This window comes from Dromiciops gliroides, chromosome 1, assembly GCF_019393635.1.
Source record: "Dromiciops gliroides isolate mDroGli1 chromosome 1, mDroGli1.pri, whole genome shotgun sequence".
NCBI classification, from domain to species: Eukaryota; Metazoa; Chordata; class Mammalia; order Microbiotheria; family Microbiotheriidae; genus Dromiciops; species Dromiciops gliroides.
In genome coordinates, this window is record NC_057861.1 from 211,780,389 (window position 1) to 211,852,477 (window position 72,089).

The 72,089-nt window shown below is 35.7% G+C and overlaps 1 pseudogene; it reads right to left on the reverse strand.

Moving 5' to 3' along the window:
- Positions 1-16,078: 16,078 nt before the first annotated feature.
- On the reverse strand, positions 16,079-52,013 carry LOC122747180 (annotated as a pseudogene).
- Between the last annotated feature and the right edge of the window lie 20,076 nt (positions 52,014-72,089).

The window sequence follows — 72,089 nt, forward strand, 5'->3', positions numbered from 1 at the left end:
TTGAAACTAAATCAAATTTATAAGAATCCAAGTCATTTCCCAATTGAAAATGGTCAAAAAATATGAACAGGCAGTTTTTTTGTTGTTGGTTTTTGTTTGTTTGTTTTTTGTGGGGCAATGAGGGTTAAGTGACTTGCCCAGGGTCACACAGGAGTAAGTTTCAAGTGTCTGAGACTGTATTTGAACACAGGTCCTCCTGAATCTAAGGTGGTGCTTTATCTACTGCGCCACCTAGCTGCCCCAAACAGGCAGTTTTCTGAAGAATAAATCAAAGCTATCTATTGCCATATGAAAAATGCTCTAAATCACTATTGATTAGAGAGATGCAAATTAAAACAACTCTGAGGTACCACCTGACATCTATCAGATTGGCTAAAATGACAAAAAAAGGAAAATAATAAATGTTGGAGAAGCTGTTGGAAAAATTGGAACACAAATGCATTGTTGGTGGAGCTGTGAACTGATCCAACCATTCTGGAGAGCAATTTGGTTCTATCCCCAAAGGGCTATAAAGCTATGTGTACCCATTGCCCCAGCAATTCCACTATTAGGTCTTTTTTCCAGAGATCATAAAAAAGGGAAAAGGATCCACATGTACAAAAATATTTATAGTTGCTCTTTCTGTGGTGGCAAGGAAGTTGAAATTGAGGGGATGCCCATCAATTGGGGAATGACTGAACAAGTCATGGTATATGACTAATGGAATACTATTGTGCTGTAAGAAACAATAAGCAGGCAGATTTCAGAGAAACCTGGCCTGGAAGAACTTACATGAACTGATGCTGATTGAGATGAGCAGAACCAGGAGAACATTGTGCACAATATCAACAACATTGTGTGTTGATCAACTATGATAGACTTGACTCTCCTCAGCAATACCATGGTCCAGGATAGTTCCAAAGGGCTAATGATAGAAAATGGTCTCCAAATCTAGAAAAAAAGAACTGTGGAATCTAAGTGCAAATTGAACTATACTATTTCTACTTTTTTTTTTGTTTTTCTTTTGTGAGGTTTTTCCCTTTTACTCTGATTCTTCTTTCACACCATAAGTAATACAGAAATATGTTTAATGTGATTGTACATATATAACCTACATCACATTACTTGCAGTGTTGGGGAGGGGGAGGGAGGTGAGGCATGGAGAAAAATTTGAAACTAGAAAGCATATAAAAACAAATTTTGAAAAATATCTCTAAAAATAAAAAAGAATTGAAAAATAAATACATAAATTTGGAGTGGAACCATTCAGAATGGTTGCATGATTTTCTCCATTTTATATCAGCAGCATTTTTCTAGGAGCAAAGGTGATAAATGGTAGAAATGACCCAAGGCTGAGGCTTGGCTGGGCATAATAAAAGATATTGTAAGTGGGTTAGGAATTCAAGAGAGAACAAAGTAGAGTTAAATTTGTTCATCAAGGTGTAAAGATGGTGAGAAAAGGACAGAGTGGCTAGTACAGAATGAAAGCCTTGAGAAAAAAATGAGGGATGAAGGTATAGCCAAAGACCCACAGTTGAACTGAAGAAAGGGAATCAGGTAAATTTCCTTAAAATAACTATATATATATATATATATATATATATATATATATATATATATATATATACTTTAATGACTATAGTTTCCCATGAAAGCAAAATCCTTTTTATATCTGAATTCAGTTGTCACTACATGGCAGTAAGATGTGGTCTGATGTTATATGAAGAATTAAAAGTGAATATCCAAAAAGTGGCAATCATCAAAACTGTTTAGTAATGGATCAGAAATAGAGTGGTAGGTCAGTGGAAAAAGGTAGGCACGCAGAAAACAGAACTAAATAAATACAGAAATCTATTATTTGATAACCCAAAAGATTCTAACTTCTGGAATAAGAACTCTCTATTTGACAAAAACTGCTGGGAAAACTGGAAAATAATATGGCAGAAACCAGCCATATTCAGGATCTCACATTGTATGTCAAAATAAAGTCAAAATGGATACATGGTTTAGACATAAAGGGTGACACCAGAGGCAAATTGGAAGAATAGGGAATAGTTTAACTTTCAGATCTATGGAGAGGGGAAAATTTTATAACCAGAGATAAGATAGAGAACATAATGAAATGCAAAATGGATATACTTAATATTTAATATAATTGACCAATCCAAACAAGATTAGAAGGAAAGCAGAAAGCTGGGGAATATTTATACAGTCAGTGTTTCTGATAAAGGCCTCATTTCTCAAATATATAGATAACTGAATCAAATTTATAAGAATACAAGTCATTTCCCAATTAAGAAATGGTCAAAGGATATGAATTGGCAGTTTTCAGATGAAGAAATTAAAGCTATCTATAGCCATATGAAAAAATGTTCTCAGTCACCAATGATTAGAGAAATACAGATTAAAACTACTTTGACGTAGCACCTCATAACTATCAGATTGGCTAATATTAAAAAAAAAACAAGGAAAATGATAAATGTTGGAGAAGATGTGGGAAAACTGAAATACTAATGCATTGTTGGTGCAGTTGTGAACTGATACAACCATTCTGGAGAGCAATTTGGAACTATGACCAAAAGGCTATAAAATTGTGCATACCCTTTGACTCAGCAATACTGCTACTAGGTCTATATCCCAAGGATATCACAAAAAAGGGAAAAGGACCCACACTTACAAAAATATTTATAGCTGCTCTTTTTATGGTGGCAAACATGTAGAAGTTGAAGGGAATGTAACAGAATACTATTGTACTGTAAGAAATGATGAACAGGTAAATTTCAGAAAAAAAACTGGATTTATATGAATTGATGCTGAGTGAAGTGAGCAGAATCAAGAGAACATTCTACACAGAAATAGCAACATTGTGAGATTAACTATCATAGACTTAGCTCTTATCAGCAATACAATGATCCAAGACAATTCCAAAAGACTCCAGGTGGAAAATGCTTTCCACATCCAGAAAAAGAAGTTTTGTTGTTTTTTTTTCCTTTCTGTTATGATTCTTCTCTTACAACATGATTAATGTGGAAATATGCTTAGTATGATTTTAATGTATAACCTATATCAGATTTCTTGCTGACTTAATGAAGGGAAAGGGTATGTAAGGGCCTAAAATTCTAACTATGATGTCTAAAATCTAATGAGTGGTCACCTTAAATTAAAAAACATATAGCACCAATCTTTGGGAATTAAATTTTTATTAAAGTATATTAGGGATTAGTAAAGAGATACATGTGGATAAAGTATCCCTATTCTGCCTGGCCCCTGCTGTCTTTGGCGCCAAGCTGAAGTCCCGCAAATGCAAGGCTGCTTCTCAGTGGCTTCTCCCAGAACCTTTTGTGAAACAGGAAACAAGGGCCATCCACACATACACAGCTCCAAGCTAATTGGCTGGTAACTTTGATTGACACAACTAACAGGTGCTCACTTCTGTATGCTAAAGTCACAAGGTTTCCAAGTCACATGTTTTTTCCTCATGGCGGAGCTTCCTTGAAATATCTTTCTCAACAGGTTGGTAGCGCTATAAATCTTATAGGAAGGGAAGGAGGGAAAAAAATTTGGAACTCAAAATTCTACAAAAATGAATGTTGAAAACTATCTTTACGTGCAATTACAAAAAAGTAAAATACTAATAAAACAAAAATAAAAAATAAATGTTAATATTTCAGAAAATATGATGGAAGATGCATACCAGAAGTGAGTAGACTGTAACTCATGATATAAAAAGGAGATGGGCCAGGAAAAAGGCCAGGAATAACAGATGCAGAGCCAGAATGGTCCAGTCCTACCCTTGTTACATCATGAGAAATAAAGAAGACCTCTTGAACATTGAATAGATCTCCTGTGATATATTTAAGTTAAGACATACATACACAAGAATCCCATAGGATGGATAAATATGGATCTTCAAAGGTAGAAAAAATGAATAATTCTATACTAATGAAATTATAGACTTTTTAAAGCATTTGAAAATATAATTTATAACTGAATTGCTTTTTTTTTATGAGGCAATTGGAGTTAAGTGACTTGCCCAGGGTCACACAACTAATAAGAGTCAAGTGTCTGGGGCCAGATTTGAACTCAGGTGCTCCTGAATCCAGTGCTTGTGCTCTAACCACTGTGCAAACTAGGTGCCCCTGAATTGCTTTCTAATCCTCAAATTTTACATAAAGGCCAGAAGAAATCTTAGAGTTACCAAGCTATTAAGTTGAAACAGTATAAATGGTGTCTCCAAATAATTCCAGTAAAGATAGACTTGAATTTGGGCGAGGTTTTAATACAAGTATGCACTCACAGACTTACAAAACCTCTTGTTTTTATCTCTGCTAATTTTTGAGAACCATAACATCATAAATATATAGTTTGACTGGACTTTAAAGATCATCTCATCCAGTCTCCTCATTTCACATGTGAAGAAATTGAGGCCTGAAGATACAGTCCTAGACATTAGGATGTAGACCTTGAATTATGCTTATGGAAAATCTTTCTCATTTGAGATCACATTTTTGCTCACTCCTCAAGGGCTTGACTCTCCTTTTGTTTCTGCTACCTTTGGCATTGGGTCTTTATTACAGAAAGCTTTTCTTCAGTTTTATGAGTAGCTCACCAACTCATTAAATCTCAAAGTTTCTTAGCAATAGCAAGTAAGAAAATAAACAGAGTAGAAATCTTGTCCTTCTCATGGTAAGTTTTTCTCATTAATTACATAGGATATTACAGCTTTAATGCCATTTCAATTATGCCTGTAAGTAATAAAAAGTATAGGGTAGAAATAGAGTGCTGGACCTGTAATCAGGAAAATTGTACTGTTCTCTCTTACATTTACTTTTGACCCTAGTGTATATCAATTAAACTCTTTATGTCTCAGTTACCTAATTATTCACGTAAAATGTGGTCAACAATGGGACTATCTCAAAGGTTGTGATGATGATCACATGAAATGTCAATCAGTCAACTAGGATTTATTAAGTTACTGCAATGCCAGTGATAGGCTTAAATAGAAAGGAAGTAATTAAAACAAAACCCAAAGAAACAAGTTCCTCTTTGCTTTCAAAGGAACAATGAACAAACATTAACATAAATAAACATACACACATTCATATTTGGTCATTGTGTGTGTGTGTATATATGCATATAGAGTATGTATTCACTCTCTCTCCACAAACACACATACATATGCATATGTATATAGATTTAGATAAATAAATTTGAGGGGGAAGCAATCTCAGAAGAAAGGCAATTACTTTAAGGAGGCCTGAAAAAGTTATCTTAGAGAGGTGGAAATTTAGTTAAAATCTGAAAGTAACCAAAAAAGGTAAAAGTGGGGACAAGGACAAAAAGCATCCCAGACATAGAGGACTACTACTAGAAATGCCAGAAGGTGAGAGATGTACTGCCATGTAAGAGGAATAGTAAGGAGGTCTGTGTGGCTAGATAAGAGGGAGGATGTGGAGGAGATGAGGTGCAAGAAGACTAAAGAGGTAGGAGGGACCAGTTTATTAAGAGCTTTAAATGTCAAACAGAGGATTTTACATTTGATCCTGAAGGTAATAGGAAGCTTTTAGAGTTTATTGAATGGGGGGAGGGATAATATGGTTAGATCTATAATTTAGGAGAAAAAAAACAATTAGACAAAGTGAAAGACAGATTGGAGAGGAAAGGGAGAAGCTTTTTACTTTCAGACTGACCTGCAAGCTCCTGCATTAGTTCTGGAGTAAGGTGATATGGACCTCCAACAGTGTGATGGTAGAAAGAAAGTAGGCTTATATGAGACATGTTAAGGAAGTAGAAGTAACAGGACTTAAAAACTGTTGCAATTCAAGAGCAAGAAGGAGTAAGGAGTCAAGAATGATACCTAACTGGGATTATGATTACACCCTACATAGTAATAGGAAAGTTAGGAAGAGAGGAAGATTTAGGGGATAATAAATGAATTCATTTGAAACATATTGAGATTGAGATGTTTATGGGAATTTGGACGAAAAATTTTGTCTGATCCCATGACCCCTCATACTTCTTCAAAACAGAAATTATGCACCAAAAATTAAGTAGGTTTAGTTATTTCCATGGTCTAGGAGACTTAGAATTCAAAAGATGGTATCAAAACAAAACAAAACAAAACAACTCCTCAACCGAATCCAGAACCTAAGTCTCACTTACCATGAGTTAACTCATCACTCCTCTCTCAACCCCTACATTACCAGCATTAAAGCTATACTAGCAAACCCTAAAACATGACAAAGGTTTACATCAAAAGCCATCCCTGTCCCTTGTTTCCCTTCCCCTCTTTCTATTGCTATAGAGAACCCCCCCCACTTCAGACTGTGGAAATGTATTCAGTCCTTAAAAGATAGCTTGGTCATAACTTTACAAGAGCCAAAGCCTTCCACGTTATATAACTTGGAAGAATGAGTCCTCGAAGTTCTGAACTGCCAGTGCTTGGACAGAGAATTGAGGAATAGAGGGAATGGGACAAGTTACCAGGTTAAGACACCATTAATTCAGCTGGGGCTAATTCTGATCACTCAAAAGTCACTTGGGGCAGAGACCTAGGCTGGTCAACCATTAAACTCCTATCACAAGAGGGAGCTGAGACATTTTGAGATCCATCACCCAGGTAAACCAGAATCAGAGGGGAGAGCATCAGAAAGTGAGTAACAAGGAAATTGGGGGGAGTGAGTACTGAAAATATCAAGATTTCAGGAAGAAGAAAATGTGAAGACCTTGAGCATAAATAGATGAATCAACAAGAAAATAATGAACAACAGAAGGATATATGGCTTCCAGATGTAGTAAATGAGTTCAGGTATTGATGAATAAATATTTTAAAAGAAAAAGAAGAATGGGGTCAGCTAGGTGGTGCAGTGGATAAAGCACCAGCCCTGGATTTGGGAGGCCATGAGTTTAAATCTGGCCTCAGACACTTAACACTTTTTAGCTGGGTGGCCCCAGGAAAATCACTTAACCCTCATTGCCCCTAAAAAAAAAGAAAGAAAAAGAAAAATGATCCAACACTTTATGAGACAGAACCCTGTGGAATTTGAAAAGAACATTGAACCATGTAAACTATTCCAGAGTAGTTTAAAAAAGAAACAAGAATTATCAGTATAGAACTTGTCTTACACTACACAAATAATGAACAGAATTGAAAAATTGAATATGCAATGGCAAGCCTCACCAAAGAAACAAAAGAGATAACAACAGATTAGGAATGCTAATACACAGAAATCAGGTACAAACTAGAAGAAAAGAAGCAAAGAACAATAGCATTAAAAGAAAATTTCCTTTCCTATGTAAGCAAAACGTAGTAAAAACTAAGACAGTATGCAGAGAGACAACCTGAGGATCATAGGTCTCAAAGAAGAATATAAAAAGACAAAAATCCTTAGTACAACAATGAAGAAAATAATAGAAGAAACTTTCGAGAATTTCAAAATATAGAAGATAGAAATCCAATCAAAAGAATTCACAGATTGCCTCCAAAAACAAATAAGCAACAACAAAACAAGGCTGCAAACTCTAAGACCCATATTGCTTAAATTTAACAATTCAATTAGAAATGTAGAAAAACAAAAAGTCAAGCAGGGATGACATAGATCAAACATGAATTGAATAATTGGAGATGAGGTGGGGGAGGGGCCCTATGAAGGGCCAGGGCTGGGTTGTAAAATGCCTAAAATGGCAGGCATGAAGTTACTTTTCATGATAGATAAAATTAGGAAGTAAAGTAATTGCTCATCAGTTGGGGAATGACTAAAATTGTGGTATATTAGTGTAATGGAATATATTATTGTCCTGTAAGAAATGATGTATATGATAAAAAAACAAAGACACATGGAAAGATCTCTATGTACTAAGAATAAAGCTAGCAGAGGCAAGAATACAAGATACACAGTAACTGCAACAATTTAAATGTAAGGTACAAAAAGACAACAAAAATAAAATTATAAAGATCAAGGGCAACTAAAATGAAAAGATATGAGATGGTGATGTAAGAATAACAATAAAATAACAATAAAAATATTTTTAAAAAAAAGATGTCTATGCAATATTTAGTTTGAGATGTCTAAAATGCATATATAAACATATTTAATGTATACAAAATGCCTTGAAAACCTTAAATGAATGAAGGAAAAAGCATTTAGTTAGTACTTATTAAGTGGCAATCAATTACTTGATATACAAGTATAAAAGCAGGATTATTTCTCCCCTCAAGGAACTTACATTCTAATAGGCGATATATCACACATGGGAGAATTTAGTTGTAGGTCAGTGGATAAGCCTGGTAGTCCTTAAGTCTTAAGATGAATAACAAAGCTTAATGGTCTGGACAGCAGTTATATAAGCTTCAGGCTCTATAGAAATACCTGCTATTATTATTTAGTATAGGCCTAGATAGATGATTGCTCTCCAGCAGGAGCTGGGATAAGTAGCAATTGAGAACATAACCTTATGAAGCAGCATGGCTATTGTATTTGGCAGGACAAAAAGGGACTTTATGCCTGAATAGATGCCCACATATAGAAAAGTAGATCAATAAATGACTAGGAGAATTTACAATTGAGCTGCTTTTTTTTGTTTTGACTCACAGATGATAACAATCTGTAAACAAGCACTTATTAAAAATCTACTGATTAAACATTTGCCAGAGGCTGTGCTAAGTGCTGGTAATACAAAAATATAAAAATTGGGGCAAGGACAAGGACACAATAATGACAGGTAAGGGAAGTACATTGAAAAGATCTTGGAACATGTATAGACATTCTGTAATTGAGTTGATAATTATGTGGTGAATAGCAAACTCTATCACTAGCTACATAGCCAGAAGTGGGAATACTTTCCATAAGTACAAGCCAGACACAGTATCAGCCATTCTCTCTGCCTGTTCCATCTTGGTTTGACTCCTTATGGTATCTGTTGAGACACAATGCTGTAAGAAGACTTAGGACTTTGGTCCTCTAAGATTATCATGTAGCCCCTGGAAATGGACGTGAATCCTTTTGCCTTTCCTTTTGTTCTTTTGCATTTTAGGTAAAAGAGACTACAATTATCCCTTCCACATAGGGACACACCTCCCTCACAATTTAGAATATGTATTGGTGTGGGGGAAATGTTAATACTTTTGCTATTGCTATACACTCAAAATAAATATAATTTTGGGAAACCCCATTGGTATTATGTAGTTAAATATAAATGGGACACAAATCACTGTTAGGTAACAGTGAGTAGGTGTAACGATTGGAATGATGCCACCTGCTGGAGACTTACTAAAGGAAAGCTCCAACATGAGGAGAGGGCCTCTGAGGGCAGGACCAAGTGTCTTTCCCTTGGCGTCAGGAAGTGACATTTGCTTGTGGGAGGAAGAAGGGGGAGGCTGGCATGCTGGCTCACCCTCTTTTGTGTGGACTCTGGCAGAGAGCAGAGCTAGGAATGCTCTCTCCCTTTAATACATAGATGAATCTAGGCCTTTCTCTTTCTCCTCACAAAATTCTTATTCTCCTTAATAAATGCTTAAAAGTCTAACTCTTGCTAAAGCTTATAATTTATTGGCAACCACTCATTAGATTTTAGACAGACTAGCTAGAATTTTAGCCCTTACATAGGGGAGAAAATGGTTTTGACTTAAGCCAAAGATATTAGAAGAAGAGTGATTACCCAAACTTTCAGAGCACCCCTGAGGCCGATGTTTTATGCTAGCTTACCCTCAAAAGAGTGATCTAGAGCACCCTTGCTACATTTGTCTGGAAGGCTACTTAGCCACTGCCTCAGAGGGCCAAAGGTCACAGTAAACAAAAGAATTCCATAGTTAGGAAACTACTAACAGATCCACACTGTAGAATCTCCTGTTTTTGACCTTTAACAATGATTTACTCTGGGTCTAAATCCTGGTATAGGATACATAAATGCCCTAATGATGTTCAAAAAGTACTGACTCAGGATTCAGCAATTCTAGATTCAAATATTCTCCTTATTGCCTACTATTTATGGGACCAAGGGCAAGCCATAACCCCCAGATGGCCTCAGTTTGACCACATGTTAAATAATGAAGAGGCCTCTGTGGTCTCTTCAGATCTCAGTCTATTATCCTCTAACTTGAGCAACTTCAGCAAATTTTCTGAAAATAGGAGTAAGCCAAAGGGATCAAAGACTATGTCAACACTCAATGAGCCTTATAACATAGAAAACCCTAGTTATTAAAAGGCTGACATCAAATGCCTGGGATTTCACTTGGGGGATGGGGTAAAATGACAACCCTTCTTCCTTACCAACAGTAACCAAGACATTGACTTCATACTAGACCCATTTTATTTTGCTTTGTTTTTTTTTTCCAAATTATATAATTTTCATCTCACCTGATTTCTCCTTGCCATCAATTACAGTATGGTTTAGAGAAACCATTTGCATTATTTCCTGCCTCCTTAGCCTCGTGTGACCACTTAACAGAGGAAGTTATTCACTGAAATACTCTTGGGCAAGAATGTAATCATTCTCTTGGCACACTTTGCCCATCAAATTTTTGTCTGTAAAATAAATTATTTCCAACAAAGGAGCTTTTGGCTTCCTTTGTAGAAGGAATTCACTGGTCTTAGCTGAACCTAAAGTTTCCTCTAGGTAGTATTAAACTTTGAAGTGGAAAACGGGTGCTAATAAACCATACTAATATCCTTCTGTGGGCTTTAGAACATGAATAGACTTTGGTGGGAACAGGAGATCTGTAGTTGCAGTTATAAAAATTATACATTTTATAGCCTTAAATGGAAGTGAAAAACTGAAATACTACATTAGCAGAAGAGCTCAGTGGAAATATAACAAGCAGCTTTAAGCTAAGGCTCCAGAAAAATCATCTGTATCAAGACTATTTTGAAATGATCAATTACAAAGGGATTAAGGAAGAGTGGATGAAAATATACCTCAATTTTTCTCCTATTAGAATGTCTTTTTTACCACTTAGTTTATGGTAGTCACTACTCTCTTGTCCTTCTATGATTTTTAATCAGATGCTTTGTGTAAATCTGGAGTCAAAGCCTAATGGTAAGTAATTACATTAAATCTGCTAGAGTCATCAGTATAACCTGCAGTTTTGTTCTGATTAATCTTCCAATAGAATCAGCCTGCTGTGGCTGAAAGAATACAGGACCAGGATGTAAGAGACCTGGCTTCTAGTCCTGGCTTCATTACTAACTTATTATGTGACCTTGAATAAATCAATTCACTTCTCTGACCTTCAATTTCCTTATCTAGAAAAAGAGGGCATACTATAAGGCACTCTCTAATGGCCTTTTTCATATTGGATAATTGATGGCTCTTGACATGCACTTTGCATTTGCATGTGTGCTCCTGAAATGCTAGGTTTGGTTTAGATTTTTTTTTTGGTTAAATAAGTAATCTCTTTAAGTATATCTCATGAGCTTGCAACTTAATGGAAACTTATAATGCTTCATTTTGCTGTGTGGATAATTGTCTCTATATTTGCCTCTTTTTGTGCTGTTATGCTACTTTTATGAAAGGCACACACATCTATGGCCACCTTTACCTCATCATTTCCCTAAGAAGCATAAACTATGGGAAATATTGGTACTTATAAGGGCTAAGCATTCTCTAATTGAATCTGACTCCAGGACACCGGGTCATTTTACTCAAGGTCCTCTTTTCTGTTCTAATGGCATTTTGCCCTGGATACCCAGGCAGAAAGAATAGTAAAAGAGCCATACAAAAATTACAGCCTCAGGAAATACTTCATTAGTGTAAACTGAACAACATCATCTCTACATACTCAAGATCCTGGAATCAGCATATAAAGGAAAATGTGGCAGACATCTAATGTAGAAAAGTATTTAATTTCTGTAAACAATGCTTTAAGTATTTGATCTGTGTATTCCAATCTTTCTACAAAATGGAACACACTAAACCAATCAGTTAATCTATGATTTTTTTTTTCTGATAGCAAGAATAGGTTAAATTGGGCTTTATTGTTGTTTTTTAAAAAACACAAAGGGTAAAGGAATTATGCCATCAACAAATTAACTTATATTTATTTAGAGTTACATTTTATAGATATTACTTTAATAGACCTCATAATGACCCTAGAAAATGCATAGCGCAAATATTATTAATCTAGTTTTACAAAGACCTAAAGACGTTAAATGATATCCTCTAGAAGCCATATTACATATCAAGAAAGGTCCAAAAATCTGGGACTGGGACCTGGGTTTCCTGACATAATATCCAGTGACTTTTTACTGTAACCTATTGCTAGGATAAAAAAAAAAGTCAAGCTACCAAAGAATTTTTTAAAAGGATCTAATCAAGTCATTATCATAAAATGGCCAATTGCTATCAGAATTTCCTGAGTAAAAGGCAGATATTTCTGAATGTTTCTGAAATGTATGACAGTGTGGTATAGTGGAAAAAATGCCCACCTTGGAGTCAGAGGACATTAGTTTTCATCCCTAAGTTCACATCTTGCCTCTTCCACTTACCACCTGTGGCCTTGGAGAAATCATTAAGCCTCAAATTTCTTCTGTAAAATGAAGAGTCTAGCTGAATTCTAAGGTCTCTTCAAGCTCTACTTTTGGGATGATACTGGTTTATTTACTCAAAGGAGAGTACATAATCTTTTCTATTGATGTTTTAATAATAAATACATAGCTGAATGACATAACAGAATGATGAATTTGTTTTAAAGAAAGATAGCATACATTTAATGAGTAATAATGGGATAAATGTTTAGGATTTTCTGAAGTTCTACTCCAAGGTTCCCCTCATCATGGGGACTGCTGGTAACTCAAAATGAATTTAGAATCTTTGATTCCTTCAGGACTCAGTTCAAATAGCACTTTGGGACAGTTGTAATTCTCTATTTCTCTTTGCCATCTTTCAACCTCTATTTTTGTTTTCATTTTCCCTGCTAATATGTATTATGGGCATTTGGAAGTTACTACTACCATACTTCTGCTTTTTAAGACAAAAAATAAATCTAATATGTATACTACTGCTTTTAATTGGCATTGGAACTTTCTGGAATCATAAAGGTAAATGATAAGGAGATATGGAAAGTCCTATAGAGTCAAATATATATATATACATATTTTCATAAGGATTTATTTTTTCAGATAGGACATGTCTTCCAAATTTAAACAAGGATAACAAGTCATATTTCATAAATATAATTAATTCAACCACAGATATCTTATACCAGCTCTGATTACAATTTTTTGTTTGTTTTTATGATTTATTTTTCATTGCTATGAATGTATAATTTATAGATCGGAAGGAACTTTATGTTGCCTTAAGAAGATCATACATTTGGAGATACAGGCAAGGACAGAGAATTTTACATCTATACATGTGTGAAAATAAAAGATCTGTTATTTGATTATAATAAGAAGCTCTCAATGTGGGAATTCAGAATTCACTTCACCAAACCAGATTGAGGAAACTAGGTGACTCAATAGATAAGAGTGTTGGATATGGAGTCAGGAATATCTATGGGGCACAAATTCAGTACTCATACTGTTTGTTGTTTTTTTGGTCTTCATATGAGAAGTTTGTTTTTTGTTTTTTTTTTAATTGTTGTAGTGATGGCTGTGTTTTATAATTTCCCTTTGAATTGTTTAAAGTTTTGATTCTTTCAAAATTTATTTATAGACATATAAAATAACTATGAGAATATGTCTATTATGGAGATAACATATTATAAATATGTATATAAAGATCAAGTGAGATGTAAAACATGGAGGAATATATCCTCAACTAAAGTACTTGGCATTGTCATGGCAGGTGTCTGGTAGATGGTCCATTTTTATGGGGCAGTGCACTGAAGATAATACAGAAAGTCCTGAGTGAATTCTAAAGAAGTGGTAAGGATAGTGGTTTAAATAGGAAAAAAAAAGTGAATTAAAACACGTTTCTAGTCTATGTCATGTGTAAATATATTCCTATATATTTCTAATATATATAAACATATATGTATGTATATACATATATATACACATATTAATATGTGTGTTGTAATGACTAAGACTAAATGTGTGGTCCCCTTAAATTAGAAACTTTTAGCACGAGTCTTTGAGGATTAAGCATTTATTAAAGCATAGTAAACATGGAATTCAGTAAGTTTAAGAAGAAGCCTATCTACCCTAGGGTTGTCTGGCCTCCCTCTTCTCCTTCCCTTCTACTACCATGAGGTTCTAGGCACAGAAAAAAAAGACAGGGAGCCAGCCTTACTTCCTATTTTCTGCCTCCCTCCCCGGAAGAGGCGAACTTTCAAGCTGATTGGTTAAATTGGTTCCCTGGACTTCAGAGTGGTCTCCTTGTTGAGTTCAAAGTCCTTAGCTTCTGAGAACAATACCCTATTTAGGGCCAGGCAGGTGTGGTTTCACTTTATTTTACTTTAAGTAGGTTCTCAGTCAGTCTCTCAGTCAGACTCATTTAAATCAATCAATTCTAAATCAATCTCCAGGTGGGGCCTTTGGGAGTCTAGCAAATCCCATCATTTAATCACAGTGTATATGTGTATCTTTGACAGTAAGCTTATTTTAGAATTGAAAGAGAATAAGAAATTGGACTGGATTTCATTTGTTAAATTATCCTAGAGTACAGGTAAGATTTATATATATATATATATATATATATATATATATATATATATATATATATTATCTTATTATGTTATAATTTATAATTAACAAAGGGATAGTCTACCAAAAAAATTGTCATGGCATGATTAAAAAAACTTCTTAATATCATCGCATTCATTCATTCATTCATTCATTCATTCATTTGTCTATCTATTCATTTATTTATTTATTTGCTCACTAATTCATTTATTCATTTATCTATTTATAAAACCATTCATCCATTCACTCAACCACTCATTCATTCATTCATTCATTCATTCATTCATTCATTCATTCATTCATTCATTTGTTTATTCATTCCTTTGTCTATCTGTCTATTTGTGTGTTTGCTTACATATTTATTATTTCATAAAAATTCATTTATTTAATTTTGGTTTATTGTTTGTCAATGAAGACAACATAGATTATTTGGGAAAAGGTTAATCATCATGTACAAACATAATGAACTAACAAATTGCATATAGTATAAAAAGGACCCTCTGAAAGTATCTAAAAAATAAAGGCAAAACTGCATGAGCTGACAAGATAGGGTTTTAAAGAGAAACTAAAAAGTACCATAATTACTTTTTTAAAAACACAAACACCAATCCTATAACTGTAAAGTATTCCATGCTTATCAAACAGTTTATTGCAGAATAGAAGGTATAAATAGAAGCAAAGATATAGAGCACAAAAATGATTGCCATATATTTGCAGAGGAAGCAATAGAATGGTCATCTACAGTACTGTGTAAGATGATTCTATAAATGCTTTTTAATTATAGGGAAGCAACTGTTTTCAAATACTGAAAAAACAAACATTCAAAAGTCAAAAATTTCATCTGGGTGTTCAAGGGACAATTTATGATATGCCGAGATATGTTATACACTGAATAAAGCATATTTTTGTGAACCTACACTATACATGGCTATGTGAATCACTAGCAGCACAAAAAAATATGATGTTTTATGAAATGTTCATGAAATATCATTTTCATGTATCTTATGGTAGTGTAATGAGGAGCTGTTGAGCATCAATCCTGAGATTATATACAAATGAGATTTTTAGAAACTGTGGGGAAAGGGGATCATTCTGAAGTGAAATGAGTAATAAGCAACACTACAGATAATAATAAGCTCAGACACATAGATTTAGTGCTTGAAGTGACTTTATAGCTATATGCTCTTCAAAAAAATCACCCAATTTAAACAAGTACATAAGATGCCTTGGCAAATAAATTCTTTTACAAATTTAGTGCTATTGAACTGTTATAAATACTGTAGATTCTCATTTCTGAGAACTATGATATTTGAAGTTAAATTATCATAAAATAAAATTACATTTGTTCTTTTTTCTATTTGGAATACCAGGTGAATTAGAAAAAACTGCAGATGTCATTGAAACTATTCAGTCAGAAGATACGATCTCTTCTTTGATATGAAACTATAGAAAAAGTCTCTATCCCAGACAATCTTCTCTTAAGTGGTTGTGGTTGGCAAGTGTTGTTTATACATGCCTGCAGTGTTTCAGCAGCATTGTAGATCATGTGTTCTTTGGACATGCCAATGAAAGCAACATGCCAATCAATATGGCTGACATGTAGCAAGTTTTTCTCAAGAACTTGATCCACATTTACCTAAAGGCCTGACCATTTTAACTTATAGTCCTAGGGAGTGAGATTTTTGAGCCTTTTCTAACACATCCCAAAGGCACTGGCATAGCTTGAGTAAATGTTTCTAGATGAATTACATGGGCAGGATCTTCAACTATTAAACAGCCAATGCCAAACTGTTACTTGTCAGGTAGCAATTTGGCAATGAAATTTTCTACAGACATAACAGATTGTTCATGAATCACACCAGTTTGAAGTAAATTGGCTATACCCTCTTGTGCCCCTTTTAATCCAACTGCACTGCCCACTGGTTGTGGTGCAATGTTGGACAGGCCAGCTTCCTTTTAACTACAGCTAAACCAAGGATTTCCTGTAAGGCTTCTCAGACAGCAGCAATTTTTAGCTCTTTATTTAAAATTACCACAATATCTAGTTAACCTGAAGATTTGATATACAGAGTCACGTCTCGGTCCAATGTAGTAATTATATTTTCTACTGAGTGTTTAGTTTTATCAAACAGAGGTGCCCAGCCACACCCTTAATACACCCCATCCCAGTCCCCCAGATACCACAAGCACAAGATTCATTCTGAACCCTTGCCTTCTAGTATCTTCATGCTCCTCTGGGAAAGTGATAACTGAGCCATTTCCAGTTCCCCATGGCACAGGCATCAAACTGACTTGTTGAAAAATAGGAGTTGGCAAAATACCTATTAACAGCAGTTGCAGAAAACGATGGGATCAAGATGTCCAGGGAGTTTTTCCTGCATGATCCCCTGTGATGTCATAGGGTAAATCAACAGAAAATCCTGATACAGATGGACCTGTAGGACGAGGGAAAGTAACAATGCTTGGAGCAGTGATTGAAGGAAAATGTGGAAATCAGGGAGGAGCATTACTATTGAAGGCTATAGCAGTTGAAGGGGAAAAGGGAGGTGGAACTGAATAAACAGGAAGTGAAACAGCAGAAACAGAAGGTGAGATAGCAGAAGCTGGTGAAGATGGTACAAAAGGCAAAGGAGCTGAATTCTTCATGGAAGTAAGTGATGGCACAGGTGTAGAAAAATGTTTGAGGTGGTAAGTATTTCATTTAGGGTATATTAGTAGAAGAAAATGACCTGGAAGAAGCTAGATATTGTAATAACTGTTTCTGCAGCAGTTGGTGGTGGAATTACAGGTATCTCCATTCCCCTCTCTTCCATCATTTTGCTCTGATTGTCTTATACTCAGCAAAGGAGTAGGATATAGAAAAGTTGTGTGACCTTGGTCAAGTCACTTAATCTCTCCTTGATCTAATCTTCTCTAGAAGATACGGAACTGCAGCAGAGGTAATATCTGAGTTATAGACAATGCAGGGTGGGGAAGAGGTGGTCAAGGTTGGGGAACCAGCAGTAAAGCAAGAGGAGGGTGAAGGATGAGGTGTGGGGGTTAGGAATGGGATAGGATGGGTGCCCAAAGCAGCCTCCACCCCCTCCAAAATGGCTGGCCGGTTATCACATTTAGATATAAAAATTTGAGGCACTACTGAAACTCTTAGGTAGGAGCAAAAGGGGAAACAAAGGAGTATGTTGTAATAATATAGCATGGTTTGGAGGAAATGACAATAAACAGTGGGAGCACAGACAAGTGAAATACTAGCTGCTAAAATTTTTCACATATGTTCCATTACTTTTCATGAACTACTGACATTTTATTTTTTGCTTTCAATTTAGAGAAATATCAGTTTAGATTTGAGTGGGGAATACTTGCCAATGCATATCAGAACATTACCTGAAACTTATAATTTTAGATAATTCCTTGGGTGATCAAAAGATTAAGTTACTTGCTTGGAGTTACCCACCAACTAGTCTGGATGTTGAAGCCAACTATGCATGTTTTGCCATACTACCTCCCAATAATGTCAATCTTCACATTCTTGGTATCAATGAAACCAGAAAAAGAAGAATGTTTCAACTAAATGGAAGAAGAGCTGTTAGGTAGTGTTTAGAGAAATAAATGCAGGAATTGACAGAGTTGTCCTTTAAAAAATCAAAAACAATATTTTATTGGAAATTTACAATTTGGAAAATTCAAAGAAACCTTGTTAAGAAGTCCAACTAAATAAATTCATCCCAAGAGTATTTAAGGTTGAAAAGAGAGGAGGATAGCAAATAAAAGAAAAATATAAAGGATATGTATTATTGTTATAGCAGGCTCCTTTTATTGTCCAGGATAGTAAGGCCAGAATAGTTATATTCAAATATTATAATCTCGGATGTTCTTATAGAGGAGATAGCAATAACACTGTGGGTGGGGGAGAAGAAGGGAGAGAGAGAGAGAGAGAGAGAAAGAGAGAGAGAGAGAGAGAGAGAGAGAGAGAGAGAGAGAGAGAGAGAAAGAGAGAGAGAGAGAATAAGCTAGATTAGAACAAGTACATAAAGGGTGGCTCCATGATGGGTTGACATAATTATAGTGAAAGTTTTAAAAATCAGTTTACCTAGTGTCTGAAGGAGGAGAATGAGATTTCCAAAGAAATGGACATATTTCATCCTGTTAATTCCAAAAGTAGATGATAAAATAAATATAAACATGTATATCATTGATATGCTTACTTTGCCAACTATAAAAACTATAAGAAGCATCATGCAGTGAGAGTATCCTTGATGAGAATATTAGTACAAGAACAACTGGCTTTTGCAAGTGATATTCCATAATAGCCTTCATCTTTATCATCATCCATTTAGCTAAAAGCTGAGACATATATGATCCTATTTTCCATTTTTATTATTAGAAAAAATATTAATTTGGTAGAGATAAATGCCACAATAGAAGTTGTCTTCCAATAAGGAGTCTTCCATTCATATATCAAAGTTATTACAGACACCTTCAAATATGTAATAATGGAAACAGTTTTGTTCAATGAGTCTCATCATCAACATCAAATGAGATGTTAAATCGGTGAATGTATAATTACCAAATGTGCTTCCTACAGTAATTTAGATTCAAAGAATAGTTTAAGACCAGAAGGATTAACAAGAGAATTCTGCCAAACATTTAAAGAACAACTAATCCCACTATTATAAAGAGTATTAGAAAAAAATATGTTTAAAAAAGTACTACCAAATTCCTTTTATGACACAAATATGGTTTTGATACTCAAAACAAGAACAAAAAACTAAGAAAAAAAGTATAGACCAGTTTCTTTAATCAATATTGATGCAAAATTTTAAATAAAATATTAGCCAGGAGATTACAGCAATATATCACAAAGATCATACACTACAACCAGGTAAGATTTATACCAGGAATTCAGGGCTGGTTCAGTACTAGAAAAACTATAATCATGGGGCTTATGGGGGCAACTAGGTGGCATAGGGAATAGAATATAAGGCTTGAAGTCAGAAAGACATATCTTCCTGAGTTCAAATCTATCCTCAGACACTTATTAGCTGTGTGAAACTGGACAAGTCACCTATTCCTGTTTGCCACTCTTCATCAACTGTTAAATGATCTAGAGAAGGAAATATCAAATCACTCCATTATCTTTGCCAAGTGTGATGTTTAAAATCTAATGCGTGTTTGCTTTACCTGCCCCCCAGTGTGTGTGTGTGTGTGTGTGTATGTGTGTGTGTGTGTGTGTCGGGAGGAGAACTAGCTAAGTTTATTTATAAATTCAGCAACAGTTTAGGCATTTAAGCATTTATTAAAGTATATTAGGGGTTAGTAAAGAGAGAGAGAGAAAGCTGCCTTCACCTAGCTATCCAAGAGACAGCATTCCCCCACAGTCCACTGGAAGCCCCCTGTCAAACCAAAAGAGGGGCAGTCCCCACAGACAGCTCCAAGCTGGTAGCATTCAAGTCCATTGATTGACATGATTTACAGGCAGTCCGTGAACTTCCAAAACACCAGCCAGACCTTTGAAATCTCAAAAAGGTCACCTCATGCTTTCTCAACAGGGGGTGGTGCCCTGGTTCTCACACAAGAAAACCCCAAATGGGGTAACAAAGGGTCAGATTAGACTGAACAACAAGAAATAAGCATACTTGACAATATTAATAACAAAAACAACAAAAAATCATATTATCTTAATAGGATTAGAAAAAACTTTGGAAAAAATACAATACACTGATTAAAAACACTAGAAAGCATAGGATTAAGTAGGGTCTTTCTTAAAATTGTAGTAGTATCTACCTAAAACCAAGAGCAAGTATTACCTATAACAGAGATAAACGTAAAGCCTTCATAGGAAGACCAGGGGCAAATGAAGGATATAAATTAAGACCACAATTACTCAATATTATATTAGAAATGCCACATATAGATAGCACAGTCATTCAACCTTTTCATATACCACCAACAAAACCCACCAGGAAGAGATAGAAAAAGAAATTCCATTTAAAATAACTACAGATAATAAAATATATTTGAGAGTTTACCGGTCAAGAAAAACTGAGGGATCATAAAAATAAAACTACAAAACATTTTCCACATATATCCAAACAACTTGGATAAATATTAATTTCTCATAGTGAGCATGGGCCAATATAATCAAAATGATCATTCTTTCTAAGCTAATGTACTTTATTCAGTGCCATATCAACCAACACCCCCCAACCCTGCAAAAAAAAAAAAATAACTAGAAAAATAAAGCAAAAAAATTTATATGGAAAAATAAAAGTTCTAGAATATCAGGGAATCAACAAAAAAACAAATGTGAAGACAGCCAGCCTAACAATTCCATATTTTAAACTATATTACAAAATGATAATCATTATGACAATCTGATGCTGACTAAGAAATAGAATGGTGGATCACTGTAATAGATTAGGTAGAGAATACCCAGTTGCAAATGACCTCAGTAATCTAATGTTTGATCAATTTAGACATCCAAGCTTTGGGGGTAAGAAGTCAACATTGAACAAAAATTTCTGGGGAAACTGGAAATCAGTTTGGCAGAGACTAGGCATAGACCAATAGCTCACACAATATTCCACTAGAAGTGACAAATCCATTTAATCTGTCAGGCTTGCAACAAAATAATCTTTCCTAGAATTTCCTAACATTGGAAAAATTAGCTATTGGGAAACTTCTTCAAGAAAAAAAAATTCTCTATTTTAACCACATTCAAAAAAAACTTGAGTAGTTTTAGGTAGAGTTGTTCTTAACTAGAATTTGAAATTTTGACCTAACTTGAAGAAAATCCATAAATAGGACAGATAAAGTGAAAAAAATTCCCTAAATCATTACCCTCTCTGCATTTTAAAAAATTAAAAATATTTTTTTTTATCAATCAAGAAATAATGTTTTAAGCTACGATTATGTGGTAAAGAAGACTGCATTCATTATAGCTATAAACCAAATATAAAGACAACACCCCATGAAGGAAATTATATTCAATGGGAAAGAGAACAATTTTTTAGCACTTTAAAAGTTCTGAGAAAAGAGTATTATCACAAACTAATTTGACTTTGTACAAGTCACTCAGTATCTTCCTACCACAATTTTCTTATCTATTAAATAGAAATACCAATATCTCCGTGGAGATTTTAATAACTACCAGATTACTCCTGAATTAAAAGAAAAAAAAACTATTATTTTGAAATTTGGGTCAACTTTTACCCCTCACCTCTATGCTGACTCACATTTTGGGCCAGATCCCAAGATTGTAAGATAAAGAGGTGTGATATCCAGGCAACTAGTCCTCTGAAGTAATTGTTGCAGATGAAACTATATTTAAAGTAAAGAGAGGTGTATGATTCATTCTTTGTTGAAATTAAGTACATAAAGCTTGGTAAGGGATATTTTGCCCCCCTAATCTGAAAGAGAATATTCAAGGGGAAAAAGTTGTCTTAGTAATATTGGTATCACAATATTTTGGGCTGAATAGTGATGATTAAAAGGACAACATTAAAAATAATTACTAAAATTTTATGCATAATTATATACAAATAATTTTAATAAGTATGTTTAATTTTATAACTATGTATATGTAATATATATGTACACACATAAACACATTTATTGAAAAGTTATACACACATGCTAACTTGGATATATTAGAGAATTTTCCTCATTTAATCTTTGCAAAACCCTGAGGAGGAAAGCATTTTTCCTGTTTTATAGATAAAGAAACTGAAGTACACAGGATTAAATATCTAAAATAAGAGAGATAACAGTCTTACTGTTCTTTGTTCCAATCAAAGCACTTGTATTTACTTCTCAGAATCTCATTTTAGGAAAGCCAGTTTGACTGGAAAGATTCAAAAAGCTTTCCCTCATCCCTCTTAATTCCAATGTTTTTCCTCTTTTAATTTATTCCTATTTGTCTATTATATTGCTTAATTTGTATACATTTCTTTGCATGTCTCCCCCATTAGATTATAAGCTTTTTGAAGGCAGGAATTCTCTTTTGCCTTTTTTCTCTCAAACCCAATCCTCCACCCAAATGTCCTTTTTTGTTTTTCTGTTGATGATATCTTCCTTTGAGTAACCTAATTTCACAACGTTGTGGATATCCTTCCCTTTTCTCTCTTTTCAAATTCCATATGCAATTAGGTGAAAAAGCTTATTGATGCTACCCCTACAACTTCTATTATATACTCACATTTTTCTTCCTTTATACAACTTCTATTCAGGGTCAAGTTCTCATTGCCACTCCAGTGGGCTATTGAAATAACTGTCTACTTGTTCCTCATGCTCCCTGTGTCCTACCACAGTGCTAATCAGAATACCTGATTCATAGTAGGCACTTAATTAATGTTATTGAATGAAGAAAATTTTATTTGAAATAACTATAGACAGTGTGAAAAACTTTGGCATCTAGCTGTCAAGACACTCATAGGAACTATATTAACACAATTTTAAAAACACTGAACAAATATAGATTCAAATAATTGGAGAAATATTATTTATTAGTAGGCTTAGCCAATATAATGGAAATACTACTTAAATTAATTTACTTATTCAGGGGCATAGCCACCACACTAATAAAGAATGTCTTTATAGACTTAGAAAAAAATCATCTGGGGTAGGAGAAGAGGAGAATATCAAGGGAAACAAGGGGAAAAAGTATCAATGAAGGGAGACTACCAGAACCAGATTAAAAACTACACTACAAAGCTATTATCATCAAAACAATTTGGTACTATATAAGAAATACAGGCTGATCAGTATGTATTAATCCATGAAATTAGTTAGATACACAATGTGCAGCAAATGAATACAGTAACCTAATGTTTAATATACTTAACGATCCCAAATATTGGAGAAAGAATTCACTAACCATAAATTTTAGGAAAACTGGTAAATATTCTGGTAGAAACAGGCATATTTCAAACTATATACCAAGATAATCTCAAAATGCTCAAACAATTTAGACATAAAGGATGTTAACAAGTGAAGTAGAAAAGAAATTATTTCTTAGATCTATGTATAGGGGAAGAATTAACCACAAAACAAAAGATGTTCACAGAAGCTTGTGATTAATTTTTATTACATAATTTTTTTTCACAAGGCAGTTCAAATTAGAAGGAAATCAGGAAACAGGGAAAATAAGCTTTGTAGCACTTCTTTAATAAAGGTTTCTTTTCTCAAACATATACAAATATGAAGCAAATTTATAAGAATAAAAGTCATTCTCTGTGGCAAACCCAGGGGTCTCTCTGTCACCCCTCTGACTGAGTTCCCCCTCCCCAGGCTTGCCTTGTGGTCACTGAGGTGGGAAACCTCCTAGGAAACTTTGTGGTCAAGGCCTGAATTCCTGAGACAATTCTTGGCTGGCCTCCCAGGGGTCCAAAGAATCACCTGTACAAACCTCACTCTGTTAAAGCCTAGAGCAAGTTCTACCAGGTCAAGGCTGAAAAGTTGAAAAATTACTCTTATTCTCCTAGAATTATTCTTACAGAGACTTTATTTGATTAATTTGTGGGGGTTTTGCTATAAATACTGGACTATCCTGGATAATAAAGTGCACATAGTTAATCACACATAATGTGGTGCTGATGTGTCAATGATTAATCATCTCCGATCCTTAACCTCCGTCAAGGGAATTGAACCCGCGACCCCAACAATTCTCCAATGTATAAATGGTAAAATTATATGAACAGACAATTTTCAGAAGAAGAAAACAAAACTCTCAATAGTCATCTGAAAAAATGCCCTGTTAGTGAGAGAAATACACATTAAAACAATTTTGTGTTACTACCAAACAACTGTAAGATTTGCCAATTTGATAGAAAAGTAAAATGACAAATGCTGGAGGGGATGTTTAAAAATAGGCACAGTAATGCACTTTTAGGAAGCTATAATCTAGTTCAACCATTTAGAAAGCAATTTGAAATTATTGGCAAAAAGCGATTAAACTGTGTATTCCCTTTGAATCAGTAATACCACTATTAGTAACCGATAAAGAGATAAAAGGAAAAGGAAAAGGACCCCCTATGTATAAAAATATATAGTAGCTTTCTTTCATGGTGACAAAGAATTGAAAACCAAAATACACCCATCAATTACATAATGATTGAACAAGTTATGGCATATGAATGTCATAAAATACTATTATGTTTTAAGAAATGATTAAGAGGATGGTTTTAGCAAAACCTGGGAAGTGTGATGAGTAAAAAATTTTGAGAGACATAGTTTTTAGGTCATTTAATTGTGTATTAATAAGGCCAAGATATTTATTAATAAAAAGATGGTCATTTAGCCATTTCTCTTATATCAAAGACCCCTAATGGTGGTGGGCTTACTATGTGTATAACCTTCAGAGAACAGATGTTCCAGGGGGGTGTCAATCAATTCTGATTGGTTAACGCAATAAGAAGTGGGATAGAGTAAAATGAAGGGGCAGGGCAGCTAGGCGGTTAAGTGAATAAAGCACCAGCCCTGGATTTAGGAGGATCTGAGTTCAAATTCAGCCTTAGACACTTGACACTTACTAGCTGTGTGACCCTGGGCAAGTCACTTAACCCCTATTGCCCCCCCCCCCACACACACACACAAAAGATTAAAATGAAGGTCTTAAAAGCATGACTGGGGTCACCCAAATTTTGCTCAAAGAGACAGCAAATTCTACATCACCTGTCTTGAAAAAACAGAGAATCAACACTTCCCAGTCCTGTCTGAGCAAACACAATAAGAAAGAATATGCCCATTAGCTCAAATTTAGAATTTCTTTTACTGTTGAATTTGATTTTTCCTAGGTTAATATTTAAGATAGGTTTCCCACACTGGTTGTTTTCTAGATAGGAAAATAGAAAAGGGGAATAACCCTGGTCCTAATTCAAGAATTAGTTATCAAATACAGGAGAGAAATATTCATTTCACATAAAAGCGTCACGTGAATTGATGCAAAATGAAGTTAGCAGAACCAAGAAAACAATTTACACAGTAACAGTAATATTGAAAAGATAATCAACTTTGAAAGACTAGCAAACTAATCACCACAATAACATAACACTATTCTCTCATGGTGGAAATAGCTGGTGGGGGTGCTTAGGTATTGCTCTTTCAAGAATTACACCATGTTGCACACAAATCCAACTAGAATAAAATAGCATTTTCTTTAAGTGCTAGAGAAAGGGACCAAGTCAAAAGGGGAGAAAATGGCTTAGAGATCACATGATTATCTGAAGCACATTTCTCCTTGAACAGAAGAAAGGCAAAAGCTTTTATAGATTGTAGATGGTGTGACCACCACCTGACAATGGAAAGTTTCCTTTGGCTGTGGGGAAAGAATCTTGAGAGTCAGGGGTATTTTCTTTTGGAATGATAGTCCTGACTTTTGGAGTTATCTCTGTCTCCCAGCTCAGGTAGTAGCCATGCCTAAATTACTTTCTTGCTATACAAGTTAATCTTCCCCTACTTCTTAGATGTCTCCATCCTGATAGCTAGTTGGCCAGTTTGCCAATCCCCATGTCGATTCCAAAGAACTCATGGTGCAAAATGCTGTCCAATTCCAGATAGATAAACTTAGAATGCAGATTGAGGATTTTTTTTCTTTTACTCTTTCTTTTTCTTGTTTGTTTTTAATATAGATATTGCAGAAATTACTTCGGCATGTCTTCTTATTTGTAACAGTTTTTTGTTTTGTTTTGATTTGTTTTTGGCTTCTCAATGGATGGGGGAGAAGGAGAAGGGAGAGAATTTCAAATGAAAATAAAACAATATACTTTTTTTTTAATTAAGAGGAAGGAGACCAGGATAGTGAAAGGAATGAAAATGATGATATATAAAGATCTGTTAAAGGAACTGAATTCTTAGCCTGGACAAAAAGATAGGGCTGATGGTATTTAAGTAGAGGTGGATTTAATTGATCAATTTGATCATTAGACATCCCAAAGAATTACAAGACTCAGTGACTCAATTTCTCAAGGTTTATTGAAAGACTGATGACCACAGGGAGAGCACCAAGGAAGTGTCTTAATATGGGAGATGGAAATGGTTATATTGATAGTGAGAAAAGGTAGCTTATCTCCTCATTGTCTTAATCTCCTCCTTAAGGAGGTACATAGGAGGTCTTATCCTAATTTTGACTTCCTAAGGTCCTAAGACAAACCCTGATGTGGGTGCTTTTTTCCTTGTAGGTGTGCTTTTGGGATTTACGAGTCATAAGGTGAATCTAAGGACACATTTGTTCTTTTCTGCACATGTTCCTAAAGACATGCTTAAACTTGTCAGACCCAGAGGGTCTCTGTGTTTTTGATATCTCTTTATTTAAAATCTGGATTCCAGGTGTCCTGTCATCTAGGAATATTAATGGCTATTAATGGTTAATGGTCCCTTGTTACTGTCTCTGTTGATGGTGAGGGTTGATAGGGAATGAACCCTCTATGTTACAGTACTGTCAATAAGAACACAAACCTTAGTTTCTCTGTTAACGCTTTTAGGTCCTATTGATCAAATCTTAGGCTATCTGTTAACTCTTTTGAGCTACAGTTGATATATTATCTGTTAACCCTTTTACCCTCCTCCATCAGGTATGACCTATCTTGTTCATTTTTGGATTGAGTTACATGGGCTTTGAGGACCCTGACACTTCTGAGATTCTGTAATTCTTCAACTTGACCTTATCATTTGGTAACTAGGGGAGCATTCATGTTTCTTGTATCTTCCATTGCTTGATTCCACCACTCAGTAATTCTGTCTATATCTTTGTACAAATTGTCTTTAGGAGGAACCAAAGTTATTTCCATAATTCATTGTTGCTAAACATAAAACTAAATGGATCTTATAAGAATTTCATTTTCATCTCTAATGAATCACATCAAGAAATCATACTAGAAATTCATTGAGGACAAAACTATATACAACTATCTAAAAAGGAACACTACATTAATTCTTCAAAAACTCAGAAGCTTTCTTCAAATGAGTCAGTGAGGAAGAAGATAACTATAAACCAAAGGTGTCAAATGCCTCAGAAAACGATAATGATGGTAGTGGTGGTGGTAATAGCTAATATTTTTATAGTACTCACTACATGTCAGACACTGATAAGCACATTACAATGAATATATTTGATTCTCACAACAGCTCTGGATGATAGGTGCTATCATCATCCTGTTGTAGGAATGCAGTGGGACGCCAAAAAACCTAAAGATCCCAACAGCCAATGCCAAGGGAAAAATAGCTCTGTCTTCTACTTCAGGAATAAGGTGTGGCTGAGTAAACCCCTGGTATGCTGATAAGCAATACCTAGGTTTACAAAAAGATAATGCAAGATATGGATGGGTGCTGAGGCCCCATTATTCCAAAATCTCCTCTCTGTTGTTTGCATTTCCCTCCATGGTGCTTTGTCATTCCCTTCCTTTTGTTCTGTGAACCTGCAAAAGACAAGGTATTCTCTGACTCAAGTGGATAGTGATCTGTCCCCCAGCTATATATTCATCTCTCCTAATAAATCTTTTTATTTTAAAAGATTCCTGGTGAGCCTCCAATTCTTTGGGTGAGCTAGCCCCCTGATCCAGGTTGCAAGTCCCCCCACCAATCCCCATTTTACAGATGAGAAACTGAGACAGACATAGGTTAAATGATTTATTCAGGGTCACACAGCTAGTGTTAGAGGCCAATTTTGAATTCAGGTCTTTTTGATTCCAGGGCTATTTCTCTATCGACTGCACCATGGACTTGGTCCCAAAATAATATACTTAAATCTGTCAGTTTTTGGTTTTATGCCTGTTTCCTACAGAAAACAAAAACAAAAACAGATCAGAGAAATTATTTTCATGATGTCTCTTACAAGAAAAATCAGATCAGAGACAGACAGGAAAAACATAGTACCAGTTTATTTGTCCCAAGAACAAGTAAGCATGAATCATGCAGAGATCCCTTCCAAAGAAGGAGCTCAAAGACTCCCTCTTTCTGAGGGTATATAAGATTTCTTTGCTCACTAGTTACAGGGTGTTATCACTTTCATTGGCATGATAGAAATCAACTTAAAAGCAAATACTATAATGAGAATGGGGATAATGCAAATCAATTTAACAATTTCAGTTAAAACAAGAATGTAGGAAGTACCAATCAATTTGATAGTTCCACTTAATGGAAACACCATGTTAAGATTATATAGTTCCAAAAAAAGTGGGTTTGGCAAGGACAAAGATGCCCAGATGTTTTTTTTACAAGATAAGGGCTTGCTATCCTGGTGAAAGAAGTCATCTGATAGAGACTTATCTGCTAGCTGTCTGGGTTGTTTGGCATTCAGTCAAAGGGCATTTTGCTCCTATTAATACAGGGTTTTAGAAAATCCTTTTGGATATTAAGACAGCTCCATCAAATCCAGGTGGTCATACATTCATCATAACAAATCTATAGCTATGGAATCAGACATGATAGTGAACAACACAGACTGGCATAGTAGAAAAAAACAAAACAAAACCATAGGACTGGGAAACAGGAGGCTTAGTTTCTACTCTCAGTCATGTGACCTTAAAACTGGAACTCAAAACTTAGGAAGTTATGAAGTCACTCAAACATTCTAGGACTTTTTAATAAATAATGAGAAAAGACTTTTTTTAAGATACAAAGAAGGGGTACTACAATGGGGTGGGGGAAAATAAAGTCTAACTCCCTTAATGCCAGAAAATAAAACTGAGATAAAGCAATTTCATAAACACCTGAGGTATAAATTTTGTCTATCTGATGTCTGTTGTCATTTTATAAAGTAACAATTGTGATTTAAAGATTAACATCTCCAATCTTCACATACACACACACACACACACACACACACACACACACACACATACTTCCAAAGTGTATAATTAAAGTGAACTGCTACCAACTAGACAGAGTTGTCTCTTAAATGAGATCTTAAAGTCTAAATAACTAGGATACCTATATGTGTGGTAAAATTAAAGAAAATTATGTTCTTTCTATGTAGTTTAGTCTGGTGAACACAGAGCTGGCCATGAAGCCAGAAAGACTTATACTTAAGCACCATCTCTAACATTTATTTTCTGTATAACTCAGGATAAGTCAAAACTGGTACTCTAGCTAACTTGCAGAGAACTTGCAGAGAACATGAAAAACTTCACTGGTTAAATGAGTTTTCTTGTCTGTGAATTTTCTATGAAGTCACAAATTGAGACTATATCCACCTAACCTTTCCATTCAGTGATTTTTTTTTACTATAAATTGTGCTTAAAAATGTCATGGGAGGATTATGGGCCCCGGTCACCCCAACAATTCTCTGGGGGGTTCAAGGAACCTTTTCCTTGAAACCTCAGGGGTTTTCCCTTGAAATCAAGTAGGCCTCTCCTTGAACACAATCAAGGACACACACACTCACCTAACAGAGATAAGCGGCACAGATTGAACTGAGCATGCTCCAGGACCATCACCCCACATTCCAGTCCTCCTAAGCATCTGGATGAGGTAATCCAGGAGAAGACCACCTGGAACCGCCCATCAGCAGACTGCTTAGACCCATCAGGACAAAGTTGACACCCACCACCAGATCTCTCACGAGGGATTCTTCCTACCACAGCGCAACTCGGGAAGACCACCAGCCCCTCACCCAATAAGAGACTCTTACCCACCCCCCATCGAAACCCTATAAAATGACACCCCACAAGTCAGTTGGGGGAAGTGTTTTGTTCTGGCAAAACCTTCCTCCCGGCCGGTTTCTCTTGTACCCCAATAAACCTGTTCTCTTATTCCTGATTAGGTCTTGTGCGAGAGTGTAATTCTTTACAGAGGAATCCTAAGGACCCACGTGCTTTCTCCTATCGGCTCTCCCCATATCAAAAATAAAATAGTAAGCACAAGAAAATCACCATAAATATTGATATTATAGATTCCTGAGGGGGAAAGTAATCAATCAATAGGGATTTACATTTCCAATTAACTCCCCAAAGTTTATAGGTCATGTTTTAAAAATAAACTCATGAAGTCATGAGCATTCAGTAGTGTTTTGAACCATCATTAGTATCATTAAAAAAAGGCTTAGTTTTATTAGAAATGGGTATTTAACCTATTTGAACAATTTTGTACAGTTCCAAGAAGTTTGTATTCCATGATTAAATAGTAAATATAAATAGTCCTGACCACATTTTCCTTTACCCATTGTTCTGCTAAACTCAGCTATGTTTATTTATATTCAGATTATGCTGTCCCATTAAGGTAAGTATCACTTTATTTACTTGCTATTTACTGATTACTTCCATGTGCTTCAAATACTTAGCTAAAGGCTTTGGGGGTATTCCCTGGTCCTTCTAGGAAGTTTTCCAATGATGAAATAAAAACAATTTATAATCATATAAAATGTTGTAAATCATTATTGGTTAGAGACATGCAGATTAAAACAACCCTGAGAAATCATTTTACTCCTAGAAGACTGGCTAAAATGATAGAAGGGAAAGTGACAAATGTTGGAGAATGTGTGAAAAATCAGGACACATTCATTTCTGGTGGAATTGTAAAATGATACAAACATTTTGGAGAGCACTCTGCAAAAAATTATTAAACTACCTACACTGTTTGCAATATCACTACTTGATCCATTTCCAAAGATTATTAGGGGGAAAGGAAAAGAACCTATACTATCTTATATTTTAGCTGAATTTTTCATATTGGCTATTTTTATTTTAATGTCTTTTGTTTTTATATTATATAGATTACTAAATGAAAAACAGCAAAGATTAAAACATGTAACAAATATTTTTTAAAAGTTAAGCAGGTTTTGCTTTACTTATGACCCATAGAGGGTTGAATCACTCTTGGAAGTTCTTTTTATTGAAATCAGCTCCCAGGGTAGATACTGCCATTGACCAATGTTGTTCTTGGGGCACTTCTAGGATGCTCATGGGTGGTGAAAAAACTGCCCTTTCAAAGTTCACAAGTTTATCCTCTGACTAAAGATACAAAATAGATGTTCTTTTCTTCCCTCTCACCTCAATCAATTCACTTCCAGAGACTTGAGGGAAACTATTCTTTCATTTAGTCTGTTTTTGGGGGTTGCAGGGGTTTGTTTGTTTGGATTTTGTTTGTTTTTTGTAGGGCAATGAGGGTTAAGTGACTTGCCCAGGGTCACACAGCTAGTAAGTGTCAAGTGTTTGAGGTCAAATTTGAACTCAGGTCCTCCTGAATCCAAGGCCCGTGCTCTATCCACTTCGCCACCTAGCTGCCCCGACTTTCATTTAGTCTGACTGCCTACTAGAACACAAGTATGTGAAGTGGCTGGCTATTTTATATAAGCTCTATAGGGCTTGACTTAAACTCCTCAAACAATCTCAGTAAACTTCATATGTAATGCCATTTCACCTAGTGGCTTAAAACATTCCATTTTTTCTGAACTTGAATAAATAGAATACACACTGTTAGTTTAATAACTTTGATTGATTCAATAGGGGTCTACTCACCTGATTAAGGTAGTAATGTTGCTATGATTGAGGGATTCAATTGTGTTTGCATGGACACATACACACCCCCACAAGCACACACACACATCCATCATCCTTACATTAATAATATATTTTTTGTTAAACAAGGAATTAAAAGTAGGACTGTTGAAATTAATTTGTGTGTGTTTATCACTTTTCTCAAAATGACTCTGTCAGTGTAGTAGAATACTGAAGGCATCAAGAAACAAATCTATAAGATGAACTCCATCTAATGATGTGATCAGAAATAGAGAGAGGGAAACAGCAGAAGAAATAAGAGAAATCCTTAAGAGACTGAGTACTATGCTAGTGTAAGTCTCTCCATATATAGTGAGACAGGTTTCCTAGAAAAGCAAACAGAAGACTAAAGAAATTTAAGATCTGACTACATCAATGAAACAGAGATTTACTTCCCAAGAGGAAATTACTTTGAAAATGATAAATGAAAGAAGCTGAAATCTTCCAATTCCTCATGTATTTTTCTAATCTTGAATCAAAATTAATATGAACTAAAGATAAATCATTTTAAAATGTATAGTATCTTCTAAAAATGAAAGCAATATTTATCACTTGTGAAGAGTATGCATTAAGTGTACATCAAAGAGCAAGAATTCACTATAATTTTTATACTTTTATCTATATATGTCTAGGAGAAAATAATATATTTATTATATGCTCTGCAACAAGAAATATTTTAAATCATAATTAAATTTAAATTAAATGAAGTCTATAAGGTGAGAATATCATTATCAATTATTTAAGGATAATTGTAGAATGTCTTCACTAGAGATCTTAGAGAATATAATTGCATTTCTTGAAGGTAATTTAAGTGACAGTCTTGTGAATTGTAACACACACACACACATACATACAAGATTGCTTCTAAGTGGATCTGATTTGAGACAAGAGACACCTTTATACTTTGTAGTAATGTAATGAACATTTTCTTCTGCTGTGGAGTTATAGGTTGGTTGATGAAAGAGATCACATGCTATAATCCATTCTTCCTTCCTTCCTTTCTCTTTCTTCCTTCCTTCCTTCCTTCCTTCCTTCCTTCCTTCCTTCCTTCCTTCCTTCCTTCCTTCCTTCCTTCCTTCCTTCCTTCCTTCCTTCCTTCCTTCCTTCCTTCCTTCCTTCCTTCCTTCCTTCCTTCTTTCTTTCTTTCCTTCCTTCCTTCCTTCCTTCCTTCCTTCCTTCCTTCCTTCCTTCCTTCCTTCCTTCCTTCCTTCCTTCCTTCCTTCCTTCCTTTCTTTCTTTCTTTCATCCTTCCTTCCTTTCTCTCTCTCTTTTTTCTTTCTCTTTCTCTTTCTTTCTTTCCTCTCCCTCCCTTCCCCTAATCCTTTCTAGCCTTGTTTCTTTTTCTTTCATGTTTTCATTTCATGAGAGGCTTTTTCCACCTTTTTAAAAATTAGGCAGCTAGGTGGCACAGTGGATAAAGCACCAGCCCTGGATTCAGGAGGACCTGAGTTCAAATCCAGCCTCAGACATTTGACACTTACTAGCTGTGTGACCCTGGGCAAGTCACTTAACCCCCATTGCCCCACAAAAAAAATTTAAAAAGTAAAGTAAAAAGTAAAAATTAGTATATAAATTTCTATTAGACACTATAAAAATAAAAACTTCAATATATTAGTATTTGATCTTTATAGAAAAGAAATTAGGTAAGGAAAGGAAGAAGAAGAGAGATTGGGGGGGGCGGTAAATATTGCCACTAAAATGGCCCCAGTGGATGTGTACTTTGAGGATTTTGACCTTCTCTCTTTCTTCTCAGGAAAAATGCTCCAAAGAACTTGAAAAAAATATCTGTATCAATTCAATACACATTCTGTTACTTTGTGACTTCAAAGCAAACATGGAAAAAGGTGAGCATAGGGAGAAAAATATGGGAAATTATACTGTGAGAAGGAATGATAGACATCAAAGACTAGTAGATTAGATAGAAACTTTACTTCTCTCTGTATTATGATCACTTTATGGGGTGGTAGAGCACAGAGTATTGGATATGACTACCTCCAAATTATGTTGTGAAGAACAAAATAAATTATGTTTATGAGATATGAAAATACATGTTAATGATATTGGAGTTTCTGAATCATGAGTTTATATATAGTCGGATCATCGACCAGCATCAGAATTAATTTGAAAAATATAATAGTGGGAAAAAGGTGTGTTATAAAATTTAAGAACCTTAATTATAGACTTATTAAAAAACAGTACAGGGGCAGCTACATGGCACAGTAGATAGAACACCAGCCCTGGATTCAAGAGGACCTGAGTTCAAATCTGGCCTCAGACACTTGACACTTACTAGCTGTGTGACCCTAGGCAAGACACTTAACCCCAACTGCCTCACCAAAAAGAAAAAAAAAAGCAGCACAGGGGCAGGTAGGTGGTGCAGTGGATAAGCCACCAGTCCTGGATTCAGTAGGACCTGAATTCAAATTTGGCCTCAGATGCTTTACACTTACTAGGTGTATGACCCTGGGCAAGTCACTTAATCCTAATTGCCCCACCAATAAAACAAAAACAAAAACAAAAAATTGAAAAATGGCTTTGCTATCTACCTTAGCTTTATCCAGAAGTTTAATCAATACAAATTGTATTTCTAAAAAAAGAAAACAAAAGGAGCACAGAAAGTCTCTTTACTTAGCAAAGATCTCACTTTCTAAATGGAAAGTCATGGCTAACAAATGTAACACTGTATTAGAACATGATAAAATTATAATTATAAAATTATAATTATAAGTACAATTTATATACTTCTTTAATGTTTCCGTAACACTCCTCATAACCACCCTTTAAGTTATACTATTGTCAGCATTTTATAGATGAGAAAACTGAAGCTGAAATATGGTAAGTAACTAAGGCAAGTCATACAGCCAGTATTGTCTGATATAAGATTTAAACCCGGGGATTCATTCCATGTGAAATAGTCTATCAACTACACTACCTAAGTGGCTTATGACAAATGGTTATGAACAGAAGGGGAGGGTAAAGCAAACTTAGTAAGCTATCTAACCAAGCATCATATCATCAGACACCCTTGAATGAAAATGGGAGGATGAAAAATTGAAGGGGATTTTTTTTAAAGTGAAAAAGAAGCTTACAAATGTTACTCCAAAGATAGTGGAAATGATATGCTTTTATTCTTACATAACAGTAAGAGATGTGCTTTTATAGAAGGCAGACATGGCATTAAAAAGAACAAATAGCAGGGTGGATTATCCAGACAAGAACAAGTGTTTATAGAGGACATTAATATTGGAAGTAAAATTGTAAAGAGCTTAAAGGACTGATATACGAAATGCCTGAAAGAAAATAGTTTTAAAGGTTATGGAAAAAATTCTAGGGGTGCAGCTAGATGGCTCAGTGGATAAAGCATTGGCCCTGAATTCAAGAGGACCTGAATTAAAATCCAGCCTCAGACACTTGACACTTACTAGCTGTGTGACCCTGGGCAAGTCACTTAACTCACTGCCTTGAAAAAAAAAATCCATAACAAATTAATACCCCACCCCAAGTGACTAAGAACATTGAGAAGCACTTATAGACTTCCAGTGCCAAGATGGCAGAATGAGGAAGGAACCCTCTGGAGCTCTCCAAAATTTCCCCTCCAAACCAATAGAAAACTGCCTCTGAATCATTCCAGCAGCAGGGAAGTAGCCTCCTAGCTCTCCAGGAAAGGTCTGTCTTACCTGGGTGTGAGGGGAGTAAGTTGATCATCATCAGCAGCAGCAGTAGCAATGGGTTCTGGATTCAGCAGGGGTTTGAAGCAGGCCTCTGACTGGGGCAAATCACTAGTAAGGCTCTGCCCTCCCACAAACTAGCAGTTCCCTGGTTAAGTGAGCAGTCTGGGCAGCATAGCTGGGATCCTAACCAGGCACCCCACAGCTAGCACAGACCACCAGAGAGGCTTTAACCCCATTGCTGACAAGTAGTGAAGCCCCACCCAAGACTGTTTAACAACAAGTTCCCACCCCTGGTACCTCCCAGCTGAAAGACAGTTGTTAGGACAAACCAGCATCAGGGGGCTCCAACCTTCAGTAGATCTGCAACAAAATTACTTTTCTATGGCCTGCTAGCAGAGAGACTTGGTTGCCATAGCAATCCTGCAGCAGGAACCCACCCCCCAGCACATCCAGGAGATTGACAACAAAAGTACTCCTCCAGGACCTGCTAATAGAAAGGCTTTGCTAACAGAGGAACCCAGAAGTAGGGCACCACACCTGGGACTGACCAACAAAAGATCACTCCTCCAGGGCCACCCACCAGAAAGACTTAGTTAACTTTTGCAACCCAACAACAGGACACTATCCATGGAGAAGGCCAGCCCACACCAGGGGAGGCCAAAAGGGATGACTAACTCCCCAATACAAATCATAAGGGAAGCTTACTCTACATAGAAAGCAGGTGGCTAAGCCCTGAAGCCTAGTGAAAGCCACTAGTAAGACCCAGAGCCTCCGTACAAAAACTTGGGACAGTGCAGGGATAGAGCCAAACTCTCTCATAAAAACATCAAGGCACAAAAAATGAGCAATAAAAAACCAAATCAATAACATCAAAAAATTTTGACTATTGATAGTTACTAAAGTGACAGGGAAAATCAAGGCATAAATATAGAAGAGGACAATAGTAACAAAATGGCTACAGTTGAAGCTTCAAATAAATTTGTTAATTGGTCTCAGGCCCAAAAAGAATTTCTGTAAGAGCTTAAAAAGGACTTTTAAAAAGCAAATTAGAGAAGTAGAAGAAAAATTGAGAAAAGAAATGAGTAATGTAAGAAAACCATGAAAAATATATATACAGATATTTACTGAGGAAAATTACTCCCTAAAATCAAATTTAGCCAAATGGAAAAAGAAGTACAAAAGGTCACCAAAGAAAATAATTATATAAAAATTAAATATGGACAAATGGAAACTAATGATTTTATGAGACATCAAGATGAAATAAAACAAAATCAAAAAGTAAAAAAAAAATAGAAGAAAATGTGAAATTTCTCATTGGAAAAAAAACTGACCTAAAAAAATAGGTCCAGGGGAGATAATATAAGAATTAGACTACCTGAAAGCCATGACCAAAAAGAAATAAAAGCCTAAACAATATCTTTCAAGAAATTATCAAAGAAAATTACTCTGATATTTTAGAACCAGAGGGCACAATAGAAATTGAAAGAATCCACCACTCACCACCTGAAAGAGATACCAAAATGAAAACTCCCAGGAACATCATAGCCAAATTTCAAAGCTCACAGATATAGAAGAAAATATTGCAAGTAGCCAAAAACAAACAATTCAAATATCATGGATCTACTGTTCAGAATTACAAAGGATTTGGCAGCTTCCACATTAAAGAACTGCACGGCTTAGAATATGATATACTGGAAGGCAAAGAAGTTAGGTTTACAACCAAGAATCACCTACCCAGCAAAACTGAATATAAACCTTGGGGGGGGGGGGGCAGGGAGAAATGAACATTTAATGAAATAGAGGACATTCAAAAATTTCTAATTAAAAAGCCAGAGTTGAATAAAAAATTTGACCTCCAAATACAAGTCTCAAGGGAAACATAAAAATGGTAAAATAGAAACAAGAAAGAAAAACTGTAAGAAATTCAATAACAATAAAACTGATTATATTTCTATAAGATAAAATAATATTTGTAAGTCTTAACAACTTTATTACAAGAATAATTAGAAGAATTATATGTAGACAGAGGATGTGTTTATAAGGTGACAAAGACAACACCCCAGAAAAACAAAATAACTGGGTAGGAAAGAAATTGCATGGAAGAAGGAAGGAGAAATTGAATGAAGTAAATTGTCTCATACACACACACACACACACACACAAAGAAGCATGAAAGAACTATCATAATGGATGAGAAGATGGGGGAGTGGCTGAAATCAAAGTTGGCTCACAGAGGGAATAACATACACACTCAACTAGATATAGAAATCTATTTTACCCTATAAGGAAGTTTAAAAATCTACATGGATTAATAAAAGGGGAGGGGGACTAATGAAAGGGATGGAATATTGGGGAAGGTGGTGATCATAAGTAAAATACTTGTGAGGAGGGAAAGGGTAGGGAGGAGTAAGAATGGGGAAGATAAAGAGATGAAAATAGCATTGAGGAAAATAAACCATCATCATGACTATAAATGTGAATGGGATGAACTCACCCATTAAACAGAAATAGATAGCAGAATGGGTTAAAAATCAATATCCTGGGGCAGCTAGGTGGCACAGTGGATAGAGCACCGGCCCTGGAGTCAGGAGTACCTGAGTTCAAATCCAGCCACAGACACTTGACACTTACTAGCTGTGTGACACTGGGCAAGTCACTTAACCCCAATTGCCTCACTAAAAAAAAAAAAATCAATATCCTACAGTATATTATTTGCAAGAAACACATTTAAAGAAGAGAGATACACACAGGGTAAACATAAACGGCTGGAACAGAATTCATTATATTTCAGCTAAAGCAAAGAAAGCAGGGATAACAATAATGATTTCAAACAAAGCAAATTAAAAAATTGATCTAGTTAAAATAGATGAAGAATTAAACTATATCTTGCTGAAAGGTACCATAGACAATGAAGTCATATCAATAATTAAGATATATGCACCAAATGGTATAGCATCTCAATTTTTGGAGGGGAAGTTAAAAGTGTTACTGGAGGAAATAGATAATAAAACTATTCTAGTAAGGGACCTTAAACTTCCCCTTTCATACCTGGATAAATTTAACAAAAAATAAACAAGAAAGAATTTAAGGAAATGAATAAAATTTTTGAAAAGTTAGATATGATAAATCTCTGGAGAAAATTGAATGGGAAGAGAAAGGAATATGCCTTCTTCTCAGCAGCAGAATGTGGGATCTACACAAAAATTGATCATGTATTAGGGCATAAAAACCTTGCAACCAAATGCAAAAAAGAAAAAATAGTAAATGCATAGAATATAAATTACATTCAATAACGGAAAGTTGAAAGACTAAAAACTAATTGGAAATTAACTAATCTGATCCTAAAAAAAACAAGTGAGTCAAAGAACAAATCATAGAAACAATCAATGATTTCATTAAGGAAAATGACAATGATCAGACAACATATCAAAACTTATGAGATGCAGCCAAAGCAATATTTAGGGGAAAACATATATCCCTAACTGCTCACATCAATAAAATAGAGAAAAAGGAGTTCTATGAATTGAGTATGTAACTAAAATAATTGAAATTGAACAAATTAAGAATCCCAAGCCAAACACCAAATTGGAAATCCTGAAAAACAAAGCAGAGTTTAATAAAATTGAAAGCAAGAAAACCATTGAATTAATAAATAAAACAAGAAGCTTTATGAAAAGAAAACACAATATAATATATAACCCATTGTTTAATTTGATTTAGAAAAAGGAAAGAATGGGGAAGCTAGGTGGTCCAGTGGATAAAGCACTGGCCCTAGATTCAGGAGGACTTGAGTTCAAATCCAGCCTCAGACACTTGACACTTACTAGCTGTGTGACCCTGGGCAAGTCACTTAACCTTCATTGCCCTGCCCAAAAAAAAAAAAAAAGGAAAGAAGAAAACTAAATTATTAGAACCAAAAATGAAAGCATTGAAGTCACCACCAATGAAGAGGAAATTAAGGCAATTATTAGGAATTATTTTGCCCAGTTATATGCCAATAAATTTGACAATCTTAATTAAATAGATGAGTATCTACAAAAATACAAATTTTCAAGATTAACAGAAGAAAAAATGAAATACTTAAATAACACAATTTTAGAAAAATAAACTGAATAAGTCAGCAATGAATTTTCAAAGAAAAAATCTCCAGGACCAGATAGATTCACAAATGAATTCTACCAAACATTTAAAGAACAATTATTCCCAATACTATATAAATTATTTGAGAAAATCTGTGAAGGAGGATTCCTCCCAAACTCCTTTTATGAGACAAATGTAAGGAAATATTGTAATTTGCTAAACATCCAAAGGCCCCAGATTGATTTGGACTGATTAGATTGACTGAGAGTGATTGACTTTGCTAATTAACCCACTTAAAGTTAATTCAATTAAAGCCACACCTGGCTGACTCCCAAGAGGGAGTGTTCTCAGACACTGTGGACTGTGACATAAACATAGACCACCTTCAAGTCCAGTGCACCAGTGGATTTGGGTGATGCCAACCAATCAGGTTGAAGCTGTGTGAAAGAACTGCCTCTTCAAGGGACACAGGAAGTGCTGCTGCCTCTCTCTCACCTTCATTGCTGGAACAAGCTGGTGGTGGCAGAAGACTTGGGAGAAGGAGGCCAGGCTGAACTCTTATCTCTCCTCTAGGGTAGACAGGCTTTCCTATCTTTCTGAACTCCATGTGTTTTCTCCTTATTCTTTAATAAATGCTTAATGCCCAAGGTTACACAGCTAGTAAGTGTCAAGTGACTGAGCCTGGATTTGAACTCAGATCCTCATGAATCCAGGGCTGGTGCTTTATCCACTATACCACCTACCCGTCCCTGATTCAAACATTATGAAGGGCAATTTAGAATTATGCCCAAAGAGCTATAAACTTGTCTATATCCTTTGATCCAGTAATACCACTGCTAGGTGAGGGGGAGAGAAAGAGAGAGACAGAGAGAGACAGACACAGAGAGAGAGAGAACCTATTTGTTCAAAAATACTTATAGCAGCTCTTTTTGTAGTGGCTAAGAATTGGAAATCAAAAGAATGCCCATCAATTGGGAAATGGCTTTACAAGCTGTGGTATATGATGGTGATGGAATATTGTGCTATAAGAAATGACAAGAAGGATGATTTCAGAAAAAACCTGGAAAGACTTACATGAACTGATGTATACTGAAGTGAAAAGAACTGGAGAATATTGTACATGGTAGCAGCAATATTGTTTACTAAAGAATTATGGATGAATTAATTATTCTCAGCAATACAATGATACAAGACAAAATCAAAAAATTACCAATGAAGTATACTATCTACCTCCAGAGAAAGAACTGATATTGATTTAACACAGATTGAATCATGCTGTTTTTAGTTTCTTTCAGTTTTACTTTTGTCTTCTTATACAAAATGACTATTATAGAAATCTTTTTATATAATTGTACATGTATAACATATATCTGATTGTTTACTACCTTAGGATGGGGTGGGGGGGAGTAAAAGAGGAAGGGATAGAAGTGGAACTCAAAACATTAAATAAAATAATTAATTAAAAATAAAAAATATAAAAAAGAACAAAAAAATGAGCTTGGTGGTAATCAGTGGCAGAAGTAGGAGGAACAATTGCTAGTCAGACCCAGATGTAGTGGAGTAGTTCTCAGGGTCACTTATTGATACCAGGCTTGGGTGAGGCTTGGAAAAGGGTAGTTTCTTTATTGGAACTAGAAATAGGAATAAGATTTGAGTTGGCTTTCTGAGGCAGCAGAGGAGGACTGGTTCACAGGCTGATACAGTTGGCCAGGAGTTTTATCTGATCAGAAGCTGTAAGCATCAACTGATTGAAAAAGGGTTAAAATATATTTAAAAAGCACAACATTACAAACCATTATAGATATTGGGACCACTTTTGAGGCATCATTAAAACTACAATATCAAATGATATAAACATCACAATTATTAGAAGTTATGCGGGGGCAGCTAGGTGGCACAGTGGATAATGCACTGGCCCTGGATTCAGGAGGACCTGAGTTCAAATCTGACCTTCCACACTTGACACTTACTAGCTGCATGACCCTGGGCAAGTTGCTTAACCCCCATTGCCCTGAAAAAAAAAAAGTTATGTTAGTTATTTTTCCCTGATTTTTTTCAGTGCTTCACTTCTGTGAATTTATGATCACAGAGTCATAGAAATAGAACTGAAAAAAATCAAAGATATCATAGCTAAAATTCTAGAGGGGAACTCAAAGGTCAACAAGTCCAGCTCTTCATTTGATAGATGTTTAAATGGGTTCTAGAGAGGTTAGATTACTTGTCCAAGGTCATATAGGTAGGAAGTGGCTGAATAGGTTTCTAACTTATTTCCGATTATTAGAGTTTCAAAACTTTTCAACTATATTGTTTTGCATCTCATTATTAGCCCATTTCTCATTTTTCTTAAAACCCCTTTTCATTATCAGACTTACTAATTACTATGTCAAAACATTCTGTTAACAATATATTGTTGGGGCAGCTAGGTGGAGCAGTGGATAGAGCACCGGCCCTGGAGTCAGGAATACCTGAGTTCAAATCCAGCCTCAGACACTTAACACTTACTAGCTGTGTGACCCTGGGCAAGTCACTTAACCCCAATTGCCTCACTAAAAAAAAAAATGTGAACAATATATTGTTAAAATATTTTTCTAAAATATCCTATATTTATTACATTTTCAAACCATAGAATCATGAAATAGAAGAAAAATATTTCTTAATACAATGCAAAGGTCATTCTTATTTGTAATCATTTATGCTTAGGTAAATTTTGTAATTATTTTTTATTTTATACATACTCTTTTTTCAAAGGCATTTAATAAATATAATACTTTAAATGGATTTTTTAAATCTCCTATGATATTTCACTCATAGAGAAAAAAAATAAAAAAGGGAAGATCTGATCCTTCACCTTAAAGCTGTTGCCAGACAGAAAGCCATGCTCTGAAATAAAAAGAAATATCTACCAAAATTTTACTTTGTAAGGTCTGTGATCTATTAATCACAAGCTATTCACAGCTATTCACAGTTATTAAGAACCATGAATCTTAGAATCTCACCTATTTAAACTGAGTCCACATTATGTAATATCCTTGAATGTAATACCTAACAGATAACTGTGAAGCTATATTCCCTTTAGCCTAGAAAAATGTTCCTTCTAGATCACCTACCTCAATTTTAACTGAAGAGATTTCAGAAAAATACAAATATTCCATCAAAATAAAATATTCCACTTCATACAAACTGATAAACATGCTAAAGGATATAATTTTTAAAATTACTTATTTGATGGAATGATAGAATCTACCATCTAGTAGAGAACTCAGAAAATTTAACTAAACTCATCAACTTACAAATAGGGAATTGACATTGAGCAAAGTCAAGTGACTTGTCTAAGGCCAAATTGAAAAATGCAAGGCAAAATCTAACTCAAACATGAGATAGAGTTATGGGTGCCCCTTGTAGCTCAGCTTTGCCAGTACAAACTGCACTACCAGGGAAGTGGTGAACCTACAGCCAAGGAATTCTAGAATCATATTTCAGAGCTGAAATAAACTATGGAAAATACCTAGTCCTTATTTATAGATGAAGAAAGGCTAGTATTTCCTCCAGTGTCCATAGACTTTTCATTTCAACCATATGCCTCCTTTTCTCCCAATTCCTACATTGTAGGCATTCAAAAATATTTGTTGAGGTGTTCTTTCTATTTTCTCATTTCTACCCTATGGAAGATTAAGGATACATAGTTACAATTCTACTGAGCATATGTAAAAATAGGCATAATTAGTGAGGAAGATTGGGGATAAAACAACTCATTTAATATACCTAGCCACATTATCCCAGAAACTGAACAGGAAAAAAAAAAAACAAATAAGCAAACAAAAAATTATAAGTAACATGACTTAAAGGATCCAGAAATTTAGCCTATGATTTGGAGAGATTATGCTATTACACACATATCCCAAGAGAGCATTTGGTTCAAACTTATGCCTTAATAGGTCTTAGTTAACACCTATTTACTACCACCTAAAAATGGAATTGGTATGTAAATCTCTATATTGTACTGATCTTTTTAACAGCTATTTCTCTTTGCAAATAACATCTAATTTATTTAATGTTACTATTGTTTGATCTTTTGGGGACTTTCATTTTTAGGTTTCTCATAACACTAAAAATGCATTTCTTAGATTTAATAATATATCTTGTTTTATATGCCAAATTTAATTTTTTTGCTCAATATTCCAAAAGGAATTGTTCAGTTACTTTGTTTATATTTGCCAATTAGTAATTCATTCTCTAGATGGGACATTTTGACCAAATCTGCCAAAGAGGAAAATGGCCTCAAATTAATTAATGTCTTTTTACATTTCATAGAGAGGAAAGTGAAAGATATACCACTTTGTGTATTAATATGATGTGCATGTTGACCTATTTATGAACTGGTGTAAATACGTAAACACATTGACTTTGATGCCTCAATGTAAACTTAGTCCTATGGCAGATTGGGGAAAAGAGATCCAGCTAATTACATGTTATTTAATAATCATGTATCACATTTTTATGTTCTTTGAATGAGAATATTAAACACAGGGAACAAGATGTAGGAGGGAAATTACTGGAAAAGCTGAAGCCATTGTATAATATAGGTGATGAAATCTTAGATAAAAAGAAAGAGATGTAAGAGACAAATAAACACATATGTGAATAAATAAAAATAGTTCCCCTAAAATATATGGAGAAAGTTTCTTTACATAAATAATAAAAATATAAATAGGGGCAGCTAGATGGCGCAGTGGTTAAAGCACCGGCCCTGGATTCGGGAGTACTTGAGTTCAGGTCCGGCCTCAGACACTTGACACTTACTAGCTATGTGACCATGGGAAAGTCACTTAACACCCATTGCCTAAATATATATATATAAATAAAACATATATAATATTAAGTTTATTGACATATATATATATATATATATATATATATATATATATATATATATATTAAGTTTCTAACAGTTTAGGAACTTAAGTTTCTCAATTTTCAGTTTTTCCTTTGAATAACTCAACAGAAGAAATTCCCAATTTTGTATTTTAATTTTTTTAACTTCAAAAATTTTTAAATTTTATCATTTTTGGTTGCTCATTGCAAATAATTAAATACCCTCACTTCCAACCTGCCTTATCCTTAGCCATATTTGTCAATGATGCTTTATACTGAAGTCATTTCTACCTCTTTTTAGATGACATTTATTATTAAGCTGTGAACAGTTCAGAGAAAGAAAATCAATCCAATTGATAAATGACTAAACTAAGGCAAGGCTTTTGTCTCTTAATCCTGTATAAATGCATCTTTAAGATAAGATGAACATTTGCCAACATTGAACATTGGGGGACAAAAGATCTAAAGGGCTGAGAAGTCAAGATAAAAATACATCAGAAAAAAATCTGTTGAAGTCTTTTACATAATTTAAGTTCCCAAAGTATTAGCAATTGGGTAGTGGTAGTGGTATTAAATGTATTTGGTCAGTGATTGTGCCATAATACACATCACATTAAACAAAAACAAAACAAAACAAAACAACAACAACAACAAAAACCTATTGCATTTGACCTTTCTTCCTTAGCATTATCTGGACAAGTGGGTTCTTTCCCAAATGTGGTTTCAATAAGAAAGCTGGCAGGACAATAACCACAAGCACATTTGGCAGTGTAGAAACTGAGATTTTCTTCAATAGTTCAAGGGACATTGGCTGTCATAATGTGTACAATGCTTCCAATTGCCAAAAACTCATCCTTTTCATACTTTTTGGCTGATTCCTCAATAAAATCTAAAGACTGTTCAGTTCTAAATGGATGATCTTATCATCTTTCCTTGCTGAATCAATCTTAATGTGTTATTGTCACTGAAAAAAATAATACAAACAAAAAGAGCATCACCTGGTGGATTGTCATCTAGAAATAAGCCTCTCTAAACATATTTGGACTAATACTTAGATAACAGTTCCATAGACTGTAATTGAGTCTGCACTAGAAACACTTCCAATTTGGCAAAATCTTTCAGGAATGATACTGGGGGGACAATAACCTCAAAAGTTCACAGTGACTTGCATTCCAAGAGGACGCATCAGAACAGGAAGTTAATAGAGGATCCTTTCTTAAGATGACTTGCAGGGGCGGCTAGGTGGCGCAGTGGATAAAGCACTGGCCCTGGAGTCAGGAGTACCTGGGTTCAAATCCGGCCTCAGACACTTAACACTTACTAGCTGTGTGACCCTGGGCAAGTCACTTAACCCCAATTGCCTCACTAAAAAAACAAACAAACAAAAAAAAAAGATGACTTGCAATCACTTCTGTGGACAGTTAGGTGGCACAGTATAGAGTGTTTGATCTGGAGTTATGAAGACTCATCTTCCTGAATTCAAATCTGACCTCAGACAATTACTAACTGCATGACCCTGAGCAATTCCCCATTTGCCTCAGTTTCCCCATCTGTAAAATGAGCTGGAAAAGGAAATGGCAAACCACTCTAGTGTCTTTGCTAAGAAAATCCCCAATGCGAATCATTCAATATCAGACATGAATGAAAACTACTGAACAACAACAAATACTTCTAGTGAAGCACAATTGGAACTGTCCCAAATTTTCTCAAAGTGATTGATCTCATTTTACTTTACTTTTGCAAAGGAATGATGTACTACTTTAAACCTTATTAGTGTTACATTATGATTCTCTCATGAAAACTGTCAGGATATGCATTTTTTATTAGAAAAACTAAAAAATTCCTTGACATTATATTAATGATGGTTTTCCATGAAACCTATAAAATTCTGTCTCTATGCATTGTGCATTTCTTTGAAGTTGAACTCTGCCTTTGAAAACTGTATGCCTTTGAACATACCTCTTTCTAATATATTTGTAATCAAAAGAGTTTTACAATGTTGGGTATCTTTTCATCACTGGAGTCTATCTACAAAAAAAATTGAGGGTATATTATTTCTCAGTAAAAAAAATTCTGAAATTAGAGTACCTTTATAAGGATGTTAGTAGATGTGAACGTGTCTGCGTGTCTTTCTGTCTCTGTGTTGTGGAAGGTAGAGTAGGAGTTTACCCAAATTCTAGTGTTCCTTTCTCTCAGTTTCTATAAGAATCTAAATATTCTTGATTTGTGGCATTGATAGTATAAATGGACATCAATTTGTTACGATTATGAGAAAAAGCAAAATATAATGTGAAAAAAATGAATTTTTAAAAAAAGTACTATATATCCAAGTATATTCGATATGTCTTCGAAAAGTAGTGAAACAATTTTGACTACTTTAAGAAAACTATAGGAGGGAGTGGAGCCAAGATGGCAGGAGAGAGTCTGTGACTCTCTCAGCTCCAGAAAACCTGTCCACATACTTCCCAAAATAATGCAATAAGACACTTTTGGATCAGTATAACCCACATTAAGAACAGAGTGAGACTCTTTTCCAGCCAAAACAACTTAATTAGGTCACTGGGATCACCTGCTGTTCAGGCTGAGAGAACAGTGCAGCACGTGGTGCAAGACCAGCCTCAAGCAGGCAGTGCCTCCAACCAAAACCTCAGAATGTTCAGCTGCTTATTCTGAAGCTCAGATGGTGGACCAGTGAGGGGGTCCAGTGGCTGGGTGGAACTCTGCTGGAACTGGGGTGGGGAGCCAATATTCTAAACCAGCAAGCAAAGTTGAAGGACCACCACGAAGTGAGGGAGGGGCACAGGCATGCCAAGCTTCTGACCATAGAGAATGAAATTTTAATCAGACTTGTGTTTCCAGGTCAAAGAAAAAGCAGGCCATGGTTACTCACAGGCCAGGCAAGCTGAGGAAAATGCCTAATCACCCCCTGGGCCAAGCTGTAGCTCAGAACAGTGTGTCCTAGAAGCCACACTACACTTTAAGGAGTTAAAAGCCAAGAAATGGGGGGATCAAGATGAGTAAGCAGAAAAAACAGCAGACCATTGAAAGCTGCTTTGGGGGCTAGCTAGACCAGAATATACCCTCAGAAGAAGATGATAACAAAGTTAAAGCTCCTTTCATCAGAATTGGCTCAAACAGGGAATAACATAAACACTCAAGTGAGTATAGTAATATATTTTGCCCTGAGGGAAAGTGTGAGGGGAAGGGGAAAAGGGGGGAGAGGTGAAGAAAGGGAGGGTATACATGGGAGCAATGTAACCATGAGTACTTCTCTCCAATTTTGATGGCAGTCAGAGTTGATAGCAATACTTGGAAAGTACCTTTCCAAACTGGCCAGCTCCCACTAGTTTGCTCAAAATTTTTGATATATATGCTGTCTCCTGGTTTTAAATCATGTTTAAAATCTGTTATGACTAAAATCTAATGTGTATTCACCTTAAATTAGAAGCTTATAGCACCAGTCTTTGGGCATTAAGAATTTATTAATGTACATAAGAAGTTAGCAAAAGAGAGAGGAAGAATATGTGGAGTTCAGAAAGAAAAAGCCTAGCTACCCTGGCCCTGCAGCTACCACCAAGACCTCCAACCAAAAGAAGGATCCCCATTCTCCTCGAGCAGAAGCTCCCTGCGGGACCACCGGAAGGGTTGTCCCCACACACATCTCTAAGCTAATCGGCTGGATGACTTACAGGTGGTTCTATGAATAGATGTAAAGGTTCTATGAAGAGATGTAACTTCTGAACCCTAGTCACATGCTTTCTCCTCAGGGTGGCACGGCCCTGGTTCTCACAATGTCTCTTTCAGCAGGGGGGTGGCAACCTGATTCACACAAAAGATGACTTCAGACATATACTAGCTGTTTGACTTTGAGCACATCATTTAATCCTGTTTGTCTTATTTTCCTCATCTGTAAAATGAGCTGGAAGAGGAAATGGCAAACCACTCCAGTAACTTTACAAAGAAAAAGCCACATAGGGTTACAGAAAGTCACATACAGCTGAAAACAACTGAACAACAGCAAAATTCATGCATCCATTTATTTATTCATTTATTTATCTGTTCATCAATGTATTTTTTCATTCATTCATTGTTAGCCACTTTTTTGATATATTTATCTATTTATTCATTTATTTGCTTGTGTATTTATTTATTCATTTATTTGTTCATCTATTCATCTATTTATTATGTATTTGTTTATTGATTCAACTGCTCACTCACTCATTTATATATTTATTTGTTTGTTCATTCATTTATCCATTCACTCATCCATCCATTTACGTATTCATCTCCTTGACTAGTTATCTATTTATTTGTTCACTCATTTATTTATTTGCTTGTCCATTCATTCATCTACCCGGTTATTCATTCATTCATTTGTTTATTTGTTTATTTATTTGGTTACTTGGGTTATTGTAATATGGGTCAAATGAGAAGAGACAAAAGCCAACTAAATAAAAAAGCGATGTCCTAAGTACTTCCCTGAACCCCTTCAGCCTCACTTCTGTTTTATTGTGTATAAAATTAAGTTATTGGGGCAGCTAGGTGGCACAGTGGATAGAGCACTGGCCCTGGATTCAGGAGGACCTGAGTTCAAATCTGGCTTCAGACACTTAACACTTACTAGCTGTGTAACCTTGGGTAAGTCACTTAACCCCAAATGCCCTCACACACACAAAAAAAAATTAAATTATTCAGCTAAAGAATACATTTGCCAGATTTAATATTTTTTTCTCATAAAGCCCTTTGGTCAACCCTATTCTAATGTTGCCTGGCATCCCTTTTCAGCATGAGGGCATGATGGAAGTCACCACACTGGAGAGAAATGTCTTTCCCAGCACAGGATTGGAAGCTCAATCCTAAACCCATTATTAGAGTGTATTGCTTTCTTTATTCCCATTTATTTATTTATTTGTTCATTTATTCATACATTTACTTTATTTATTTATTCATTGATTTATCATAAAATTATTTTATTCTTTCCTAGTTACATGTAGAGGTAGTTTTCAACATTTGTTTTCCTAAAATTTCTGGTTTCAAATTTTTCTCCCTCCCTCTCCTCCCTCCCTCCTCACCAAGACAGCAAACGATCTGACATAGGCAATATATGTATAATCACGTTAAACATATTTCTGCATTAGTCATGCTGTGAAAAAAGAATCAGAGTAAAAGGGAAAAACGTCAAAAAAGAAAAAGAAAAAAAGTAGAAATAGTATGGTTCAATATGCATCTAGATTCCAGTTTTATTTTGTTTTGTTTTGGGGGTGGGGGAGGTTGGAGAGCATTTTCCATCATGTGTCCTTTGGAACAATCTTGGACCATTGATTTGCTGAGAAGAGTGAAGTCTATCACAGTTGATCAACACCAGTGTTGTTGATACTGTGTACAATGATCTTCTGGTTCTGCTAATCTCACTCAGCATCAATTCATGTATGTCCTTCCAGGTTTCTCTGAAATTTGCCTGCTTATCATTTCTTACAGCACAATAGTATTCCATTACATTCATATACCATAACTTCTTCAGCCATTCCCCAACTGATAGGCATCCCCTCAATTTCCAATTCCTTGCCACCACATAAAGAGCAGCTATAAATATTTTTGTCCATGTGGGTCCTTTTCTCTTTTTTATGATCTCTTTGGGGAAAAAAAAAAAGACCTAATAGTGGTATTGCTGGGTCAAAGGGTATGTACAGCTTTATAGCCCTTTGGGCATAGTTCCAAATTGCTCTCCAGAATGGTCAGATCAGTTCAGAGCTTCACCAACAATGCACTAGTGTTCTAATTTTCCCACAGCTTCTCCAACATTTATTATTTTCCTTTTTTGTCATATTATCCAATCTGATAGGTGTGAGGTGGTACTTCAAAGTTGTTTTAATTTGCATTTCTGTAATCAATAGTGATTTAGAGTATTTTTTCATATGACAATAGATAGCTTTGATTTCTTCATCAGAAAACTGCCTGTTCATATTTTTTTACCATTTCTCAATTGGGGAATAACTTGGATTCTTATAAATTTAATTTAGTTCCCAATATATTTTAGAAATGAGGTCTTTATCAGAAATACTGGCTTTAAAAATTGTTTCCCTGCTTTCTGCCTCCCTTCTAATTTTGGATGTATTGCTTCTGTTTGTATAAAATCTTTTAAATTTAATGTAATCATAGTAATCCATTTTGCATTTCATAATATTTTCTATCTCTTGTCTGGTCATAAACTGTTCTCTTTTCCATAAAATATGAAAGGTAAACAATCCCTTCCTCTCCTAAAGAGTGTGTTGCTTTCCAGCTGGCAGCATTGTTATTGTTGTTTGGGCAGTCACATGACACAGCGGATAGAGTGCCATAATTGGAGTCAGAATGACTTATCTCCCTAAGTTTAAAACTGGCCTCAGATGCTTACTATCTGTGACTCTGGGCAAGTCACATAAACATATTCACCTCAGTTTCCTCACCTGTAAAATGAGCTGGAGAAGGAAATGGCAAACCATTCTAGTATCTTTGCCAACAAAACCACAAATGGGTTTATAAACAGTGGGACATGACTGAGAATAACTGAACAATAGCAGCATAACAACAACATAAGCAAAGTCATTTCATAACTACCCTCCTATGCATAGAATTTCTATGAATATAGGCCCCATTTTTAAAATCTGTCTCATAGATGCAAGTTAAAGTTGCCCTATCATAAATTTTTTCTTTTATCTTCCTTCCCCCAACACCCCATTCCTCCCTTTACTTCCCCCCCCTCTCCCTGCCATCCCAGCAATGGGATGAATTATATGATGTAGGAAATTGAAATTACTCAGGAGTAGTTTGTTTAGATTCCATGCTACACTCCTGAGGCACTGAGCTTTGTCCTTGTACTAAAGGACCAAAGGAAGGGTATAATTTGGTATTTACTTCGCAATTGCTACATTCAGGGCAGGACATCACAGGGCTGGATTATTTCAATGAGATGTTTAAGGCATTAAGTACACAAGCTGGTAACATTAAAATAGCTGTCAAACAAGTAAAATGCTCTGTGTATTTGTTGTTTTTATCTTCTTTAATCATCACCTAGGAAGAAGTTAAAACAATAAGAGCCAGAGACATTGATTTTGTAGTTCATAGTGTAGTAATTCAGTGAACAAAAAAATTGAAATCTGACATTGTTGACTTTTAAGATTACTATGAGTCAGCTACAGGGAAAAAACAATATATAATATGTTTTTCTTACCTGACTTTTGTTCTAGTTCTTGTAAAATGTCAAATTGAAGGTGACAAAGAACAAGACTCCCATGCCAGAATGTAACAAGAAAAGCCTCAGCCATGTAACCTAAAAATACTTGCTGAACATCATTTTTACTGACAGCAAAACAGACCCCATGTTTTCATGCTGGTAAATCTAAATAAATTTAATGGATCTGGATTACATTTGAAACAAAAATATCAAGCTTCCTTTTAAGAAAGCATCTACTCATAAGAAGTGTATATATACATATATATGTAAATACATGCATGTTACATATGCACATATATTTAAATAAAGACAATTGATTATTATTAAGTGCTTATTGTATACAAGACAACTGTCTTGATCATAGGGATTCAAAGATAAAATGCAAAACAAGCCTTGACCTAAAAGATACTACTTGGAAACTAGTAAATGAATAATTTGAGGAGAGAGAGAGCACAAACCATAGTTGGCAAGTAACCAATATGACTAATTTCTTATAGGATGTGATGATATAATAAATAATAATAAATATCTAGCATTTATATAGTACTATATGTCAGAAACTGTGATAAATGCTTTATAATTTCCATCTCATTTGATCCTTTCAGACCATTTTACAGATGAGAAAACTCAGGCAGAGATTCAGTGGCTCTTCCAGGATCACACAGATACTATCTATGGCACAGTTTGAATTTAGGCCTCATGACTCCAAGCCCAGCACCCTATCCATTGTGCCACTAAGATAAGGAAGGAGTGAATTCCAGGTATGGGGTCAACTTGTACAAAAACACCAAAGATGAACGTAAAATACTTTTCAACAAACTACTATTATATTTGTATAAGGGTGTGCATGCGTGTGTGTGTGTGTGTGTGTGTGTGTCTGTGTGTGTGTGTGTGTGAGTTGCAAATAGATGCAAATTTGCATTAATAGAGGAAGTTCCTAACTGAGAACTCCCTATACCAATGAGATAAAAAGTTCAGCTCCACTATGCCTACAAACACACACACACACATATATACATCCACACAAATGGATTCTTATACAACATATATTATGTAGACCATATACAAGGTAAGTACATGTATATATATAGACATATAAGTAAATATGCATATATTTACACATAAATATATCGCATATATGTCTACATATACACATAAGCACATGTGCTATTGTCTGTCCATAGGGTTCACATAATATATTTGTACAGATACATGCCATTTAATATATTTACACCAGCTTATGACAATTTGGTAAATGATTTCCCTTAAGGTGACTTAGCAGATTTTTCTAGAAACAGTGCATTTAGTATCAATGATATACTTTGCCAGCATGAAATATGCTATGATAAATTGTTCAGAACTATCTAATGAGCTTTTTTCCTATTATTTTAATTGCGCAATGCAAAATTATTGATAAGCTTTATTTTTACATTTTATTTATCTCTGAAATATAATTCAACATTTATAAAATTAGAATACTATATCTGTCACCAGAATTATTTGAGGGCTATTTTTCTATCTGTATGGAAAAAAGCCCCCACCAAAATGAATTATTGCACAGAAAAGGACATCTTATCCAACTAACATGCTCTTTTATGTTAATCAGTTTTCTAGCTCCTCTAATTTTTCACTTGCCCTTCATTAAATAATCAGTCATTTGTTCATGTTTCCTTTCAAGTCTATAAATTATGAAGGAAATATCCTTTAAAGACTGAAGAAAAAAACTGAGGGAACCTAATTCTTTTCCTTCTCAATTTCTTCTAGGGAAAAACAAACAAACAAACAAACAAAAAACCTTTGGACAGAGCAATCAGGTAGAGTATATCTTATCTATGTATTGCCATAGCTACCCTTGTTAGGGAAGTCACTTTGATTCTCTAGCTCACAATTACCTCATTTATTATGGAGTACTTGATGCTTTCTAAGCTCTTTTCAAATTCTAAATTTCTGTGTAAAATATTATATAAATAACTCTACTTATAACAAGATCAAAGGCTAAAGGGTAAGTTACATGTTTAACAGTTATTTACAAAGGTTTTTGGTTTTTGATTCTGGTGGGGCAATGAGGGTTAAGTGACTTGCCAAAGGTCACACAGCAAGTTAAGTGTCAAGTGTCTGAGGCTGGATTTGAACTCAGGTTCTGCTGAATCCAGGGCCGGTGTTTTATCCACTGTGCCACTTAGCTGCCCCCTACAAAGGTTTTTATGCATGTTTTCTTTATGTCTTAGAGCTCTGAGAGATTGATTTTCAGAGAAGTTAAAATTCACATAGCAATTAGTAACATAACCAGAATTTGAATCCAAATCTCTGCCTTCTGAGTTTTAGTCCAATTTCTGTCCCTCTCCCTTTTATAGCATTGTGCATTATTCTCTACTTAATGATGAATTGTGTCTCCAAAGTTTCTATAATTCCTCCTGGGGCTTTAGGAAGTAAAGTTCGTGTTTTTTAGTACTAAAACCAAAATTCACAACCTGCGTGCTTCCCCCAAAGATTATCAATTGAGATTAAAGATCACCAGCCAGACTCAAGAACTATTTATTAAGAGTATTTGGTAGGGCATCTAGGTGGCACAGTGGATAAAGCACCAGCCCTGGATTTAGGAGGACCTGAGTTCAAATCCGGCCTCAGACACTTGTCACTTACTAGCTGTGTGACCATGGGTAAGTCACTTAACCCTCATTGCCCTGCAAAAACAAAACACACACACAAAAAGAGTATTTGGTAAGGTAGTAGTGTAAGAATAATTGATAAGTAGTGCCCCCCCCAATAAAAGCCCCTCTGACACACTTTCATAATTTTGCTAAAATCCCTGTCCCATCCCCCAAATGGCTAAAGCATATGATGCATTGAAATCATCTCCATTATTCTAAGAAAAAAGAAGAGTTAAATGCATGTAACACAGGCTCTGAACTCACTTTTCTAACCCAGAATGGTATGCCATGTCCCCATAACTTGATCAGAATCCAGGAGGTAACATTTCATGCTAGGAGGCTGGTTTTTCAGTGCTCATGAGTGCACATCATTGTGCTTTCTCGACTGATTATTTTTTAGATTGACAAGTCAGATAATTTGATTTTTAGAAAAGGGTATGTACTAAGGTTATATAGTAAGAACATTTTTTTATACAAAAACACCCTATCCAACGAATATATAAAGATTCCAGGAGAAAATGGGCTGAGTCTTAAAGCATATGAAAAATAGAGTAACATAACTCTTGAAGTCTTTTTTCTGGAAGTCTTTTTTTTTCCTTTTCATAGGATGCTAGAAAAGTTCACTCTATCATTGTTCAGTTTTCTGCTGGACTCTTTATAGAGCTGTGAAGTGCATCTATCCTTGAGTCCTAATGAAGACATAGCTATCAGCTGTTTCAGTGGTGCAACTAGAGACATTAATGAAAAGATAGAAGTCTGCTAGATGTCTGAAGTTAATCAAGGAAGTCAATCAGGCAATTAGCATTTATGAAGGTCATGCTATGTTCCAGGCTCTGTGATATGTTTAGGGATACAAAGAAAGGCAAAAGACAATACCTGCTCTTAAAGACTTACAAGTCTAATGAGGGATAGAACATGCAGGATTTATGTACAAACAGACTATACACAGGATAAAATTGAGATAATCAACAGAGGTAACACACTAGCATAGAGGAAAATTGGGAGAGGTGGGACTTTAGCCGAGACTTGGAGAAAATCAGAGAAGTAAGAAGATAGAAATGAGGAGGGAAAAGGTGCCCTGAATAAGGAATAGACTGTGAAATTGCCTGGAGTCAGGAGATGTGTCTTGTTTGAGGAACATTAAGGAGACTAGTGTCACTGGATTGCAGAATATGTGGAAGAGTGTAAGGTATCAAGAGACTAGAAAGGTAGGAAGTAGAATGGCTACAGAGCACTTTGAACATCAAGCAGAGGATTTTTCTATTTGACCTTGGAAAAAATAGAAAAACCCTGGAGCTGATTAAATGGGTGGTATATAATATGGTCACACCTATACTTTAAGAGATGAATTTAATAGCTGAATGGAGGATGAAATGGAGTCGGGAAAGACTTTATGCATGGACAACAACCAAAAAAGGCTACTGCAATAACCCAGGCATGAAGTGATGAGGGACTAAACCAGAATCGTGTCAGTGTCAGAGGAGACAGTGAGAATATAAATGAGAGATGTTATGAAATTAGAAAGTAGAGGATTTGGCAATTGATTAGATATAAATAATGAGAGTGAGGAGTTGAAGAAGACATCTACGTTTAGAAAATGGGTCCCTGGAAGAATGGTGGTGTCCTCAAAAGTGAAAAGAAAGTTAGGAAGAAAAGTGATTTTGGTTTTCATTTTGGGGGGTGGGGGGAGGCATAGGGATGGTGGGATTTTGACTTCAGTTTTGGTCTTGAGCTTAAAATTTCTATGAGATATCCAGTTTGAGATGTCCAAAAAGTAGTTGGAGATGCAAACCTAGTATTTATGAGAGAGGTGAGGACTAGGTAAATAAATCTGAGAATCATATCCACGGAAATAATAAAATAAATATTGTTAAATCCAAGAGCTGATTAAAATGCATATTTTAAAATGTTTTATAAGCACATAGTATATATATATATATATGTATGTGTGTACACATAAAAATATATAAACATATATACACACATATATAGTATTGTGTATATTTATACACATAAGCAGAGGCATAAGAAAAGGGCATTGGATTGAGCCTTGGGGGAAATCAACTGTTAACAGTTATGAACTGATGAAGATACAGTGGAGAATACTGAAAAGGAGATATCAAAGAGGTGGGAGGAAAACTGGGAAAGAACAGTGTCACAAAAAACCTACAGGAAAACAAAGTATCAAGAAGAAGAGGATGATTTACAGAGATATAGGATGCAGAAAATTCATTAAGGATGTTGTAATCTTAATGTCAATGGAAAGGGGAGCAAACCAAGGATGGGATAAAGTACTATTCCCCCCTCCTCCCACCCCCACCACTCCCTAATTTCAGGAGTTTAGTTGGAATTATCTTTTCTCAATTGCTCCTTGCTAGAATAGATACTTGATTATATGAAATGCAAAACACTAGGCTAAAATGGGAATACAAAAAAGATAAGTAAGATAATTCCTGCTCATAAGTAACTCACATTCTAATGGGGGAGGCAATACATGTTTTAGCTGTAAAAAAGAAGGAAAGCTCTCCTTATCTTAGATCTCGACAATGAAACAGATTGATAATACCACTTCTTTAATGTCATTTCAACTGGTAAAAACATAGCAATTTCTGATAGTAAATAATTTGATTGCCAAAACTACTAAGGGGTTGATTTCTAGGACATTGGATAGAGACACTTTGCTAGAAACCTTTTCATTTTGAATGCCTTTTGAGTTCATTGCCTGTTTCCATCAGGGTCTGAGGGGAGATGATAGTGGTTAGAGTTTCTAACTTTAACCCTAATTCTAATCCATCACATCTCTTTTGATAGATTGTCCCCTCTCTCATCCCCACTCTTTAACTTATTTTTTAAGCTGTTAACTATGTGAAAATTTATTATTCATTTTTCCTTTTAATAATTTTTGAATGTTACTCTTACTGATATATTTTTAAGAAAAAATCATAAATTTATTTAAAAAAATTTTTTTTTAATTTTTTAGTGAGGCAATTGGGGTTAAGTGACTTGCCCAAGGTCACACAGCTAGTAAGTGTTAAGTGTCTGAGGCCGGATTTGAACTCAGGTACTCCTGACTCCAGGGCTGGTGCTCTATCTACTGCCCCACCTAGCTGCCCCCTATAAACATAGCGGCATATATTAAACATATATATATATGGACATAAACATATATTTTTAAAGATTATAATCAATTGTTCTATGGTTATAAATGTTATGATTCAAATTACATAATAAGTGGCATTTAGAAATTCTAGGAAGCTTTCAGGTATCAATGTACTTTACTAATGCAATAAGAGTTTGAGAACTAAGTGGCATTCTGAGATTTATAGTTTGTTTTGTTTTGTTTTGTTTTGCTTTGAATAGAATTTTATTTTCCAAAATATATGTAAAAACAAATTTTAACATCGTTTTTTTCCTTTAACTTATTGGCTCATTTCTTACTGCCTATAAACATGCCCATGTCACTCCTATCTTGAATAAACCCTCACTTGATTCTTTTATCCCTCCCATCCTATTTGATTTAGTACCTTGACAGCTAAACTCCTCTAAAAGGCTTTCTTCAATTTCTCTCCTTTCACTCTCTTCTTTAGCTCTGACAGTCTGGCTTCTGACCTTCTCATTCTACCTAAATTGCTCTCTCCAAAGTCCCTAATGATTTCTTAGCTGTCAAATCTAATGTCCTTTTCTTTGCCCTCATTCTCCTTGAACTCCCTACAGTCTTTGACACTGATCTCTTGTTTCTCCTTGATTCTCTCTTCGTTCTATGTCTCCAGAACACTACTCTCTCTTCGTATTCCTCCTATCTATCTAAATGCTCCTTCTTCATTTCTTTTGCTAGACCCAGTGCCAGATCATGCACTCAAACTGTAAGTGTCCCTCAGGGTTATGTCATAGGCCCTCTTCTCTTCTTCCTCTATTATTATGTTTCACTTGGTGATCTTATCAGCTCCCATAGATTTAATCAGCATTGTTATACTGATGAATCTCAAATCTATCTTTTCTGCCCCAATCTCTTTGATCATCTCCAGGTTCTTAACTCCAACTGCCTTTTATACATATCAAACTCAATATTCAAAAAAATATGTCCAAAGTGGAACTCAGTGTCTTTCCTGTAAAAACCTCTCCACACTCCTACATTCTTTATTCCCAGGCCTTCAGGTTCACAACCTAGGAGTCATCCTGATTGTGACTCCTCACAATCTTTCAGTCCACCCACTCCTGCCCCATATCCATGCTACTGCCAAGGCTTGTTGATTTCACCTTTGCAATATCTTTTGAAAATGTCCTCTTCCCTACCTTCACACTGAGATCACTAGCCCTTATCATCTCAGTCCTGAATTATTATAATAGCCTGTTGATGGATATGCCAGTCTTGAGTCTCTCCTTACTCCAATCCATCCTCCATTCAGCCACTAAAGTTATTTTTCTAAAGCATGTGAAGCTTAAAATTTAATGAGTGGGCACCTTAAATTAGCTTTAGCACCAGTCTTTGGACATTAAGAATTTATTAAAATATATTAACAGTTAGCAAAGAGAGAGAGAGGAAAAGCCACCTTCACCTTACTATTCAAAAGAGTGAATTCCCTCAGTTCCCCTGTAAAACCCCCTGTTGAACCAGAATAGGGTAGTCTGCACACACAGCTCCAAGCTAATTGACTGGTCCATTGATTGACATGACTTACAGGCAATAGATATAACTTCCAGGTGCCAATCTGACCTTCAAAATCTCAGAAAGGTCACCTCATGCTTTCTCCTCAGGGTGGCACTGCCCTGGTTCTCACAATGTTTTTCTCAGCAGTAGGGTGGCTCTCTGATTCTCACACTCCCCCCGTGCTTCATGAAGAAACACCATTTCCTTACATGAAGCAATAACAGTACAGATACTGGGCTATGCTATCTCATTCAACATGTGACTTCAGTTTCCCCTCCTATATGCCTGATATTATGGACATCTCAATCCTATGCACCTGATTAAGCCTGACTCCATTATTTCTCTGTTCTTTTATGGTAACTTCCATAATTATCTCAGGTGTCATGATAAATACAATGAGTGTAGTAATATTAAGTTTTAGAGAGTGTTTCAATTTTTTTTTTTATTATATGTTTCATGTGTAACAACTAGACAATAATTGTAAAATCTCTTAAATATTAAGAATTTCCCATTATGCAAAATTCCAAGTAATACCTTTGTTTTTACTAAGTATACAATCACTTTTGTGAAAAATCAGAACATATTTTAATACGAGTTAAAACACAATCTTAAAAGAATAAGAATGTCTACCAAAATAAGCCCATACAATAGTATTTGAACTCAATAGAGTTCAAAATGTAGTTGCAATAGCATAAAAAAGAAACCCTTATGTAACATATGAACTAACTTTTTAAAATTAAATTTTTAGTAAGTCTAAAACATTTTTAATTTAAATATCTAAAATCTGCCAAACCAATATTATTTGCAACATATGGCCCTATATATGGCAATAATAAATTTGACTATATGAATATGTGAGATTAAAATTGGATATTAGATCATAAATCTCCCCTACTTAACCTTTCCCTTAATTTATCTCCCAGATTAGTAAATGGAAGAAGCTTCTGGTTTTCTAGATAGAGCCTTTATTGTATGGTAGTCACAAGGTGATGTTGATTAGAAGGATAGGAAAATAGAAATGCAATACAAATCGTCTTAAGTCTAGGCTTAGTCTATATTCTGTATAAAACTCACCGAAACCGAAGGCCACTTTTGGGGAGAGAGACCGAGTCAAGCGTGTGCTGTTAACCGAGAGCTGGGCCAAGTCAAACTCCAGTCCGCGTCTGTCTGTGCAGCACAGCCAGGAGACCAGCAGAGCAGAAAAAAGCCCCACTTCTGTTCTCTCCTTGCCTTTTCAGCTCGCACCCTGGAAGTCGAGTGCATAGCAGGCAGTCTGACATGCGCAGCAGGCGCACTGGCGTGCGTAGCTCATGCCATTGGTCTCCTCCCAGAAAGGGTGGTCCTTAAAGAAAAACTGGCGTCTTTCAGTTATCCTAACCTACTGTTAAAAAAACTTTCATATTTTTTTTACCACAAATATTAAAAAAAAATCTTTTGCAAATGTTCACCTTTTTTATGCTTAGCAAAATAATACTTGTAGAATTAATTTACACTTGCCATGGCAACCAATTTGCCAGGGGAATGCTTTATAGAATTTGACCAAATAATCAGTTGGAAAAAAAAAAAAAAACTAAACAATTTTGAATATGGGAGCCCAATATTCCCAGGATTAATATTGTATTATTAAATCAAAACCATCTTTCATTGGTTCAAAATTGGAGAGATAGATGAATAGAACAAAATACACATGGAAGAATGAGAGACAATGAAATTCAATAGTCAACATGCACTGGTACTGGTTTTACATGGCAGCAATGTATCTAAAATTCCTCCTCTCCAATTTTGATGGCAGTCAGAGTTGTTAGAAATACTTGGAAAGGACCTTCTCAAGCTGACTGGGTCCCACTAGTCTCCTGAAAATTTTTTATATATACAGTGTCTCCTGGTCTCAAATCATGTAAGAAGTCCATGGGGCCAGCTTGTAGTGCTGCTCCTGCCTTGTGGAGTTCATGTAGCCTGGCTTGTAATTCCTGTATATAGGAAGCAACAGAGGTATCTCCCCCCACCCATGATGTATATACTGGGGGAAAAGGTTTTGCTTGGATAGGAGCATCTCATAGGGTGATATATGTAGTTCTCCTCTTGGCCTGATGAACAAATAGAACAGTGCCAAGGGTAGAAGATCAGGTCACTTCAAATGAGTTTCAGTGCACAATTTGCCAGTCATGCTCTTAAGCTTTTTATTCATATGTGGGCAGTAGGGTGTATGGAACTTTGGAGTTACTCTCAAGAAAGAGTAAATTTGGGATAAAACAGAATCAGTAAAATGTGTGCCTTTGTCAGTATCAATGTGGGCTGTTGGGCCAAAGTGAGGGACTATTTCTTTAAGGAGGGTTTTGGAAACAAAGGCAGCTATGGCTCGGGAACATGGAAAAGCTTCTACCCCACTGAGTGAGTTGATCAAAATAACAAGACAAAACATATAATGTCCTGCCTTGGGCACTGTGATATAATCAATTTGTGGATGCTCAAAAGATGTACATGCTAAAGGATGTCCTCCATAAGCTTTAGACCAGAAGGCATGTTGCTTATAAGTCTGACAGACAGAACAAGAGCCACAAACCCTAGAGGCTACATTAGTAACTCCAGGGGCAATTTAAACCCTTTTTACTGAGTCCACAATTCCTTGTGTGCCAAAATGGTCTTTTATGTGAATAGATAGGAATACCTGACGATAGAAGCTCTGGGGGAGAAGTGGCTTCCCCTCAGAAGTCACCCAGATCCCATTGAATTCTTTAGCCTTGAATTACTTTTTCTACTTCTCTACTTCAGAATTATCATAAATAAGAGAAATAGAAACATTATCAGAAGAAGAAAGATTAAATGCGTGTTCAGGGCTTCCAAAGAGGCAAGCTTAGCAGCAGCAGCAGCTCATTCATTCCCTTTTGAAACAAGGTCACTTTCTTTGGTATGAGCAGGATTATGAACAATGGCTAGGGTAGATGGGAGTTTTAAGGGAGATAGGAGATCTTTAATAAATTCTCCATTAGCAATAGCTTTGCCAGCAGTGGTTAAAAATCCTCTCTGCATCTATAACATTCCTACAGCATGGCAGACACAAAATGTATATTTAGAATCAGTATAAATAGAAGCACTTTTTCCTCTGACTAGAGAACAGGCTTTTGTGAGAGCCACAAGTGCAGCAGCCTGTACAATAAGATGTTAAGGCAGAGAAGCTGCCCAGATAGTATCATAATCAGAAACTACAGCAGCACTGGTATAGCAGGTCCCCTCGCACATACAAGATGATCATCAGTATAGAAGATAAAATCAGGGTTCTCCACGGGTGTCAAAAAGATAATCTTGAGGTTTCTCAGCTATGTTAACTAGGGAGGTGCAGTCATGCAAAAGCTCCCCTGAGAGTGGCAGGTCAGGGAAAAGTGTTGCTGGGTTAAGGCTGTACAATTCTTTAAAGTGATTCTTTCATTTCCTAGCAGGGTTACTTCATATCTAGTGAGCCTTTGATCTGAAAAAGCCTGTGTCCTATGACATACTAAGAAAGCCTAAACTTCATGAGGGCCCTGCACAGTTAGAGGGTTACCTAAGACCAGGTCAGAGGCTTTTTCTACCAAAAGGCAGTAGCCACCACTGCTCTAAGGTAAGGTGGCACACGAGCAGTTACAGAATCAAGTTGAGTGGAATAATAAGCTATTGGGTACTTGACAGGTCCTAATTTTTGCGTCAGGACCCCAGAAGCTACTCCTCTCTGTTCATGCCTAAAAGGAGTAAAAGACTTACTATAGCTTGGGAGTCTTAGTGCAGGTGCTGATAACAAGGCCCTTTTTAATTCTGTTATACCTGGGAATCCATCTGTAAAGGTTCTGGGACAAAACTTTTGGTTAGAGATGTAAGAGGCTTAGTAATTTCACCAAAAGAGGGTATCCATTGTCTGCAATATCCAGCTGCTCCCAGAATGGCCTTTAGCTGCTTCTTAGTAGAAGGATCAGAGAGTTATTGAATAGCCTGGACATACTTAGGAGAGATGGATCAAGTGCCAGAAGCAAAGCAAAACCCAAATATTCTACCTGAGGTAGACACCATTGTACTTTAGACTTAGAGACCTTATGGCCTTGTTTGTGTAACTCTAATAACAGGTGTCAGCTTTCTTCCTGGCAAATCTCAGAATTAGGTGCAGCCAGGAGTAAGTCATCTACATATTGGACTAAAACGGAAGCTTTAAAGGTAATGGAGGCTAAATCCTGCTGCAAAATTTGAGAGAATAATATGGGACTGCCAACAAACCCTTGTGGGAGTCTGGTCAAAGTCCACTGTCTATTCTTCCAGGTAAGGGCAAACAAGTATAAGGAATCCTGATATACTGGTATTGAAAAGAAAGCCTAGCATAGATCTACCACTGTGAAGCATGTTGCTTCATATGGGATTAAAGAAATGATAGCAGCAGGGTTAGGTACTATTAGATTTCTAGGTATAACATAGGAATTAATTGCTTGCAGATCTTGTACAAAACAGTAAACAGGCTTGCCATCTGGCTCAGCCTTGGGCTTTTTAACTGGCAAAATAGGACTATTCCTTGGGGAATAAGGGCATGGGACAATTATGCCTTGGTTTGTCAAAGCCTCAATTATAGAAGAAATTCCTTCAATGGCTTCCCTAGATAAAGGATATTTTGGAATGGAAGGTGCTGGACCATCTTTGGTCTTAATGATAACAGGCACAGCCGATTTAAGGAAACCTACATCAGTAGAGGAAGAAGCCCATAGGGACTCAGGAATATTAGAAGGGATTTCAAATGTATCCCCCACTGTTTCTTGAGTGTCTGAGATCAAAATTGGCAGTAAGTGAATATTATCCTCTGGCAATTCCAGGGAAATGCCACCATCTGGAGAACAAGATATGGTTGCTCTAAGTTTACAAAGGAGTTCATGACCTAATAGGTTTGTAGGAGAGTTGGGCATATGTAGGAATGAATGTTCTACTGTTAATGGGCCCAGATTCCCTATGTAAGGGGTTAATTTTGCAACTGATTGAACTTTTCCTGAAATGCCAGCTACATTTAGCTATCCAATAGATGTACATTTAGGGTCAGGTTTACTCATTAGGATTGATCTTGAGATTCCTGTATCTAATAAACAATCATAATAAGTATCTCCAACCCTAAGGGTTACATGGGGTTCATTACTTTGGGGAGGGGAATGGACTGGCACAAGATGGCTAAAAATTTCAGGGTCTGGAAAGGTAAAATCTTCAGATTCAACTGTCCTTTCCCCTCCCCTATACCATCAATCCTCTATATCTCTCTGATCTGCACCCCTTTGAGAGAGCCTGTAACTGTTTTCATTCTGCTCACCTATACCTCTCTGAAAGGGTCTGTTTTGCCTCTGTCTGTACTCCCCCTGAAAAGATCTGTTTCTATTTTGGTTCTACCTCTATGTACTCCTCTGAGAGAAACTATATCTGTTTTGGTTCTGTTCCCTTTGCATGGTCCTACAGTACTGCATTAATTGCCCTTGTCTATTGCACTAATAGCAAAATCTAGGGGGTTGATAGCAATACTGGACTTGATAGTGATTCTCAACTACCCAGCCTTGCTGCCTTGTTGTTTCCTGTACTGGAGCTAAAATGCCCCATCTGTTCCTTTCTACCCTCTCATTTCCTTCATAAATATATGTTGTTATTTTTAAGTCTATCAGGACTCAAGGTATTCCAACCTGGACACTGCCTTTCAAAATATTTCTGTATTTCTGGTAAGGACTGGTGTATAAAATGATAACAGATAACATGAGCATCTCTAGCATTTAATGGGTCTAGTCTAGCATATTGCTTGGCATGCTTACACAGTCTGTCATAGAATCTATTAGGTCTTTCATTAGGTTCCTGAACCATATCTGTAAAATTTTGTCAGTTATCAGTCTTTCTAGCACAGAATTCCATTGCCTTCAACAATGTTTCTCTTGCTTCCTTCAATATATCAAAATGCTCAGGGATATTGGGGTCCCAGTCAGGGTCTTCTAAAAACCATCCAATAGCAACTTTTCCTGATGTTTCTAAGGAGTTTGCTGCAGCTATTATATCAGCTCTTTTCCCTGGGGATAATATTGTTGCCATGAGATCAGTAACATCATTCCAAATGGGTTGATATCCTCTGAAAATTGCCCCAAACTGGCTGATAACTGCTGTGGGATCTTCATCAAATTTAGGAATTTCTCATTTCCATAAAATTAAATCTTTGGGGCCAAAAGGTATATGGTGCCTGAGCTTCACTACAATATATTTTTATCTTGGGTGAGGATCTCTTGAAGGGGAAGAATTTTTATGCTCTCTGTCTCCTCCACAGGTGAATTTCCACTTGTTTTCTTTTTTATTTCTGTGATTGGCATTTCAGCCTGAGAGACAGGCCTGCATTCCAGCTTGATCTTGGATTTCCCCTCTTTTCCCCCCTTTTGCTCAATTCCTTACTTGCTACATTCCATAGGTTCCAATAAGTTAAACCTTTGGGAAATCAAAGTGCAGGATCAATTGTAGAGTTTTCAATGTTAAGTAGTCAAAAGATACATTTTCTAACCATTTGTTCTCTAGTATGCTAAAATATTTTTTATGCCACATATAACACAGTTTGATAAGCCTTGCTTTCTTCATACCTGGCTGAATCGGTAGCTTATGAGGTCCCATGCTGCAATTATTTTCTCTAGGAGAGACCCTTATTATTACATAGTATGTAATATCATCAGTCCCCTTTTTGTAATTCAAAATTTTCCTCACTATAACACAAAGGAAAGTAAGAATAAAAATAAAAATAGGAATACAACATTTGAATTCATAAGGACCAAGCTTAAACATGATTTCAATTCTGGCCTGGGTGAAAAACCAGGAAAAAGAAGCTCAAAATGCTAAAAAATCAAGAGGCTAAGATCCATTGGGAAAACTAAAGGCTAAAATTAGAAAAAGGGTACTTAGGAGATAATGTGGGTGAGATTTTCCCCGTCCCTTAGTTATAAGAGATTCACTATAGTTTTAAGTGATTTAATTAAAATAATATTCAATATATTAACAAAAAATAATTGTGATTCATATAGATTGCATAAGGTTAGTAGGTCAAGTCTTTTTTCCATGTTTCTCAATTTTCCTATGACATACTGTAGTTGATCTTGTGATATCCGCCTTAGGAAATGTCACAGGGTCTGTAGGTGGTCAGTAATACTGTTCACGCCGCTTTACACTGGCTTACCAATGATCCACCCTATTGATATCATAACGCTGATCCCTTGTTATTACTCAAGACTATGTCCTAATTTTAGATAATGTCCCCCGGGGTATATAAACCTATGTAGTTTGTACTTCTGGGTCTTTCAGGCCCAAAGCCTGGATGACCGGTTTTGTTGAGGGACTGGCCCTCTCTCAATAAACCTATTTGCTTCAGCCTGGAAACTTTGTTATTTTCATTCTTCCGTCTGACTTAAAATTTTTTCCATGACAGTACTTAGTGGCTAACTTGGAATTTAAAGGGACAGGATAGGGGAAAATTTCTTACCTAACCAGAAGATCAGAAGATCAGGGTTCAGCTTTCCTCTTCATGGTTCACCAGCTGTGTTGCTTAAAAATCTAACTGTGATGTCTAAAAATCTAATGAGTGGTCACCTTAAATTAGAAGCTTTAGCACCAGTCTTTGGGCATTAAGCATTTAATAAAGTACATTAGGGGTTAGCAAGGAGAGAGAGGAAAAGCCACCTTCACCTCACTATTCAAGAGAGTGAATTATCTCAGTTCCACCAGAAAACCCCCTGTCTAACCAGAAGAGGGCAGTCCACACACACAGCTCCAAGCTAATTTGCTGGTCCATTGATTGACATGACTTACAGTTTGTAGACATAACTTCTGGATGCCAATCTGACCTTCGAAATCTCAGAAAGGTCACCTCATGCTTTCTCCTCAGGATGGAGCTGCCCAGGTTCTCACAATGTCTTTCTCAGCAGTGTGGTAGCACTCTGTATCTCATAAGCATAAACCTAATTATGCTCACCACCCTGATTCACTAAACTCCAGAAGCTTCCTATTGTCCCTAGTGTAACAAACCAGCTAAAAAAAATGTCCATGAATTGGGGGAAGTCTACCCCAATCATGAGAAGACTACCCCCAGTGGAATGGGCAAATGAAAACAATTTGTCCTATTGGCCATGAAGGCACATGAAGCAGGCACTATGGCACACTTAGAGCTTGGTCAGCAAACATAGAAGCCAAGGGCATCCATGGCATCCTATGCCATCACCAGTCATCCTGACTTTTGTCTTGCCCATGGACTTTGATAACTCTGGAAGGAAGAGAGAGAAAACCTTGTGCAACTCTACCTTAATTAAATCTAATTCATGAGTCAAGAATATCACCCTGTGATGTCATTGATCTTCTTCAAGAAAAACAAAACAAACAAAAACAAAGGGAAAACAATTCTTTCTAGGATTAAATACAAGCTGCTCTGTTGGGCATTCAAAGCATTTTCCACCTTAGTCCCCTCTTATTTTTCCAGTCTTCTTATTTGTTAATCCCTGATGCATATTCTTTGATCCATTGACACTGGCCTCCTGGCTATTCTATAAACAAGATGCTTCATCTCTTGGCTCCAAGAATTTTCTCTGGATGTCCCCCTAATTGGACTGTTCTCTTTTCTCTGCTCTGACTACTAACTTCCCTAGTTTCTTATATGTCCTAGCAACATCCCACTTTCTACATGAAACCTTCCCTATCCCATCATTTCCATTGATTTCCCCTGTTCATTACTTTCTGTTTGTCATTAATACGGCTTGCTTTGTATATCTTTGTATGCCATCTCCCTCATTAAATTGTAAACTTCTTGTGGGCAAGGACAATATTTTGCTCCATTTCCCCCCAATGCTTAGAACAAAGGCCAAAGAACTAAGCATTAGAATAGTACTTAATTGTTCTACCATGCTGATGAAATTGAATTTACTTTTACTTAACTTTAAAAGCCAAATAACAGATCAAGTATATAATTTCACTGCGTCACAATCCAGTCATTCTGAGTTTTACCTATTTCTCCATTCAGATAGTAAGAGGATTAGAGAATTCTATTTTCCTTTTCTTTGGAAAGAGTAGTTTATATAACCATTGGACTATCCCAGCTAATCCAGATGAGAAAATATACACTATATCAAGTTTTTCATTATACTTAGGAGGGGGATTTTCTGTTAAAGTCAGAAACTGTGAGTTTTATGATTATAAAAAGGTCAACTTCTTTTTATTTCATCCATACTAATAATGGAAAGACAAGTAGCTTTTGGGGGAGGGGTAGAAGAATAGTGCAAGGAGAGTCTGGATTAGATGCTTTCTGTTTTCATCATAGGTTCCATGCGATCACTGAGAAAATGGGTCCTATTATGAAAGTATATTCACTCCTTACCATCATGAGATCATAAAACTTCTTATATGTGTCCCTGAAAGTCTTCATTCAGAATAATGATAGGAGTTTGAGATTCAGGAGATGCATCTCAGGACAATATTTGTTTCTTTAACATCTTAATTTTTACTAGTCCTCATTTTCCAATATATTTTCCCATTTATAACTTTCAATGCATTCGTAATTAATTTTCTTTAAAATAATTTTACATATTATAATTATCATAAGGATATAAATATGGAGGCTTCTTAATGTTACTGAAGATTTTTCAACTTAGTTCTCTATTATTGAATAGATTTTTATATGGAAAATATTTGTACCATTTAGTATTTCAAAAGAAATAGAAATGGTTAGATCTTACATATTTAGTAGAAAACATTCTTGTACAATACTTTTGAAATGCATCTAAAGAAGGCTACATATGCCACACATTTATTATAAACCAATTCTCCATAGTCTTGTACTTCAAATGGCTCTCATTGGTATCGAAAATGAAATAAAATGACCTTTTTTTTTTTTTTAAACAAACAAGGTCAAAAAATTGATACTTATTGTAAAACTGGTCAAATGTCCAAATCTACTCAAGCATTATTTTGAAGAAGTTCTCAGGTTAGATTCCTTGAAAACCCAGGAAGAATCTTATTCGGTAGCATGTTAACAAGACTGGAGGTAAACTAAAGTGAAGAGCCAGAAAAAAAAAAGAAAAGGAATTTCTTAGGTCCCTAAGAAAAACAATTGGGAGCTGGTAGCAGCTTCAAATTCTTTTACTACAAATTTGGTTTATATAGTTGTTGTTTTTTTTTTTCAAGGACAGCACTCTTCAGTACTTTAACAGACTTATGCAATATAGTCTGTCCCTATAGGAAAGTTGGTCTGGGAAACCCTAGCTATACCCTGCTGGGTGCTGCATTTGAATAGTCTTGTGCATCTAAAGAGTGATAAAATTGAGTAGCTTTTTGTGTATTCAGCCTAATCAGGATGAATGTAGTTGAATCAGGTTTTATTAGTAAGTCTACAACAAAATGAAGGCAGTTCAGTAAGTTATGTATATTTAGTCTGCAGAATGTTTCTATTGGTGGATGAATTGAGTCAAATGGTATTTAAGAGAGCAAGATTTTATTTTTGTTTAAAAATTATGTATTTTAACTCAAAGGCTAAAATTAATGTTTTAGCATGCATTCTCTTTTTCTCTACTTTATTACTTTGCTGACACAATAACATAATAATAGCCAATATTTATATAGCATTTTAAGGTTTGCAAAATTCATTACAATATCATCTTATTTTATCCTCCCAACAAACTTGGGAGCTATATTCTATTATTATCCCTATTTTACAGATGAGTAAACTAAGGCAAAAAGAGATTAAGTGACTTTCCCAGGATAAAACAGATATTAAGACTGAGATAGGATTTGAACTGCAATCTTTTTTTTTTTTTTTTTAGTGAGGCAATTGGGGTTAAGTGACTTGCCCAGGGTCACACAGCTAGTAAGTGTTAAGTGTCTGAAGCCGGATTTGAACTCGTGTCCTCCTGACTCCAGCGCTGATGCTCTATCCACTGCGCCACCTAGTTGCCCCAAACTGCAATCTTTTTAAATCTAAGTTCAGTATTCTATATATCAGGGCAGCTAGGTGGTACAGTAGATAAAGTGCCAGCCCTGGAATCAGGATGACCTGAGTTCAAATCCAATTTCAGTTACTTCCTAGCTGTGTGACCCTGGGCAAATTATGTAACTCTGTTTACCCCAATTAGCATCTATAAAATGATCTGGAGAAGAAAATGGCAAACCACTCCAGTATGTTTTCCAAGGAAATCCCAAATGACATTATGAAGCATTGGATATGACTAAACAACAACTTTATATGTCACAACATTATGCTGCCACTAATTGCTTTCAGTAGGAAACAGGTATAAAGCAATAACAAGTCTTAGTCCAATGATACTGCAATGTTTCATTATGGGGAAATAGATGGGGTTTGAGATACAGATAGGGGTTTGGGATAGGGGTTCTTAGGAATTCCTCTCTAAAGAATTACACCCTATTGCACACAAATCCAATTAGAATATAATAGTTTATTTAGGGTGCCAGGGAAAGGAAACCAAGAGAGAAATCCTTGGAATTCTTCTCATGGGGAGAAGGCAGGGAACAGAGGCATGGCTCTGAGATACCTATCTCCTAGAGCAGGAGACAGGTAGCTACTTTAATAGAGGACTGATGGGGGTGATCATCTGACTGTGGAAGTTCTCTTATTGGGGAAGGACCATCCCCAACTAGTGGTGGTTGGGGGAAGTTGGATGAAGGGCTGCTCCAGATCTCTCAAGCCATCTCTGTCCTCCTCATGCCCCAAAGGCAGTAGTCACACCTAATCTTATCTCCCACCCCCCCACTCCCAGACTGGAATGAAGGGTGGTGCTCCTCAAAGTAACTCAGTCCTGATCCAGTGCCACTTATCTCTTTATCTCTGTCCTTTGACTTAGTTTCTGGGGTACCTAAGGCCATTCAAATGATTTACCCAAGCCAATAACAGTTTGATATAAATTTGATCTTCAGTTTTGCTTTCCATCCAGTGTTGTATACAATACATTTCCCCCTCATCTTCCTTGTCTCCAGGGATATTATTTAACTTTTCTATTGATTTCCCATAATTTTTTCTCGCATTCCTTTACTTCATTGTAATATGGGAAATATATAATCTTAGAATCACAGAAAGTTCAGAGTTGAAAAGGACCTTAGTGGTTATCTAATTAAAACCACACCCTAAGAGAATCCCCACTATAATAGACCTGACAAATAGTTATCCAGACTTTGGATATGAGGGTGTACCACACCCCTCTTCTCCTTTCAAGGTAATACTTGTTAGGAATTTTTCCCTAAATTTGCAACTTTCCTAAATATGCTACTTTGCAACTTCTAACAATTGCTCCTGGTTTTGCACTTTGAGGATAAAAAGAATAAGACTAATGTCTCACAGGAAAGCCCTTCAAATGCATGCTGTAATTCTCCTTCACACTGGCCTCTACTCTTTTTTTATTCTCTGGTCTAAGCAATCTCCTTTTACTTCAACTAATTTTCATAAGGATACAAGGTCTTTCAGCTTTACCATCCCTTCACACTCTATTTTGTAGCTATCCTTAAACTCTGATGATCAGAACAGAATTCAATACTCCATATGTGAGCTGAAGGTGGACTACAGAGTTATTATTGTCTCCTCAATCCTGGAAGCTATACTTCTCTTAGTGTAGCCCAAGTTTAGTTTTAAAAGATTAAAAGAAAAGGTGTTAGTTTAATTTTGAAAAGGGAAAAGTCAATCTATTTGTCAATGACATCATTAAAGCAGCCCTAATTTTGGGGTTTTGCACTCATTTTCTTTGGTTGTATTACCTCTTATTTGGTGACCATATGTTGGAACTATAATATGGCACTGTAAAGAAGAATTCAGTTTTTCTTTTATATATCATAAAAGGAAGTTTATTACCTAAGTCCTATCAATGATAACAGA